The sequence below is a fragment of the Malaya genurostris genome, chromosome 2, assembly GCF_030247185.1.
Source record: "Malaya genurostris strain Urasoe2022 chromosome 2, Malgen_1.1, whole genome shotgun sequence".
Taxonomy (NCBI): domain Eukaryota; kingdom Metazoa; phylum Arthropoda; class Insecta; order Diptera; family Culicidae; genus Malaya; species Malaya genurostris.
This window is the reverse complement of record NC_080571.1, coordinates 207,902,750-207,974,838: the sequence shown is the minus strand read 5'-3', so window position 1 is coordinate 207,974,838 and position 72,089 is coordinate 207,902,750. Positions and strand designations below refer to the sequence as shown.

At 36.8% G+C, this 72,089-nt stretch overlaps 2 protein-coding genes across 2 annotated transcripts; one reads left to right on the top strand and one right to left on the bottom strand.

Annotated features, from left to right (window-relative positions):
• Nucleotides 1-12,608: 12,608 nt before the first annotated feature.
• On the bottom strand, nt 12,609-14,653 carry LOC131429106 (glycerate kinase). Its single transcript, XM_058593155.1, has 3 exons — nt 14,557-14,653; nt 14,279-14,363; nt 12,609-14,217 (listed from the first exon to the last, which is right to left on the bottom strand). The coding sequence occupies exons 2-3, from the start codon at nt 14,290-14,292 to the stop codon at nt 12,609-12,611; spliced, it is 1,623 nt and encodes a 540-aa protein (XP_058449138.1). The 5' UTR covers nt 14,293-14,363; nt 14,557-14,653.
• A 14,586-nt stretch (nt 14,654-29,239) lies between these two features.
• LOC131427294 (pancreatic lipase-related protein 2-like) lies at nt 29,240-60,479 on the top strand. Its single transcript, XM_058590350.1, has 3 exons — nt 29,240-29,684; nt 44,996-45,760; nt 60,343-60,479. The coding sequence occupies exons 1-3, from the start codon at nt 29,551-29,553 to the stop codon at nt 60,437-60,439; spliced, it is 996 nt and encodes a 331-aa protein (XP_058446333.1). The 5' UTR covers nt 29,240-29,550; the 3' UTR covers nt 60,440-60,479.
• The last annotated feature ends 11,610 nt before the right edge of the window (nt 60,480-72,089 follow it).

Below are 72,089 nucleotides of genomic sequence, written 5' to 3'. Positions count from 1 at the left end.
AAATGTGCAAGAGTTTTCAACCGTATTGAAAAAGACAGAATCTCGGTGCTGGTACGAAAGTCTGCTATCAGTGTTTTGTTTTGATGGTAAAAAATCATAGCCACTTTACTACAAGTATGGCTGATAGAATTAAATTCAATTATTTTTTTCGTCGGTCGCATTGGAATTCCACGCTTCGTGATGTGTTTGAAATTTATTTTTTTCATTTAAAAGGTTTTATTCGGTCCTATTTGCGTACAAGCTTTACGTGGCCGATTTAGCTGAATTTTCAGAAAAAAAAATTTTGTATTGGATCTCGTTGTCACCCTTTTTCTAGGGGGAGAGGAGCTTCCATTTTCCTCCTGCGAGGATTGAGGGGCAGTTTGTTCGTGGTTCGTCTCGTCATCCATTGCCGTGGTATTGTTGTTGATTTCGTTGCTAGTTGCTGTAGATGCGCCTTGTTGTACATTGTTTGCAGTTGCTGGTTGGTTGGATGGTAAGCTGTTAATTGAAGCAGGTGTACTTTGTTCTATAGGGGATACGTTGGATAGTTTCGTTGAAGTGGACTTCACTGTTGTTGGTGACTGTCACAGGTGTACTGGAATTGCTTGGGGTTGGTATGAAGAAAGCACCGTTGTCCTCTGGTATAGTTGTCTCCTTGCCCGGTTTATTACATGGCTTACCGTAGTGAACAGCTTTTTGGCAATATTGACATGTGGCCATCTGATTGTCATAGGTAACAAGTGATTTGAACGGGATTCTTGTATACTGACCGAATGTCACGTAAGAAGGTATAGGCCTCCTCAAGCGCATGCGTAACAAACGTACGCCATTTAGAATACTGGGGAAAAATTCTTCCACTTTTCTTTTTCGATAGAGAGAATCTCTCCGTATTGGGACATGGTTTTGCGAATATAAGGATCGATGACGCTTGAGGGAAGATCATGCACACGCACTTCTATAGCACTATCTTCCATCTATACTGGAATTTGTACTTGATATTTTCATACTCCACATAATGCACATTATTATTGTCTTTTGCGAATTGAATTGCATCCAACTCTTTATAAAACTGGATGTAAAAAACATTATTAAATTTATTGCATTGAAGTAAATGCACACGTTTAATGTCAAGATGCATTTGCTCCTTAAGCAAACCTTCAAGTTCTCGTATCGAAGGTCGAATTTTGCACTGTCTGAAGTAAACAATAATTGTATTCTTTCGTACCGGCGGTAGCTTTTGTTCGTTTGGTTCACTCATTTCGAGGTCGTTCTATTGTTCACTACACAATACTGTATTTGGTTTCTTCTGTCCCGAACGTAAGCGGTTTGGGTTTATCGACTGACTTGGATGAGATGTGAAACCGAACTATGTTTGAAATTTATTCAGGTGGAGTAATATCCTCAATAAAAATAGTAAATAGTTTCAACATATATACTGTTACTAATAATTATTATAATGATAAGAATAACATGTTCAATCACAAAGCATGTTATGTAGATGATCATTTTGCTCTATTTTGCTTTAACATCATACACAGAAGTAACAGGAGTGCAGGATTTTGCTACGCCAGTTCAAATGCGGCATTCAAACACTGTGCCTGCAGTGTGTTTGAAGCATGTCAAACCCTGCGCTTCTGTTACTTCTATAAATTGTTCTATTGTTAGTTTTAATTGTTAGTTTTAAACGTAAATGTATCTGTTGGAACATTGTAACCTGCTGATACAAAAGATGAAGAGGTTTTATGCCTGCTGAGGAGAGAGATTGCTATATTTCATCTCCATCGGGCTTTTCCCTGCTCCCCAAAATAAATGAATAAATATCACCATGAAATAAAATTCATGTCGAATAGGGATGTCGGAAATTTCGAATTACTCGATTATTCAATAATCGAGTATAATTTTGAACATAATCGATTGAAATTTATTCGATTATTCGGGTTATTAATCGAATATTCGATTATCATTATGGGATTTTTTTGATTATTCGATTAGCTCAATAATCGAATATTAGTTTTAAGTTAATCGATTAAATATTACTCGATTATCTGGGTTATTAATCGATTACTCGATTAATCGATCGATATTGCGACATCCCTAGTTTCAGTCTTATGCGTAGCTTGCTAGAGGTAGGTTGTTGCTACACAGCAAGACAAAAAGTGCCATAAACGATTTGAAGCTTTTATTGGTATGCTCTGATCTTGTGTCATGCAAGATTGGATGAAATTCCATGTTATGCCGTTTCGCCTGAGAAATTGACAACTACCCCAGGGTAAATTTTGAGTGCATAAGACAAATTTCTAATTTATATAAGATGAACTCGGTTGATAATGAGAAATATTTAATCGCTTCAACAGGGTGTCCCACAAAAATTTTGAATTCAATAATGCAATAATAAAAACCTGTTTCAATCCACCTAGTGGTGTAATGATGCCTTTCTCATATCAATCATACTATCATATATAATACTGTGGTATTCTTCAAAATTATTTTTCTTCGATTCTTAAAAGAATAACCGAAATCGGTTTGTTTGACCGTCTACTGATAAAAACCATCAAATTGGAAAAGATTTGAGATCGATTTAGAAATTTTTTTAAGGTTTTTCCCCATTTTCAGTGATGGTATACAATTTTTAACACACTTTACCCTATATTTCCGGATCCGGAAGTAGGATCCTGATGAAATTCAGGAATTACGTATGGGACCACAGGACCTTTTATTTGAACCTAAGTTTGTGAAAACCGGTCGCGCCATCCCCGAGAAAAGTTAGAACACATATTTTCTTTGTTTTGCGCATTTTACCCCATAACTCTCGAACCGGAAGTCGGATCCAAATAACAGATCGGCTGAAAAGTTCGTATCGTTTCTATGAGAGGGCGCCCTTAGAATTAAATCCATACCATTTTCAGTTAGTACCAACCTTCAAAAGATACGTGTATAAATTTGACAGCTGTCTGATTATTAGTTTGTGAGATATTGCATTTTGAGTGAAGCTACTTTTGTTATTGTGAAAAAAATGGAAAAAAAGGAATTTTGTGTGTTGATGAAACACTACTTTTTGATGAAAAAAAGTGCCGCCGATACCAAAAAATGGTTTGATGAGTATTATCCAAACTCTGCACCGGGCGAAGCCACAATTCGTAAGTGGTTTGCAAAATTTCGTACTGGTCATATGAGCACCGAAGACGATGAACGTAGTGGACGTCCAAAAGAGGCTGTTACCGATGAAAACGTGAAAAAAATCCACAAAATGATTTTCAATGACCGTAAAGTGAAGTTGATCGAGATAGCTGACACCCTAAAGATATCAAAGGAACGTGTTGGACATATTATTCACGAATATTTGGATATGAGAAAGCTTTGTGCAAAATGGGTGCCGCGTGAGCTCACAATCGATCAAAAACAACAACGAATTGATGATTCTGAGCAGTGTTTAGAGCTGTTATATCGAAATAAAACCGATTTTTTTCGTCGATATATAACAATGGACGAAACATGGCTCCATCACTTCACTCCGGAGTCCAATCGACAGTCAGCTGAGTGGACTGCACGCGATGAACCGAACCCAAAGCGTGGAAAGACTCAACAATCGGCCGGCAAGGTTATGGCGTCTGTATTTTAGGATTCGCATGGTATAATTTTCATCGACTACCTTGAAAATTGAAAAACCATCAACAGTGACTATTATATAGCGTTATTAGAGCGTTTGAAAGACGAAATTTAAAAAAAAAATGGCCTCATTTGAAGAAGAAAAAAGTTTTGTTTCATCAAGACAATGCACCGTGTCACAAGTCGATAAAAACCATGCTGAAATTGAACGAATTGGGCTTCGAATTGCTCCCTCATCCACCGTATTCTCCAGATTTGGCGCCTAGTGACTTTTTCCTGTTCTCAGACCTCAAGAGAATGCTCGCTGGTAAAAAATTTAGAAGCAATGAAGAGGTAATCGCTGAAACTGAGGCCTATTTTGAGGCAAAGGACAAATCGTACTACAAAAATGGTATCGAAAAGTATGAAGATCGCTATAATCGCTGTATCGCCTCTGATGGCAATTATGTTGAATAAGAAAAACGAATTTTGGCAAAAAAATGTGTGTTTCTATTAAACGATACGAACTTTTCAGCCGAACTGTTAATGACGCTTGCTATGCTTCCTCCTCTATAAAAATATCTTTATGACTATTTCTGAAGAGTAAGAAGTACCTGTGCCAAGTTGCATAGCAACTCGTGCAGTTATGCCGTTATGCTCGGAGTTATGCCGTTACAAATATTACACTCCCTTTTTAGAAGCACGTACTGCATCCACCTCACACGAATACTCTTATAATCATATCTAAATTGCTCAAAAGATATCTTTAGTCTTCAAAATGTATCGATTCTCGTGAAATTGAATAAATTTTTTTGTGACCCCTGTTAAGGACACTTGCTACGCTCCATCTCCCACAGAAACACCCTTACAAAGAGCAAAAATCATCTGTGCCAAGCAGCGATGTCAGATCTAGGGAAATCTCCGTAGATTTACGGATTGGAACATTCCGTAGATCCGTAGACAAAATCTACGGAAATTGGAGTTTTTCTACAGAAATGTACGAAAATTACAATTTATCAACGGAGAACTACGGAAACTAGTTTTGTCTGGTGAGCAAAAAAAAAGCTTTTCACCGTGAGAGCTCCCGAGAAAAATGCCAATCTACGGGAATGACACTACTACTTTCTGGCATCGCTGGTGCCAAGTGTGATAGCAATCCGTTCAGTAGTTCCGAAGTTATGCCGTTACATCCCTCTTTTCCAAGGCACTTGGTACATGCACACCCCATAGAATCGTATCTAAGGTATGGAAAATGTTTGCATGGTCTTCAAAAATTAACGATTCTTGTCAAATGTTATGAATTTTGTTCTTGACCTCCTCTTTTAATGATACTTGCTACGCTTCCTCCCCTATAAAAATATCTAAATAACTATTTCTGAAGAGCAAGAAATATCTGTTCCAAGTGTGATAGCAATCCGTTCAGTAGTTCCGGAGTTATGCCGTTACAAACATTACACTCCCTCTTTTAGAGGCACTAACTACACCCTCCCCCAACCGAATATCCTTATAATCATATCTAAGTTGTGCAAAAAGTATCTACGGTCTATAAAAAGTACCGAATATCGTCAAATTAGATAATCTTTTTAATGACCCCCTTTGTTAAGGACACTACGCTACGCTCCCTCCCTCCATAAAAATATTCTTATTACCATCTCTGAAGAGCAAGAAGTACATGTGTCAAGTTTGATAGCAATCCATTGAATAGATTCGGAGTTATGTCGTTACAAACATTACACCCCCTATTTACATCCACCCCCCGTATAGTCATATCTAAGGTATACAAAATGTTTCTATGGTCTTCAAAACGTATCGATTCTTGTCAAGTTATATGAATTTTTCTATGACCGCCCTCTGTTAATGACGCTTGCTACACTCCCTCCCCTATAAAAAATATCTAAAGAACTATCTCTGAAATGCAAAAAGTACCGATGTCAAGTTTGGTGGCAATTCGTTCAGTAGCTCCGAAGCTATGGCGTTACAAACATACAAACTTACATCGATTTTTATATATTGTATAAGATATAGGATAGGTGTATCGCTGCAGCAAAATGCAACGCTTCGCGTATTGTCCACCGCGCATAAAACTTTTCCAATAGCCGGCGCAGTAGGCGTCGTTTTTTTCATTGCTTGTTTGAATTTGAAGAAATCGAGATGCGTCAGTCGGTGTTGAACAGTCGTTCGCACCGCACGCGTATAGCTCTTGGCTCCTGGAATTTTTTTCTGGCTACCTAGAGTTTCATTGATTCAAGGCTTCAGTCTTTTTCAAGGCTACCTGAATCACTAACTAAGTGACTAAGTGATACAAAGAGTGATATTAGAGTGACTAAGTGATACAATGAGTGATATTAGAGTGACTAAGAAATTAATCAGCCTTTTTTAAGGCTAGCTAGGAGTCTAATCGAAGACTAATTTAGCCTAGTTAATTTAATTTAAAATTTCATTAATTTCAAAAATGCCTGCGTCCAACCGGAAAGGCAACAAGCCTAAGGCTAAAAATAATTCAATACGGAATAAATCACAATCCGTTATTCAACATTTTTCTAATAACATTCACGATCTTATGGAATCTGAATGTAAAAATAAAAGACAACGGACGGATTTCCCTTCCGCTGATCCTATGCCGTCTAACAATATTTACGAGATTCTTCCTGAATCCGATTGTAGCGACATAGAAGAAAATTCTTCAAAAATTCCCAAAATGGACGCTTGTCGTTCTGGGAAGAAACATCAATCTATGCCACCAGTGACGGTGATGATTTCCGACTTCAAAGCATTCCGTACTGAGCTTTCTACTTTTCTCCCGGAAGTAAAAGTCTCATTTCAAATCGGACGAAGAGGAGAATATCGAGTCTTGGTGAATGGATTGGAAGATTACGAACGTCTTATTCGATATTTGTCCGAGAAACTTCATAAATTTTATTCATATGATATAAAATCAGACAGACCCTTCAAGGCTGTCTTGAAAGGATTATCAAATGATCAAAGTATCGATGAAATTAAAAATGAACTAAAAGAATTGCTTGGTTTTGCCCCTTCCCAAGTAATACTTATGAAAAAAAAGAGCGAATGGTACTTCTAAACCACGCTCTGGAATTTCCCATGAACTTTAACTAATACACTTCAATCGAAGTGATGTAAACAATTTGAAAACTTTAGAAAAAGTACGTTTCATTTCCCACATTAAAATTCATTGGGAACATTATAAACGGCATAATCGTATTGCAAACTTAACGCAATGTCGTCGTTGCCAAGGCCTCGGTCATGGAACCAAAAATTGTCATATGGATATACGGTGTTTGAATTGTGGTAAATCGCATTCGAAAGACGATCGTCCAATGAATGAAACCACTGATAAATTTTCATGTTCAAATTGCAATGGAAATCATAAATCCAATTATTTGAAATGTCCTGTCAGGGAAAAAATTTTAAACGCTCGTTCGCTACGACAACAAGTCAAATCAACGACCTTAAATTTACAGAACATACCTGAAAATCAAAAAACCGTTACAAATGCCACGCCTAATTCTTCTAAGGCACTGATTTCTTCGAAACAAAAAACAGGTACGCCTGCCAATTCGTCTTCTAACGAAAACAATTTATTGACAGGTAGATCGACCTCGTCATCATCTTCTTCTAGTGTCAGTTATGCTGGTATATTAGGTAGAAATCTATCACCTATTTCTTCTAATGTAAATAATCAAAACACAGGACCGCCTTGCAGTTCTTCTTCTAACGAAAACAATTTATTAATAGGTATACCGGCCAAATCATCTTCTTCTAATGGCAGTCTACCTACAAATATTCCTTCAATGCCATTCGCTTCTTTAAATGAAGTCAATTTAGGCGATATAACTGAAAATAAAATGATCTACCTACAAGATCTACTTTTTCAAATGATCATCCAAATGAATTCGACTTCATCACTTTTTGAAGCATTTCAAATCGGATGGAAATTTGCAAATAATATTATAATGAATTTAAAATTTAACAGTGATGTTAAATAATTATTTGAATATTTTAAATTGGAATGCTCGATCTTTGAAATCGAGTGAAGATGAATTTTATAATTTTCTCAAAGTTCACAAAATTCATATTGCCATTGTGACAGAAACTTTTCTTAAACCAAATGTAAAATTGAAAAGTAATCCACATTATGTGGTTCATCGATTTGACAGGTTTACTGGAATGGGTGGTGGAGTTGCCATTTTTGTCCAACGGCAAATTAAACATCGAATTTTACCTTCTTTCAATTCTAAAGTTATTGAAAGCTTGGCAATCGAAGTTGAAACCATTCATGGAATTTATTTCATCGCTGGAGCATATTTGCCATTCCAATGCACCGGCGAACAATTTAATTTCTTTAAAGGCGATTTGCAAAAACTCACAAGATATCGACCGAAATTTTTCGTAATAGGGGACTTAAATGCTAAGCATGTCCAGTGGAATTGTACGCAAAATAACAGTAATGGTAAAATACTTCATAATCAACTCTCAGCTGGTTACTTCACAGTTCTTCATCCCAGTAATCCGACTTGTTTCTCTTCAGTGAAAAACCCGTCTACAATTGATCTGGTTCTAACAGATCAAAGTCACATTTGTAGTGAACCGATTACTCATGCTGACTTTGACTCAGATCATCTTCAAGTAACATTCAGACTTTCCAACGAAGCTATAATTAATCCAATTAGTTCTATTTTCAACTATCATAGAGCTAATTGGTTGGATTACAGATCTCACATTGAAAATCATGTGGATCATGAAACTATTTTAGAAAATTCTGCGGACATCGACACAGCAATTGATAATTTGAATCATTACATTATCGAAGCTAGAAATCTTTCAGTTCCCAAAGCTCAAACTAAATTAAATTCTCCTATCATCGATGACAATCTTCAACTGCTCATTCGGTTGAAGAATGTTCGTCGACGACAATATCAACGTTCTCGTGATACTGCTATGAAAAACATAGTTAAGGATTTACAAAAAGAAATTAAACATAGATTTACTCTTTTGCGAAATGAAAATTTCGCTAATGAAGTTGAACAAATTAAACCATATTCTAAACCTTTCTGGAAACTTTCTAAGGTTCTTAAGAAACCTCAGAAACCAATTCCTGCTCTCAAGGAAGGAAATCAAATACTTCTTACAAATGGTGAAAAAGCTCAAAAACTTGCTCAGCAGTTCGAGAGTGTCCACAATTTTAATTTAAACGTTGTGAGTCCTATTGAAAATGAAGTCCCACTGAAATATGATCATATTTCAACCCAAGTGTTATCACACGATGACATTATTGAGACGAATTGTGATGAAATTAAATCAATTATTAGGAAACTCAAAAACATGAAGGCTCCTGGTAATGATGGAATTTTTAATATTCTTATTAAAAATCTTCCCGATGTTGTCTTGAGACTCCTGGTTAAAATTTTCATGTGTTTTTCATTAGCTTACTTCCCAAAAAGATGGAAAAACGCTAAAGTAATTCCTATCCTAAAACCTGATAAAAACCCAGCAGAAACATCAAGTTATCGCCCAATTAGTTTACTTTCTTCTATCAGTAAACTTTTTGAAAAAATTATCTTGTTGAGAATGATGACTCATATAAATGAAAATTCAATTTTTTTACCAGAGCAGTTTGGATTTCGTCATGAACATTCAACTACTCATCAACTTGTCAGAGTAACGAACATGATAAAAGCAAATAAATCTTCTGGGTTATCCACTGGAGTTGCTCTTCTAGACATAGAAAAAGCATTCGAAGGTGTTTGGCACAAAGGTTTAATAGCAAAAATGTCTGATTTCCAGTTTCCTATTTATTTGATCAAAATGATTCAAAATTATTTAACTGATCGTACTCTTCAGGTCAGCTATCAGAATTGTAAATCTGAATTGCTACCCGTACGAGCCGGTGTTCCGCAGGGTTCGAGTGTAGCTCCAATCTTGTATAATATTTTCACTTCTGATCTTCCAAATCTACCCGTTGGTTGTCAGAAATCGCTATTCTGTGACGACACAAGTCTGTTAGCCACAGGTAGAAATCTAAGAGTGATCTGCAGTCGCCTACAAAGAAGTTTAAATATTTTCAGTGATTATCTGTCAAAATGGAAAATTAAACCAAATGCAGCAAAAACGTAATTAATTATCTTTCCTCACAAGCCAAGAGCTTCTTTTCTTAAACCAAACAATAATCACATTCTAAAATTGAATGGCTTGGAATTGACATGGTCTGATTAAGCTAAATACTTAGGTTTAACGTATGACAAAAAACTCACTTTCAAGGATCACATTGAAGGAATTCAGGCAAAGTGTAATAAATATATTAAATGTTTATATCCTCTTATAAACAGAAATTCTAAGCTCTGTCTAAAAAACAAATTGTTAATTTATAAACAAATTTTCAGACCAGCCATGCTTTATGCAGTACCAATTTGGTCAAGTTGTTGTTCCACCAGGAAGAAAACGCTTCAAAGGATTCAGAATGAAATTCTGAAAATGATTTTGAAGCGTCCTCCCTGGTTTAGTACAAATGAGTTACACAGACTCACAAATATAGAACCATTAGATGTAATGTCACATAATATTATAAGCAAATTCCGACAAAAATCGATGCAATCTTCAATTGAATCGATTCGCTCTCTGTATCAGTTAGTAAGTTAGCATATAAGTTCCTTTTCCCCATTACACAATACAAGTAGGTTTAGAATTTTCCCTACACAAAAATCTCAGAATTGCGGAAGCAAACAATGTCCTCATGGTAATAACCAAATCATATATATATATATATATATATATATATATATATATATATATATATATATATATATATATATATATATATATATATATATATATATATATATATATATATATATATATATATATATATATATATATATATATATATATATATATATATATATATATATATATATATATATATAATAGGGCTGAAAAGACACCACTTGTGGCTGAACACCCAATTTAAATCTTAATAATTTAATTTTAACTCATATTCCAATAAATAGTTATTTAAAAAAAAATCGAGATGCGTTATCGCGTGCTGTCAGTGTTAGTGCCACTAGTGATAGTGGTCACTGTTTTCGTGACGTTTACTGCTTCCGTAGGACCGGAAGCTATTCCCAGCGATTCAACGTGGTCTGCAGTGTTTTTCGTTTAAAACTTCATTTCATAGATTTTTATTGATATTCACATGTGTATGTGTGTGTATGTATGTGTGGATGTGACAAATAATATCACTCTATTTTCTCAGAGATGGCTGAGCCGATTTTTCCCAAACTCAGATTGAAATGAAAGGTCTTATAGGTGAATAGACTGCTATTAAATTTTATCCCGATCCGACTTCCGGTTCCGGAATTACAGGCACCAAAAAAAGGAAAACAATAGTCAGACACGTTTCTCAGAGACGACAGAACCGATTTTCACAAACTTAGATTCAAATGAGAGGCCTTTTGGCCTCATAGCTCTTGAATTTCATTTAGATCCGATTTTCGGTTCCGGAATTACAAGGAAATATTTGCAAATTTATGAGAAAATTCGCACTCTACTTTCTCGGAAATTTGTAACCGATTTTAACAAACTAAGATGCAAATAAACGGCAGCAAAATTCTTTAAAAAGTCCCCGAAAAAATGATCCAGATCCGACCTCCGTTTCCGGTATTAAAGTGCAAATAGTGAAAATTTTCAATTTCATGAGAATTTTTTCACAAGCGATGGCGAAACGACATGCACATTTTCTTAAAACTTACTGGTAAATTCATCTAGTTGGCAGATCTTATTAGTTAGTGGTGCTCCTGCATGATTATCCGGTGCACCGATAATAGTGAAGCAAATTTCCAAAAACGGAATTCACTTCGGATTCTTAGTAACGGTTTTCATGTATCATGATTCAAATTAAAGCTCTTGTTTTAAAAGATACGGTGAAATTTCATCCAGATCCGATTCCGAAATTATAGGGCGATGAGTGTCAAAACATTCAAATCGTCATTCAAAATGACGATGCAAAACTGGTACACGTCGGTACGGAAGAAGAAAACACCATCGGCTTTGATCCGTCTTCCGCAGCGTGCTTTGTTAAATTTCGTATAACGAGCATGGTTGCAACATTTAAATTTATATTTAGCAGGTGAAAAATATGTAAATCTGTAAATCATTTATTCAATTTTTACCTACTTGCTAATATTATCACAAAATCATGATAACGATGCTTTTCCATAAAAGTACACTTATTGCCTTTCTCATTTATTAAGTTTATGCAATTAGTGGAAATTGGCCCGGATGGCTAACAGATCGGCTGAAAAGTTCGTATCGTTTCTATGAGAGGGCGCCACTAGAATTAAATCCATACCATTTTCAGTTAGTACCAACCTTCAAAAGATACGTGTATAAATTTGACAGCTGTCTGATTATTAGTTTGTGAGATATTGCATTTTGAGTGATGTTTGTTATTGTGAAAAAAATGGAAAAAAGGAATTTCGTGTGTTGATGAAACACTATTTTTTGATGAAAAAAAGTGCCGCCGATACCAAAAAATGGCTTGATGAGTATTATCCAGACTCTGTACCGGGCGAAGCAACAATTCGTAAGTGGTTTGCAAAATTTCAGTTTCAGTGCAAGGTTTACCGTAGCGAGTAGATTGTTCACGTAACTGACTTGTAATCAGCTGATTCTCGTAAGTTACCAGCGATTTACAAGGATGTCTCCCGTCGTGTCCAAAAATCACGCAAGACAATTGTGACAATCTGACATCACTGACTGGTTCTTGACACATGAGCACGGGGCGACGTGACTAGAACGGCAAGTTATCCAAGTATCTCGAGAAAAAATTTTCATCAGTGCAGAGACGCTTCGGTGTTGGAACACTGCGAGTAATTCGGTGAAAGTAAAGTCTTTTGGCCTATAAACGAAAAATACCTAGCAATATAGCCTAAACCCCATCTATCGCAGCATCTTAAAAAAAAAACGAAGGAACCCGAACCAGAAATCGAATTTCGGATTTCCGTTGAATCTTAAACCAAGTAAAATGTCTACTTTGTTTTATTAATTTTCAGTCTAGATAGCGGAATATACAGCATATGTATATCCATTACATTAGTTCCAGTATGACCAGTCACAATATGGTAGTTTCCGTCCTGCACCATTCGATAGAAGTTATAAGAATCATTATCACTAATAAAATCTTCAACGGTTTTATCTATACCCTGCTGAAAGTATTGCTCAATGACGCTTGCTTTGCCAATGGCACCGGCTGCATCGGTAGGACCATCAATACCGTCTGTTCCGGCTGAAAGTAGTATCACATCCTGTAGCAACTCTTTTTGCTGGAAACATTTCTGACTAAATCGTAGAGCCAGTTCCTGATTTCTTCCACCAATCCCGTTTCCCTGCACGACGACAGTAGGTTCCCCTCCTGCGACTAGTAAAATATCTTCTCCGTTGCCGTTGGTTAGCAAATCCTCCAGTTCACTGACTTTCGATTGATCGAAACAAAGTAAGTTTTTAATGTGATAGATTTGCTTTGAAAAACCCAATTTATCGAGTTCCTGGGAATGAAACCGAATGAAAGCCGTTGCTAATTTGATGTACGCCTCGCTAAGATCTTTGACGTTGCCTTGAACTCTGTTTGATATTGCCATCGCATTCAATCCAAATTCCTTAGCTTTTCCAAGAATGCAATCAATAGCAGTTATGTTTGATCCTATCAAATGAATCTTTCCAGTCAAATGTTGCTCACTCAAATTAGTCTCAGTGGCATTGAGCACTTGCATCACGGAATCAGGTAGAATATCAACCAAATTATACTTTTCCAAGATTTTCAATGCATCAATATTTGTGGCACAGCTTTTCACTGTTGGTCCACTGGCAATTAATGGCAAAGGGTCACCGATTATATCGGATATCACAAAACTAATCAAATTGAAAGAATTTTCCGCTGCTAGCGCCAGTTTTCCACCTTTCACATTGGAAAGTTTTATCCTCACTACATTGAGTTCGTCGATAGAAGCCCCTGCCGCCGCGAGTTTTTTTATTACCAATAATTTTTCTGACAGTGTAATAGGGGCAGTTGGAAGCGATAGTAGCGCAGAACCTCCGCCCGAAACAAGTACGCATAGCACATCTTCCCGAGTCATACTTTCAGCAAGTTTCTTAATTTTCCTAGCAGCATCAATTGAATCGACGTCTGGAAGATTGTTTCTAGCACACTCAAGCACCTTTAACCTAGTGGAACTGTTCAGTTTGAAGTCTTCGTCGTGCTCAAACCTTTCTAGAGTTCCTACAGGAATGCTGATAATACCACTGTGCAGTCGATCGCCCAGAACTTTTTCCAACTGAACGGCCATTCCGAGGACGGCCTTACCGAAACCAACTAAATGGTATCGTTTGCCAGGAATTTGAAGCTGATCCGAAACATCACCATTTGCAAGGAAACTCTTGAACAAAGTTTTTGGTTTTACGGAATCAACTGCACACTGAAAGAGTGCGTTCAATGTACACTGCATGGCTGGTGTCACGTGGTGTTGCAAGCGATATCCAACTGATTTCAGTTTCGAACAATTTCGAAGCCACGATATCATGAGTATGTTCGGGTTTTGAAAACTGAGTTTGAGTATCAGCACTTTATACAGATTTAAGCATCTAAAACGTGAAATAAAATTGATAAGTATATTATATTATTCATTATTAATGTCGCAGTTACCTATGAACATACATTTACTATTACCACTATTACACGTGAGAACAAAAATTTCTTGGACTGACTCATCTAAAATTCTGTCGATTGCCTAAAATCGAAATGGTTTTAGTCGGATGAATATACTCTATAAAACTACAAATTAAAATTGATGTAATCTTACGAAAATTCAAAATAATCAACAGATAACAAAACAATCACTAATGTATCAATGCAACTAAAATTCGTTGATCTAACTAAATCGGTTTCCCCAAACACACAGATTAAATCACTATCTAACATACCAAAATAGACAATCACAGAAGCAATCCGATTTAATCGCTAGATTGATAGGAATTACTCGAAGAAACCCGGTATTCCGACATCGTCAGATGAGCGAATAATATTCAAACTGTCAAATTTTATTACAGGGTTGGGATGTGGAACATTTCCACAAACTTCACAGTGGTGTGAGGCGTCGTAAGAACGAACATCGTTCATTTTCGAAGAACGAGAAAGCTTTATTAACTTCATGCTCACAGCACCACCTGACTGTGAACTTACCGACTAAAAAGCTCACCGAGCAAAATTCTCATCTTTCAAAAACTCTCTCGCAGCGAAAAGCTCATCTCAAATGAATCCCTATAAAAAATATACCCAATGCAGCGCCTCGCACCCTAGTGGTGGGAATCATAAAAACTGGAAATCAACGACCAAAACGGAAATTCTACTAAAACCAATATTTCTGAAAATAAAGTAATCTATTGCATTATACCAAGAATTTTCATTAAAACTAGAAAGAAATTTATATATGCTATTATATCTGATTTTTTCTTATTTCAAATAAATTAATTATATTTTTTATTTCAAATCAAATAATCAAATAAAATACCCAAGCTGGCATACTGCTGAAAAGGTTGCTGTTATATTCAGCTATCTTCAGGTATAGTGGTTGCTATGGGAAAAGTGTCGCAAACGGTAGAAAAGAAAAAGGAGTCGCAAATGGTAAATACTATAAAACTACAAGGATCAGGCCCATGGGGTTGTTCGAGCCATTGATGTGGAACAAGGCAACCAAAATTTCTAATGATCTACAATCAAACAGTTCAATCTATCGTCACACTTTTGAATTCGCAAATGCATGAGAGTCTGCTTAGATTGAACTTTATTAGGAACCAAAACCGAACACGCGAACCCAGAATATAGACTTTATTTGTCGTGATTTGTATTTGTTTTGTAGCCGACAAAATTAAACCAATAGCCCAAATATATGCAATTATATGTTTGTACACGTTACGGATATCGATATTCAAGCTTGCGATACGGATATCGATATTTATGCTTCTCTTCGCCAAACTTGTGTTCAAGTTTTGTATGCAAGCAGTTATTTTTAAAGCGTTTCTCTACCACTACAACCATTCTGCGATTTCGGTTGAAGCGAGTTTCTTATTATCAATCGAGTTCATCTTATATAAATTGGAAATTAATCTTATGCATTCCAAATTTACCCTGGGGTAGTTGTCAATTTCTCAGGCGAAACGACATAACATGGAATTTCATCCGAACTTGCATGACACAAGAGCATACTAATTAAAGCTTCAAATCGTTTTATGGCACTTTTTGTCTTGCTGTCTAGCAACAACCTACCTCTGGCATGCTACACGTAGGACTGAAACGTTAGCAATAATTTTGTTTCTATTTATAGATTAGCGTGCATCCAATAGCTTCGCTTTTGCATCGTTTTACCAAGCAGAGCGATGCTTTCCCTTTGATATATCGCTTACTCCTATGATATATCCTTACTCCTCGACTATGGCAGGGAAATCCAGTATGCCGGAGTTTTTTGCAGACAGAATAGGACACTGCTAGCTATTAATCAACTTTTCAATGATACACAATTAAAAATACATGCCTATGAACATTCAAATCAATACGTAGAAATAATTCCAATCAAATGGTGACATAATAATTTATATAAAATTGACTGAGCTGTAATTGTTCAAAACCTGACCACATTTCTACGTTTATTTTTCTTGAGTTTCTAGTCTGCACGCCTATATAGAAAACAAAAATGTGTTCCACATTAAAATGTTATTCTTATATGTGAATGTGAGATTTGAAACAACATAAAAATGTCACATTTCATCGAAATATTTATATAATAGATATATAATATAAAATATTTATATTTATATAATATATGAAACATTTATATAATCACCGCGATTCTTAATTACGTTCGAATCGGACTATTTCGATTGAATATTAAAATTTGCATTCGATCGAGCGATGCTTTTGTATGGAAAAGTGGATCTCGATCGAAATACAGAATGAAAAATTTCGAAATAATCCGATTCGAACGTAATTCAGAATCGGGGTTATTATATAAATATTTCGATGGAATGTGACATTTTTATGTTGTGTTCCAAATCTCACATTCAATTGAATTTATTAACAGCTAGATTGTTTTGTTTCTTATTCTTTTTTATAGTTTTGTCCACAGTGTGGATACCGTTTTCAGCCTTATATCAGCTACAGGCAGAACAATGGAAGAGGAAGAGCCAGGGGACGAGGCCAGCGTGGGCGCGGCCTTGTCCGTGGCAGTCATGAAAAAGACCAGCCAGTCCAACCCCACGATAAGTCTGCTGAACGTACCGATTCGCAAGGTGAAGGTGGGCCGCAAGGTGCTAGTTAAGAGTAAAGATTACTTGTTCTTAATCTAATGAATTTTGTATTGTTTCACTTACAATGATAAATTTTGTTTTGTTTCGCTTACAATGAATAAATTAATTTTAAACTATTCCTTATACTTACCTAGTTTTAAAAAGTACGGGTGTGTAATGTCAGAGACGTAACTGGATGTCGTGAATACGAATAAAACTGGCACGATTTCTTTACACTTTCGAATTCGAATTGATAGTTGATCGATTGTGTGAATTGCAAAACTTTCCTCCTTTTCGCTACTAAAATTTTCAACGATTTTTGACGTCGATTATCTCATTTCGGATTTGCATATTTCATTGAAAGAAATTATCAAGGTGCAGTACACGAATCATTTCTGTCTTTTAGAAGAATCAAATTGTGGTATTCTCTACGATATTTAGCACAGTTCGGAACATTTATCTCGAACGATTTTTTTTGGATTTTCACTTAACTGACTGATTTCTACCTTCGATTTGCAAAGAAGTAATCTTAATAGTTCTTTAGAGAGAGCCATTAGAACGGCTGATTTTATATGATGTCTACTTTTTGTTTCCTGTTTTCTTTCTCTCCAATGCAAAGCACCAGCAGCTGATGCAATCGTTCTTGCTTGAATTGAAACTAGCTTTGCGTACAAACCGACACATTCGCTCGCAGTGCCAATGATGCAAAACTGGTTTAATGCGTCTTCTCGCCTTGACGACCGTAAGGTAAATGAGAACTACGACCTGAGCGTTTGAGGTTTTTAACCAGGTTGAATGCGTCTTCTCACCCCGACCTCTGCTTTCCTCCAACGCACAAGAAGAAATGATCGATTTATAACGTTCAGTTGAAGATATGTGCCTGACTACCTCAAAATCGTCGTCCTTGCGCGAAAAACCAAGCAAAAGTAAAAAGTTTTCCGCGTTCTTTTAAAATTTTCAGAAAACTTAATTTTTGAAATGTTTGTGGTTATCTCACACTGTTCAAAATATTATCCTAAATTCCTTCTCATATTTTTGATAAAATAGTGAAAGAATTATGTTGTTGCCATTAACACAAGTCGAGATATTCACGATTAAGTTCTGCCCAGATAATTCAGATATAATAACATAACTAAATTTCTTTCTAGTTTTAATGAAAATACTTGGTATCATGCAATGGATTACTTTATTTTCAGAAATATTGGTTTTAGTAGAATTTCCTTTTTGGTCGTTTATTTCCAGTTTTTATGATTCCCACCACTCGGGTGCGAGGCGCTGCATTGGGTATATTTTTTATAGGGATTCATTTGAGATGAGCTTTTCGCTGCGAGAGAGTTTTTGAAAGATGAGAATTTTGGTCGGTGAGCTTTTCAGTCGGTATGTTCACAGAAGTCACCACCTGGCGTAAAAAATAAATTAAGCCCACGTGGGTTTGTAGGCGCTAAGGTTTAGTTGACCTATTTTTCAATTCGTTGTCTGAAGAAAGCTTCAAATTGAATTTGAACTATTCGTCGCTAAGTGTATACTTTAAACTATATATTATTCGTAGAGTAATTATAGCTATATACTACTTGTCGCTAATTGTATATTTTTTGAGCAGCGGAACAGGGGATATCGTAAACGAGTCGCCCATCAAGACGTTCCAATGAACTTATTTGAGTACTTCGAGATAGTATTGTGCAGATCCCAAAAGTGTCGTATCGTAACCGCGCTCACTATTTGGAAGTTAGTGAAACCACTTTAAGGAGAATTTTGGATGATTTGCATTTGTATTCGATGGCACGAAACCTGACTGGCCACTCATGGTCCAGTTTTGACTCGTTTGGACTTTTTTGTGTGGTTATTTGAAAAGCACGCCAGTAAGTAGGGTTACCATCTCGGATGCTTCCATCGCCCGGCAGCAATTTTTTTTGCTGTTAGCCGAGCGCAAGAAAAATATGCTTTATGCGGCTTCCGCGAGTCTTGCTGCCACTCGGTTTTTATTAATTATTATTAGGATTACTAAGGGATTGATTTAATAAGTTTAAATTTAGGCATTCGAGATAGCTTCTCAAAGTAACATTCCGGTATTCCGATCGAATTGCTAATATCTTCCTCTTGCCGGTGTTACTACTTATTCTTTTGCCAATTATATTGCACAAAGAATACCTCTATTGTTCCTACGTAATAATATTTGAATAGTTTTGCTGAATTTTATCTCTAAAAATGTAATAGTCCTTATGAGTTTCATTCGCAAAAATGGTGAAAAGGAAATTATTTGCTTTATATTTTTTAAGTGTCAAAAAGTTTCGTCTTGAAATTGACGGGAATTTCAAATTAAGATAATAGGTGAAATCTCTTTGCAATTTTGTTTTGTTTGGAGAAATTTTGTGACCGGAATTCGACTATGCTGTTCTAATAAGCCAGATGTCGTATGTAAGAGTCATGACTTGGAAGCATTCTTATTTCCGTACACTACGGCTAAATTTGTTGAAACCAGGCCCGTTCTGAGCATTTTGTTTCGGGAGGGGCCCTCAGATAAAAAAAAACCTGTTTTAATCCACCTAGTGGTGTAATGATGCCTTTCTCATATCAATTATACTATCATATATAATTCTGTGGTATTCTTCAAAATAATTTTCTTCGATTCTTAAAAGAATAACCAGAATCGGTCTGATAAAAACTATCAATTGGAGAAGATTTGAGGTCGATTTAGAAAACTTTTCACCCTTTTCAGTGATGGTATAAAATTTTTAACACACTTTACCCTATATTTCCGGATCCGGATGAAATTCAGTAATTACGTTCAGGACTTTTCATTAGAACCTAAGGACTTTTCATTAGAACCTAAGTTTGTTAAAATCGGTAGCGCCATCTATGAGAAAAGTTAGAGCACATATTTTAATTTTTTTGCACACCATAACTCCGGAAGCGAAACTCGAATTAGAATAATATTCAGGAATTTTGTATGGGATCAAAAGACCTTTCATATGAATCTAAGTTTGTGAAAATCGGTTCAGCTATCTCCGAGAAAAGTTAGTGCAAAAAACGTAACATACACACACACACACACACACACACACACACACACACACACACACACACACACACACACACACACACACACACACACGCTAGCGAAACACCGAAAGCCCAATGAGCGACTACGAAAAACAAACAAAAGACCTCCCGAACAAAAGTTGGTTTAATTCCAGCCCGGTGGCAAGGATAAGGCGCTCAAGCAAGTGCTATCGTAGTCGACATCTGGGGCATTTGATGTGCCATCAGAGCACTCAGAGTACGGTAAACTGGCTGGCCACAGTTATATGACGTCATAGCAGGGGCTGTTTATTTCATCATAGATCTTGATTCGTCGATTTTGTTCTTGGTATTTAATTGTCAAGTAGATTTACTTTGACTGTACAACTTCTGGCTCCGGAAATATATGTTGAAAATCTTCTCAACTTGGGTTAAAACTGGTTTTATTTTAAGGTCATATTTTCTGGTTTTTGACACACTATGCAAAAAGTAATACAAGCAATAATCAACTTCAATTTAATGGAATATTATCTGAGAAGACTTTTCTCTAGAATTTTTAAAACTTATAAAATGTTTCAATTTATATTATTCTACATAACACAAGTATCACAAATATAGAAGTAAAAAATTACGGCAATGAAATTTAAGAAAAATAATCGTGAAACACGTCGTTAACACATCGAAATTTAACAGTGTCATCAATTAGTATTCAAACAAAATCGATGACAGTGCTCCAATTTCCATTTGGCTATGTCCGTTTGAAGAGCTCATCAACCCATAAGACTTTAGATAATAAGATATATTTTGTAATCATTACTTTAAGTGAAGAGAATCCACTGAAAATCTTATTCGGAAACAGCGAGAACAGCAAGATGGCCTCCTTATTCCGATTCATGAAAAACGGAAACTATTATTACAAATATAATATAGCTTCTTCAACATATGTTTCCACTTAGTCTTTGCAATAAAAAAATGAGGTAATGAATGATTCAACTTTTCAATTATCATCGCTATTGTCTATTGTATTTATGAATTCTTATTGTCTTCTATTAGAGTTAGCCTATCGCGTAGATATTGTCCATGTTACTACACATTTATGCTTAACTATATTTTCAATTCAAACGAAGATGTTGACTATTGAAACGGTGATAACGAATATCCATGGGAACGATATGGCCGCTAGAGTGGGACAAAAATTGATATCAGCTCCACCAAACTTTTCGTGTTCCTTTTGGGTCCCTAAGCATCATGCAAAATTTTAGCTAGATCGGAGAAACTATATTTTCGCGCCCATGGTTTAAAGTTTGTATGGGATTTAGTATGGAGAAGTACACTTTTAACAAAAAAAATCGGCTGGAGATCAACCTATGAACTCTAAAAATCAGTCCATGTGTTATTTTCGTAGAAAATTTATCGAGGAAGAAAACTTTAGAAGACAGCAAAACAATACGACATTTGTAGAAAAAGTTATTAAAGGAAAACCGACTCAAGGTCCGAACAATGGCTCACTCCTTAATATATCTTGCACCACTGCTGCTAGTGGTGGTAATATGATTGTGCTTTCTTTTATTATGCTATAACGGTTGATTTTATTGTTTGATGTCTTTACAAAAGTTTCTCAGCTGAGTATGAGGATTATTTTTAAGTGACAAGTCATGTTCCAAAACTCACTGTAAAGACACAAAAAAGTCTAACTTTGTAATTTGAAGAAATAGGTTTTTGAAATCTTCTACAATATTTTAGATAAACTCAAATCCAAAAACTTTGCGGAATATATAAACTCTCTATCTCTTATAGTTTAGAAGATATAGATTGTACTATTTTATGCAAACAAAAAGACAATTTACATGACTTTTTGTGTCTTTACTGTAAGGTTTGGAGCATGATTTGTCACTTAAAAATAATCTTTATACTCTGCTGAGTAACTATCGTGAAGACATCAAACAAAATGGATCAACCGTTATAGCACATTAAAGGGAAATTACATCATGTTACTTTCACTAACAACAGTGGTGCTAGATATATTAAGGAATGAGCCATTGTTCAGACCTTGTGTCGGTTTTTCTTTAATAACTTTTTCTACAAATGTCGGATTGATTTGCGGTCTTCTAAAGTTTTCTTCCTCGTTAAATTTCCTACGAAAATATCATATGCGCTGATTTTTAGAGTTCATAGGTTGATCTCCAGCCGATTCTTTTGTTAAAAGTGAATTAACAAAAATCATACTAAATCCCATACAAACTTTAAACCGTGGGCGCGAAAATATAGTTTCTCCGATCGGGCTAAAATTTTGCATGATGCTATAGGGACCCAAAAGAAAAACGAAAAGTTTGGTGGAGCGAGAAAATAAACATTTTCATCTTTTTCCCATACAACCTTGTCCCACCCTAATGGCCGCATTGTAAGCGATGAATTGAAGTCCGCTCTACATAATGAACGTTAATTTTTTTTTCAATAGCATAGGTCAATCGATGTTATCAGTCAGTAAATCGAAAACAAAGAGCGACTAAAGAAAAGCTCATATATTTCAGGAAACGAATTGGTCGATGAGAGCAAGTGTAACTCCTCAACAGTGCTGTAAAACTTCGTTCAATTCAATTGAAACCGAATGTGAAACACCCTACCGATCTCTCTACTGCAGTAAACTTCACACTCCGGCAGCATTCAGTTCTTCAATCGATTCTCTTCAAATCAAAGCTCAGTTTAACCATCGTCAGTTGATCTCTTGAAGTAATATCTCTTTCAATAGTGTGAGAGCGGCTTTCAAATGAGGTTTATGTAAACATTCGAATTGGTTCAAGATAATGCATGAAAGACAAACCAGATAGCTGAAATATCAATTACAGAATACACATAAATTAATAGCTTCCTCCTCCAGTTTTCATTTTTAATACTTTACTCCATTTATAATTCTATTCACTCGAACTTGCTCGCTACCAAGAGCGAAGACTGAGCAGGAGATTGACTACTTGGCACTTGAAACTGAGCAAGCAAAACTTCAAATGGCTAGGTACGATTATTCAACTGACGATGAATTCTGGGAACTTCACTTGAAAATGGGAGCAAAAGTCATGTGAATTTGTATCGATATGCTGACGGTTAGTGGCCATTAATTTCATTTTCATCTAATATCATTCGGTTGAAAATGGAATTTTACCGCACTGCTCCTCAATGTATACGGTGATGGTCTTACAAGTAAGTTGTCGTCTGTACTTAATACCCCGTCGTCTGTACTTAATACTTAGAGCCCCGACCTGGAAGGGTTCATAGTGTCAGTAGGACCGTAAGGAGTGTATCGAAAATAAGCTATCCACAAATTTTTCTTTCATATTATGATAAAAAACGATATTCTATTCAAACTAAAAATTTATCCTTTATTATACGAGGTTAAACTTGAGCATAATGAAAACCGGAAGAAATTTATGTTATTCCTTCACGAATTTTCGAACTTTTGATCGAACGCTCTTCATCAAGTTCCGAACAAGTGTTGCATCGCATTTTTTGGCCGCTTAAGCACAAATTTTTTTGAACTCCTGCATGTTCCCAGCTGCCTTACCAGTCTTCTTGCAGACCCTCTTCACGATTGCCCAGTAACGTTCGATGGGTCGAAGCTGAGGGTAATTTGGTGGATTGATATTTTTCTCACCGAAATTTATACCCTTTTCCGGAAGCCAATTGAGAGTGGTTTTGACATAGTGAGCCGACTCTAAATCCTTCCAAAACAGTGGAGGTGTATTATGCTTCTTATAAAAAGGCAGCAATCTCTTCTGGAGATACTCAGATCGATAGATTTCTGCATTTATAGTTCCGGTAGTGTAAAAAAGGGTTGACTTCAAACCACAGGAACATATTGCTTGCCATACCAGTATCTTTCGACCGAGTTTCTCTACTTGAATCGACCTGTCCGCATCGCTCACATCCTTCCCAACGACGACAGTAAAATATTGTGGACCTGGAAGGGTTTTTGGATCCTCCTTTACATAAGCTTCATCGTCCATCAAAACGCATGCATCCTGACACTGCAAAAGATGCGAATACAATTTCCGGGCCCTTGTTGCTGCTCACTTCTTCTGTTCTACACTTTGTTTCGAAATTTTCTGCTTCTTGTAGGTCTTCAGGTGATTTCGCCTCTTGATACACTGGATCATTCCGATACTCGTTCCTGCTTTTTTGACCAAATCACTAATTGACATTGATTTGTTCTTCATGATTAGAGATACCACTTTCTGGTTCAGTTTCGGGTTGGAAGAACCGTGTTTTCTGCCTCTTCCTGGTAGCTCATCCAAAGAATAATGTTCCTCGAACTTATTAATGATGGTTTCAACACTGGTATGATGAATTTCAAACCGCTTCGCCAATTTTCGCATAGTAGTACCCGTCGCACTTAGCCATGTGTCCAAATCCTTAATTTTCACTTCCTTTTCAAAAGCGACATTTTGAAAAAGCACAAACAAGTAAACAAACGAAAGCTGACAGCCAAACGTACAGAATGCTATGATCTGAGCATAAAAAATCATCACAAATACATGCGTACAATACAAATGTATGTGGATAGCTTATTTTCGATACACTCCTTAGTACTAGCCATGCAACGATTCTTTATTGTATATTGGAGCAGGAAAAAACCCTCTTGAGTTGACCAACTATTAATACTTACTCAAAAGGCGCAAAACCTCCTCATCTTTTAGTACCAACAGATAATACAAAATCCAAATGATACACTTTATTTAAAACTAATACAAGCTATACTTTAGATACAAGTATTAAGTACATTACACTTAAGCAAAATTAAATTACATACGAAGGTTCTAAAATACATTCAATAATAGGTCAAGTTAAAAAAAACAACAAATAAACGTTTGTGAGTGACACGATATAGATTAAAATCGAATATTGTATATTACCGATTAAATTCAAAAAAATTGATTTTGTACGTTGGCTGTGAAGTCTGTTGAAACCGAAAGACCAAATTTTGCAAAAGGAAGGAGTGGTCCGAGGTGGCTCCCTTGTTTTGCCTCCTGAATCTTTTTGAGGGGCGGGTAGGGTCTAACACTTTTGAAAAATCATTTATTAGTTGTATTTTCTTATGGTAAAACATTTCAAGAATATTCTGTGATATTTTCATGCCTATTGGAACTAAAACTCTGGAAGTTATGGACTTTTATCTGTGGCTATCTCATTCTAAGAAGAAGCAAAAGCTCGGCACACAGGCCCAAGATTTCTACTTCGATTGACTTCAAAGCTTGACAAAACATTCTTGAAATGTTTCTTTATGATAAATTGTAAAAGAAAAACCTGTTTTAATCCACCTAGTGGTGTAATGATGCCTTTCTCATGTACATATAATATTGTGGTATTCTATTTGTACTTCCGGAACCGGATACCGGGAACCAGCATAGCCGGAATCGGTTTGTTTAGTTGCCTACTAATAATGACTATCGATTTGTGTAGTTTTGAGACCAGTTTAGGAAATATTTTACGATTTTTGTTTCACCGGTTTAAGTGACGGTGTACAATATTGAACACACTTTACCTTGTAATTCCGGAACCGGAAGTCGGATCTGGGTGAAATTCAGGACTTCCGTATGGGACCACGAGACCTTTCATTTGAATCTAAGTTTGTGGAAATCGGTCAAACCATCGCTGAGAAAAGTAAGTGAGATCCATTTTGGTATATATGACCACTATTTCCGGTACTTCCGGAACCGGATACCGGGAACCAGGATAGCCGGAATCGCTTTGTTTAGTTGCCTACTGATGATGACATTCGATTTGTGTAGTTTTGAGACCAGTTTAGAAATTTTTTTACGTGTTTTGTTTCGCCGGTTTAAGTGACGGTGTACAATATTGAACACACTTTACCCTATAACTCCGGAACCGGAAGTCGAATCCGGATGAAATTCAGGAATTCCGTATGGGACCACGAGACCTTTCATTTGAATCTAAGTTTGTCAAAATCGGTTCAGCCATCTCCGAGAAAACCTAGTGAGATTATTTGACACATACACACACACACACACACATACATACACACACACACACAGACATTGGTCAGCTCGATGAACTGAGTCGAATGGTATATGACACTTGGCCCTCTGGGCCAATTTTCACTAGTCGGTTTTTCAAGTGATTGCATAACCTTTCTATATGAGAAAGGCAAAACTACAAGGATCAGCCCCATGTGGTTGTTCGAGCCATTGATGTGGAACAAGGCAACCAAAATTTCTAATGATCATCAAACAGTTCAATCACTCGTCACACTTTTGAATCCGCTATTGCACGAAAATCTGCCTAGATTTTTCTTGATTAGGAACCAACACCGAACATTGTTTGTTTTATAGCCGACGAAATTACACCAGTATCCCAAATGTATGCAATTATATCTTTGTACATACTTGCGATACGGATTTTAATATTCAAGATTCTCTTCGTCCAGCTTGTGTTCAAGTTTTGTATGCAAGCAGTTATTTTTATAGCGTTAAGTTTCTCTACCATTCTGCGAATTCGGTTGAGCTTGAGCGACCACCCCTGGTTGCTACTCCGTTACTGATCGGAATTAGCTGAAATTGTACAGGGAGTTTTTAGATGATCCGACCTGGGACTGGTAAATCATCCTTCAATGTACATCTTCTGGAAATCCCAGAAATCATTGATCAGTACCGGCGCCGGCCAGGCCCGAACGTAGATCGTCTAAGGAATGGGAAGGGATGTTAGTCCAACACTTGTTGTTACTAGAGGCCGTATATACTACTGCGCACTCCACAAGTGTCACGGGAGAAGGATATTTGTTAGTAAAAATTTCAGTATTGGTTTCGCGCGCGACTCAGTATGTTCCGGTTTCAAGATGCTCGGATGCACCACTAAACTCACTGACTTCCCGAGTGAACGTTTCAACAATATCCGATATTGAAGTCCCGGGAAGTCTTGATTCACAGCTCTTATTCGAGGAAACTGAAGAAAAATTTGCAATACTATCGCGTAAAGAATAAAAACTTCCCTATTTTTTTTTATTAAATGAAACTACTGTATCACAAAATAAACGAGCGAATAGGATTTAGACAAAAAAGTTGATTCATTGCATTGAATAATTCTAAACAGTTATTATAAAATCATTCTAAATCACCAAACAAAGGTCAACAGATTTCACACGCGTCTTGATTCTTTATTATTACCGCTTTATTATTTTAATTATTTATTAAAATTATTAATTGGTTATATTGGTTGATCTGGGCAGCCGGCTACCGAGAAAAATATTAATTTACTGTTTGAAATATTAATATCAAGTGATTTTTTACTATGTATTTAATATACCGATATATGTTATCCCTGTTATTAACTTTGTAATATAAATATTTTTATCATTCATTTTATAATTCTGAAAGGCAATCAATAACATGGGAGAAGAAATCATTCTTAATAAAACTTTTCTCCGAAGCTAGACGGAAATTGATAGGTTGAATGAAGAGATAATTTAGTAAAATAGAGTAATCAGAAGTGAAACATTGAAAATATCTGATAACTGAAAGGAAAAAGAAACTCCTGCAATTGTCGCCTTTTACGACATGGAAGCAGGAACCCAGTGGATCTATTCTTGGTTCATTTTTTTCCGCCGGATTCCACACGGCATCTAGGCTGGTACTGTCCGGAGAGAGCTAATAGGTACTATCAATCTCCAAGTGGACCCCAGTCCCTTCTACCATTCTGCGATTTCGGTTGAAGCGATAAACTATTTCTTATTATCAATCGAGTTCATCTTATATAAATTAGAAATTTATCTTATGCACTTAACATTTACCCTGGGGTTTTTGTCAAGTAGTCAGGCGAAACGACATAACATGGAATTTCATCCGAGCTTGCATGACACAAAATCAAAGCATACCAATTAAAGCTTCAAATCGTTTTAAAGCAATTTTTGTCTTGCTGTCTAGCAACAACCTACCTCTGGCATGCTACACGTAGGACTGAAACGTTAGCAATAATTTTGCTTCTATTTATAGATTAGCGTGCTTACAATAGCTTCGCTTTTGCATCGATTTACCAATCAGAGCGATGCTTTCCCTTTGATACATCGCTTACTCCTTCAAAACCGTCATCTATGGCAGGGAAATACGATATGGCGGAGATTTTTAGCAGACAAAATAGGACACTGCTCGCTACTAATCAAAATTCAATCATTTATAATTATAGGATTGATACATTCAAATCGAATCTTAGAAATATTTCCAATCAAATAATGAAATAATATTAATAATTGATACAAAATATACTGAGCTGTAAGTATTTAAAACCTGACCACATTTCTACGTGTATTTTTCTTTGAGTTTCTGATTTCCACCCGTATACAGAAAATAAAGATGCATTTCACATCAAAAGTACCAAATGGATCACATGCAGTACAGTACACATAGGTAATTAAATTGTACGTACGATAGCACAAATTAAATGCAACTTTGCATGTTAGCATGGTTTTCTAATAAATATTAATTAGAAAATTATTTAATCATAGTCACTCGGAAGTATACACTTACACCTGTCGCCGATGCATTTCATTAGCGGTGACTTCCAACACTCAGCAAATTGACAGCAATTAGTACAGCGATGCATCAAACAGTCGAAAAGCAACTGAAAATCGCAACAATGTTTCTGGGTCAGATTGTTATAAAGTGATATTGCTGAGGACCCGTGCCTTAAGAACGAAACCCGCGGATCGTGATTATCCGTCTTCACGTGAATACAAATTGAAACCGTTATCAACAGAGCACACCTACTCGGGTTGTAACGAAACCGCTCGGGACAGATAATTCCGTTATAATGGTAATTAACAATGCGCTTGTCACAGTCAGAGTAACAGATTTGCAATTTGTAAAATTCTTGAAAGGTGTGTCAGTTTTCGGGAAGTAATATCATGCAAACTTATTGCCGATTAGTGGAAGATTCAGCCGCATTTGTATGAAAGCGCCAGTCATGGTCTGCTCATAATGATCAATTCACCTAATGGAGTGGTTGAAAATTGAGTTTCGCTAAAGACCTAATAAATGCAAGTCACTAGAACTCAATCGAGTTCCACTTCCAATAACAATTACCATATCAGCTTAGATTACAGTGTCCTTTCGAGGGAACCTTATCATCAACTCGATATTTCACGGATGACAGCAAGTGAGCTTCGGCCTGAACAACTTCCATGACTCTGGTGGCAACAATTAATTTTAATTATGGGAAACCAGTAAACCTCACCGTTGGCAGCAAGTCAAGTGACAAGAGCTTTCGGCAGTAGATCATCGTTAACATGAATATGAGGTGCAGTGCGTTCAATCGCTACTTGCTTGCCGGCTGTCCCAGACGGAATTGGTGATAAGAAAATGAGTTATTGTTGCTTGGAGGTGCGACGTGACGTCAGGACGAAGAAAGCTGCCAGTAGCTTCTTTGCCTTTGCCATATAAGACCGACGGAAGGTGCAAAACGCCTTCCAGAACCTACTAGTAATTACTTGAAAGTGCATTGGAACAGGTCGCAGTTCAGGCCGCAGGAAAAACAATTTTACTTCCAAGAGAAGATGAAGTGCAATGTGAAAATGAAAATTAACCTAATGTGAATGTTGACGTGAGATTGTGTGAGACAATGGTGAAGGATTTGATTTATGGATTGTTGATTGGATTATGTTCTTGCGCTGCTGCCAACTGGAATTTTTGGAAATGTTTTGAGACTGAAAGGCAATGTCCGAACGAGAATGTCACTTTTTGGCTTTACACAAGGTACAGCAGTGAAACGTTGCATTAATTTTGTTGCACATTTGTCCTAGAATATGTCAAAATGGTGGGTTGATGAACACGGAAAAAAGGGTACGGTGTTGCGACACAAATTACCATTGAAGAATTTAATCCAAACACTAGAAATTCATTGTGTATGTAGAAGATGGTGCGTGATTGCCGTTACTCAAAGATTTTGGTGCACATTAGTGAAGGTTAAAATATGCATTCAATAAATGGTTACTTGAAAAAAGTGCTTAAAAACTGGCTTACTCCGAATTGACAGGGATATTTGTTACGAACATTTTTAACGCATAATACCATTTTTATCAATTGCTTCATTCGTAATTTAAGAATGACCATTTAGAGCAGTGTTTTTTAAACTAGTGGGTTTTAGCTCATTTTCAGTGGGTAGTCAACTCAAAATTGTTAGCAGGTGGGCTTCGATACTTATCATTATATATCATAGCGAAAAATAATTCCATTAAAATCTATGAGTTGCAAAAATGATGTGATTAGTGCATCATTCGATTCTTGTGAGATTTGTGAGAAAGAAAACGAATGTAAGAAGATGAAAATTTAAGTGCTGTTACGTCCAAGAACTGGTTAAATAAAAATGAGTGTAAATAGTTTCAATGTTTCGAATTGGATTCACAAAAAATACAGAAAAAAGCAGGTCCTCGTTAAGAATTCAGATGATCAGAATGATTTTCGAGTCCAAAATCTTGTTCAGAATCCTGAGATTAGTTCTAGAATGCAGATTCATGTTCGGAATTCAGACCCAGGATCCTGCTTCCCGGTTCAGAATTTAGGCTAAGATCTACAATTTCTGTCGTTCAGACCCAGAGTCTAGGACTGGGATCAGAACTTATGTCCAAAACACACGAAAACCTATGTATTCCTGTCAGGAGTTCAGGTCTATAACCCAGGTCCAAAATGCAGGCCTAAAATTCGGATTCCGATTTCCGCACAAGAAGCCAGGTCCATGTTCTGAAACTAGGTTCAGAATCCAGGTGAAGTGTCAAGGTTTAGGTTCAAAAACTCTGTCAGGAGCTGATCCGGGGTCAGAATTCTGGCCCAGAACCAAACTTCCAGTTTCTGAGTTCCAATTATAGTACGGAATCAGATCTAGGCTTAGAATCCATACACGCAATCCAGGTCCAGACTCAGAATCGAAATAAAGAATTCTATATCAGATTCAAAATCCAGATCCAAGGTCAAGAACTCAGATCCAGAAATCAGGTCCTTAATAATTCAAAATTTTGGCCCAGAATCCAATCCCAGAGTTATGTTTCTGAATCCAGCTTCAGATTTAAAATCCAAAATCTGGATCAAGTTCCAGGTTCTCGATTCGATTTTTTGAGTAAAATCTTGTTTGGAATCCCTAATGTAGCTCCAGAATCCTGCTCCAGATTTAGAAACGAAACCTTCATCGAGAGCTCAAGCCAAGCAATTAGGTTAAGAATTCTAGTTCAAAAATCATGTCCAGATTCAGTATTCAGATCCAGAAAACTTGTCGGATATCCAGCTTCAGGGTCCTGGCTCAGAATCCTGGTCTAGGTTTAGAATCTCTATCAGTAGTGTAGTTTCTGGTTTAGGATTAAGGAATCCTAGAGAGCTCAGGTCCAGAACCCAATTCAGGTTCACAATTCAAGTGCACAATAGGTTCAAAGTTTAGTTTCGAAAACTCTGTCAGAAGTTCAGAAAACAGAATTCTGGCTCAGAATCCAGGTCCAGAATCTACACGGAACCACTCGCAATCCCATTTCAACCAAAATATTAGTTGATTATCTGAATTCGATTGGTTAAAATTTGGTACAACTAATCGATTGTTGTTTTAACTAAACTGTCATTTTTGTATTTCGATTAGCAGAAACGATGGTTGAAACAACTAATTTAACTGTTTGAAAAAAATGCTGTCAATTAGTGAGGACACATACCTTTCAATTTCAACAAATATTTTAGTTGAAATAACTGATGTTGTTATTGAAACAAAATTCTGTTAGTTGAAAAATAAATCGGTTTTATTTGTTTTAGACATTGCAAATAGTTGAATCAACTTGAACAATGTTATTGATTTGCGAAAATATTCAAAATATACTTACTGATACACGTCATGATCAATTTTAAATAAGATGAGATTCATGAAATAAATATCGTTGTTAAAATATAAACAGTATTTTATATTGACATGGAATATCATTAGGGCTGGGAAAACCACCGATCACTGCTGATTTCAAGTGATCTCAACCAAGGAATAAATTAACATTACGAAATCAGAACTGATCTGATCTCTAAGTGATTTTGATTTTTGTATGACCATGATCATGTCAAGTCGAGATCAGTAAAGTAAATGAGCGAAATTATTAAATATACCTAAAATAAGTATTGCAAGATGATGCCTTCAAACGGTTGAACTAAAGTTATGCACTGATAATTTTAGTCAATTTATATGAGCTTGGGTGCATCAACCGCTGGGAATTGGAATTTTGCGACGGCAATTCAAACGCGCCATTCAATCGCAGCGCGTTCTGTGTGTTTGAAACCCTTCGCTCCTATTACTTTTATAAATTAAATTCATGTCAAAAAGCGTTTTATTGCTAATGCATGAACATCATCATCGGTATCAAACAGCTGGAAGTAAAACAGTCTGCTGGAAGTAAATCAAGGATCGAATTTGAAGCATAACATTTTTGCCTATACCTGAAAGATTACGAGATGATCATTCATTAACATTTTCTAATTGGTCACCAAATCTTTTTCAACTTAAACAAGGTTAACTTTATCACAACACCGCTGTTAGGTAAACACTTGTTATCATAAATTTCTTAAATCGAATGAACACAATTTCAGCAAAGTTTTTAACCATCGATGTTGTTTTTGTTGACATTTTGAAGCGACGCGAACAGATTTAAACTAAAAAAGTTGTTGATTTTGCATTGCGATTATTGTTTTGCTTTCAACTGTCTCCGGCATTTGACAGCATTCAAAACAACATATTTTTCAACTACTTGAATATATGCAAATCAAAAACAATATTGGTTGGATCAAAAAGAAATTAGTTGAATCAACTATCGCAAAAATCAAAAACTGCGATATCGCAATTTTATGATCGAAGGGTTCTCCGTGTAGGTTAAGGTATCTGTCAGGATTCCCAATCTTACTCCACACGGAACCACCCGCGATCCCATTTCAACCAGAATATTAGTTGATTTTCTGAAATCTCGGTTAAAATTTGGTACAACTAATCGATTGTTGTTTTAACTAATCTGTCATTTTTGTATTCCGAGCCAGAGCCGAGGTAGGTTGACCGAGTTTGAAAAAATATGTGAAACAGTTCAAATGTATCATTAACCTAAAAAACTTCCCCTCCTTGTTTTTTGAGCCTTTTCAACTGTTTTGGACTTAATTTCGACAGCATTAGTGATCTTTTTCAGCATGCTTGGTTTCATTTTTCTACTCCTCCAATGTTTCTTTTATTGGGGAATTGATAAAATTTTTAATTCATTCGCGATTTAATTCTCATGCTCGTCTTGAAGAGAAGTGTGACATTTTCAGGATGGCCTACATCTGCAGCAGGTGCTATACTGATGGACGAGTTTTGTTCGGGGTAGGGTCAATTTGCGACAAATCCTGTCAGGAATTCTAAATGCTAAAAGTTTTGATGGTATTTGATTCAAAGAACATAGGGATCATCTTTAATAATGTTAATTTATTTCCATTACTTATTTCAATGTATATACGAGGTCTGTTCAAAAAGTTCCCGGAATTTTTTAATTGCGCGCGTCTGGAGAGTCCGGTGGTCAAAATTTTTTTTTTATTGTGTTGGTACATATGTCCCTAATGTATGGTGAAATTTTCAGCTGTATTCATTGTTTACATTCTGTCTTGTAGCGGCTGGTGTAGACGTGTTTTTTTGAGCTCGGCGATTTTTGTTAGTTTAAACAATGGAAGAATTGAAGAGTCAAAGAATTTGTATTAAATTTTGCGTGAAAAATGAAATAAAGTGTAACCAAGTGTGCGAAATGTTACAGAGAGCCTACGGTGAGTCTGCTATGAAAAAAACAAGTGTTTACGAGTGGTATAAGCGTTTCCAAGATGGCCGCGAAGACGTTGAAGACGACGAACGCTCCGGTCGACCCAGCACGTCAATAATCGATGAAAATGTGGGAAAAGTGGAAAAAATGATTATGGATGATCGCCGAATCACTATTAGAGAAGTTGCTGATGAAGTTGGCATATCAGTTGGCTCATGCCATCATATTTTTTCAAATGTTTTGGGCATGAGGCAAAATTCGTTCCAAAACTGCTGAATTTTGATCGTGATTTTTTGGCTAAAAACAAGACTTTAATCATACCGCAACCTCCTTATTCACCAGATATCGCTCCGTGTGATTTTTTCCTGTTCCCAAAGTTGAAGAGACCCATGAAAGGACAGCGTTTTTCATCGATTGAAGAGATAAAGGCAGAATCGCTGAGAGTGCTACAGAGTATTAGAAAAAGTGACTATCAGGGGTGTTTCGAAGACTGGAAAAAACGCTGGCATAAGTGTATTATATCTAGGGGGGATTACTTTGAAGGGGACCATATAGATGTAGACGAATAAATAAATATTTTTTTAGAAAAATGAGAATTCCGGGTACTTTTTGAACAGACCTCGTATTTCCTTATAATCATCAATATAAACATAATATCCAACGACGTCCAAAAAACATTTCACGAATATCCAAAAGGCACTTTGCTCTCAGCCCAAAATTACAACTCGGCCAACCAACCCCGCACAAAACTCGGCCAACCTGCCCCAATGAATGTTTTCGAGAACAATCACGATTAACAAAAATAAAAATAAGGTTATACTGGAAACCGAGATGCCATTTTGTATAGGTACCACGTTTTTGGTAATCAAATAAAAATTGATCCGCGTTATACGCATTACTGTACAAAAACAGAAATTTACTCACCAGTGCCGAAAAAAGAAAAAAACGTGTTCCTGCACAAATGACAACACAAAAACACCTGAACTTACGTCTGTACGTGGGTGACTTAATGCTCCACCAAAATCATTATAGATGTCACCACTGTGCATAATAGCCTTTCCAGAAAAGCCACTCGGCCAACTAGCCCCAGTCTCCCCTACTTACTGATATACGTCATGATCTGTTTGAAAAAAGTTCGGTATGTTGGTATACATGAAATAAATATCATTGTTCCAATATAAAAAGTACCTCATTTGACATGCAATATCATTAGTTATTAACAGGGCTAAGAAAACGTTTTTAACTAGTGAAAGTGCACGGAGGGGTGAGTAAATTAGCGAAATTAATAAATTGGCCTAATATGAGTATAGAAAGATGATGCCTTCAAACGGTGGAACTTAAGTTATGTACTGATAATTTTAGTCAATTTATATGAGCTTGAGTGCATCAACCGCTGGGAATTGAAATTTTCTTTCTATTTCAATATCTCAGTACAGGAGTACAAATGTGTTTGAATTGTTCGAGTTTTATAACACCAAATTAGGAACGTTCTACAATTTGTCACCAAATCTTTTTCATCTTGAACGAGGTTAACTTTATCACAACACCGCTGTTCGATAAATACTTGTTATGGAATCATTCATTTCTTCAAATCGAATGAACACAACTTTCCCAAACGCTTTAACCATCGATGTTGTTTTCATTAACATTTTGGTGCGACGCAAACAGATTTCAACTAAAAAAATTGTTGATTTTCCATTGCGATTATTGTTTTGCTTTCAGATGTCTCCGGCATTTGACATCATTCAAAACTTTTTTAAACTACTTGAATATATGCTAATCAAATACAATATTGGTTGAATCAAAAAGAAAATAATTGATTCAAAAACTGCAATATCTTAATTTTATGATCGGAGGGTTCTCCGTGCAGGTCTAGAACGCAGATCCATGTTCCGAATATAAGTACTGAATTCTGCGTCAAGTTCAGAATCCATATTCGGATAAAAAATCTCTTTCAAGAATCCAAGTTCAGATTCAATATTCTGATCCAGAAACCTTGTTCGATAGCTTAATATTCTAATCCAGTGTTCAGGACCAGAATCCAGATCTAGATATCGATTAGTTTTTACTGGGTGAGAGGACTAGGGAGTTTTTCTAAGAATCATAATATCAAATACTAACAAGTGTAATACACACTTTCATGCGCATCTTTATCGCCAAAATTTAATTTTTGTCGTACTTTCCCCTGTGGAAAGTCGTCGCTGGAAAATCGCAAATAAACTGTTTGACCTCAACTCAACTGTTTGATTTAAAATGTTTTCATTTTTGTCTCTCACTCAAGAAGTAAAACCAGAACTAGAAATGACTCGAAAAGCGAACTTTTGAGCGAGCTCTTAAAAAATCATAGTGTTGTCCACATACGCCACAAGAAAACACGTCTAATGCAGAACTTTTTTCCATTTCCCAACGAAAAAACGGTCTGAAATTATGATATATATAATAAAAATAATGAAATCCAAGCTTTCAGAGATAGTTATGAATCCGTCCGTAACCTTCTTCAATCCGGGGAAAGAATACTTCCGGCTAAAGACTGTCTCAGAAAGTAAGGACGCAACCAAAAACCGCTGCCATCTCGCAATGGTTCAGAATATGTCAATTTTTATGGCTGCGTCCTGTTATTTACACTCTTCTCTAACCACTTGTGCAGTTGTTTATTCGTTTTCATTTGGTGCACAGAACGCGGACTGTCACTGAGAAAGATAGCAAAAATGGAAGGAATAAGTGAAAAAGCCGTGCAAAATGCAATCAGGAAGTTCGGTGAGGATAACACCTTTGAGGATAAACCGAAAACGGGTCGAAAAAAGGTCCTGCTAACCCTAGCTGGATAAACGTATACTGAAGGCGTTCGAGCAAAAGAAGGAGGTTTCAGTTCGGGATGTGGCCAAAAAAGTGGGCACTTCGAAGTCAAATGTTCTTCGTGCTAAAGAACGTTTGAATCTTCGAACCTATAAGAAGCAGAAACAACCAAAACTAGTCCGAAACAAGAAGCATCGATCAGGGACGACGAAACCAACGTGAAACTCGATTACAAATCCTTGCCGGGACCACAATATTATACGGTGCGAGAAGGGCAAGCGTTAAACCAGTCCGAGACATCGATGGAAGTCGAAAAATTTGGTAAGAAAGCTATGATCTGGCAAGCAATTTGTAGCAGATTTCGAAAAGCTTCATCACCACTGCTTCAATGAACAGCGAAATATACATCAAGGAATGTTTACAAAAACGACTTCTACTCATAATTCGAAGCCACAAGGATCCTGTTGTCTTCTGGCAAGATCTTGCTTCTTGCCACTACTCGAAATCAACGGTAGAATGGTATACTATCAAAAATGTTACTTTCGTCCCAAAAGACATGAATCCACCAAATTGCCCACAACTTCAACCAATTGAGGAATTTTGAGCATTAACGGCACATCTTAGGAAACATGTCTTGCCAGCCAAAACCATTCAACAGTTCGAAAAAGATTGGAAAAAGTGTCAAAACTTGTTGCCAAAAAGTCTGTACGGAATTTAATGAGGACCGCTCGCAAGAAGGTGCGCCAGCTAGTCTACAATGGCGAAGTAGCAAATGTAGAGAATAATATTCTGTTGTTGTAGTCTAATATTATTAGTTTATCGAATAAAATTTGAATATCTAACACTTGTGAATTATTTACAGCGAAACAAGGGGAGAGTCGCTTAACACAAACTATATTGTGCCTCTAAAAACACACGTGATATACTGTGAGTCTAAGTGTACCATGCTGTGCCCCATGAAACAGCTACTTGTCAAAACTGAGCCCTTTGTGTGCCGCAACTGTGCAACTGTATGAACACAAAAGTGCCAATATTGATAAATGCACCAACGCATTGTGTTAATGTATGATTGGCACATTGTTCTAAGCGTCCTCCCCTTGCAGCGAAATCAAAGTGCGTCCATACTTTCTGGGACAATCTTTAGCAAAGAAATTGGCATTTGATTTTAGTTGATCCCCTGTGATCCAATTTCGCACTCAAAAACGTCATTCATCTACCAGTCGATCTCACTTCATTTCTCCCGTTGAGCAATGGTATGTGAGGTTTAAAATTTAAAAGATATTTTTATTCAGGCCTATTTGCGTACAAGCTTTACGTGGCCGATTGAGCCGATTTTTTAAATAATTTTTTTTGAGTTGGATCTCGTTGTCACCCTTTTTCTAGGGGGAGAGGAGGTTCCATTTCCCTCCTGCGAGGATTGAGGGGCACTTCGTTCGTGGTTCGTCTCGTCATCCATTGCCTCAACTATGGTATTGTTGTCGATTTCCGTCTTCTTTTCGTTGCTAGTTGCTGTAGATGCACCTTGTTGTACATTGGTTGCAGTTGCTGGTTGGTTGGAGGGTAAGTTGTTAACTGCAGCTGGTGTACTTTGTTCTATAGGGGATGATGATGGATTCGTTGAACGGGATGCTTCATTGTTGTTGGTGGCTGTCACAGGTGTACAGGGGTTGCTTGGGGTTGGTGTGAAGGAAGCACCGTTGTCCTTTGGTGTAGTTGTCTCCTTGTCCAGTTTATCACATGGCTTACCGTAGTGAACAGCTTTTTGGTAATATTGACATGTGACCATCTGATTGTCATAGGTAACAAGTAATTTGCACGGAATTCTTGTATCTTGACCGAAAATCACATAAGAATGTATAGCCTTCTTCAAGTGTATGCGTAATAAACTTACGCCATTTAGAATACCGGGAAAAAGTTCTTCCACTTTTCTTTTTCGATAGAGAGAATCTCTCCGTATTGGTACATAGTTTTGCGAATATAAGGATCGATGACGCTTGAGGGAAGACACACACACGCACTTCTATAGCACTATAATCTATATATACTGGAATGTTGTACTTAATGTTCTCGTGCTCCACACAGCGCACATTGTTATTGTCCAGGGTTGCTGAAATTCGCCTCACGCAACTCATTAACGTTCATCGCCTGCGAACGATTCAAGAACGGAGACAGCAAAGCATGTAATGCCGGACGAGGTAAAAGCTATGCTCAATATGTGACTGCCTGAGCGACTCGCAAGAGAGAAGAGATCTTGCTTTTCATGCTTGTTGCTATTCCGCCGTGAGCCATTCTCTACCATTTCAAGAGCAGGTATCATCAGGCACGAGTAGCGCTTACATTGAGTCAATTTTTGACTCACTGCGAGTCAAAATGCCAGCAATCATGAATGCAAGTGTACGAAAAAAATTGAAGACAAAAATTAGCGATGCGATGAAAGCAATTTTTTATTTTGCTTAGTTTAATTGTCTCGTAGATATTGCCCTGATAAAAAGTGTGCGTTGAACATCACAAATTAGCTTGGAAAACTTTAAACGTAATATCATTACTTATTATTGGAAGATGGCGAAACGATTGGGTTGGATAAAAATTAAACTGATAAATAAAACTGATAGTCTACTTCAAAACGTCGTTTAAAATCGTATACTAATGTACATATAATGTACTTCCTACTGCAATAAAACTAATGAAACAGTTTATTCAGATTTCACCGAATACTATTCTCACGTTCGTACTCCGTGCTGTTGAAATTTTGCGGCAAGTAATGGCAGATAGATTTTAAAAAAGCTGGAGTTGAATCACCTGAAGGCAATCACTTTTGTAAAGTGAAAATTTTGCAGTTTATATGGCTTATATAAGAAATAAAATAAAAGGAATTATTTTCCACATATAACTGTAGCAACACTTTTGATTCTCTTTCGGGTTGGTTTGATATTTATTTTATTTATGATTTGAAAATGGACTGAAATATCTACAGTGATATTTTTTAAATCACATATGATTATGAATGATCAAGTCCAATACGCAATATCAATATGCAATGCAAATAGAGTGACAAAAATATATTCTGAATATTGATTATAGAGGCAAGTCTAATCTTTTAATTCCAGGGATGATTTATTTTCTCATGTTTTTATTATATTAAACACAATTTAACGCTTCTTCGCATAGATTTCATTTATAGAAGTAATAGGAGTGCAGGGTTTTCCACAACGTTTGAACCTACTGAGACGCCATGTAACTGCTTGCTCTGCAAAAATCAAAGCAATTAAGAAGAATGGCTAACAAAGAAATAGTCATTACTAACTAAATACTCATTCAGCATCTTTTACCATACATCTACGCAAATTATCGATTAGAATAACTGTACTACGATCAGGAAATTAAGACTTTTAAATTGAGAATCACGGTTGTGGTTCCGGCCAACTGCCACAGGATGTCGAAGCATTTTGTAAAACGCAACATAAAATTGGAGGAATAGATGTTCCATTGAAATTTACTTTTGCATTTTTGTATCGCCTTATTAACTTAGTCCTATTTTAATGCATTCATTAAATTTTTGCATTTAATATTATCATTTTTGGAGTTTCACAAAACTATTGCCTCGTAAGTTTTGCTTCCAAAAGCAAACAGCAAAATAATAACGTAATGTGATATCAGTTGAGAAATTGATGAGCTGAAATCAAATTAAGATTACAATCTGATATTGCTGTCAAGAATGTATTGAAAATAAAATGTTCTACAATTGACTCCCGAAGTGATCGGTTTAGCTTTTTTTTAAAAAAGAACATCCGCTAGAAGAAATTGTAAATTCAATTTCATAACATTTTACAATATTCATATTACAGAGGAAACGATTTCAATTTGAAAAATAACACAATCCGCGTGGTTTATCGATTTGTCAGATAGTGCGATTTAGAATTTTTGTTACTCATATCACACATTCAGTTTTGAAACTACTCATTGTATTATTTACCTTAAAACTGTGCTGAGCAAAAAAATTTTTACGTGAATACTTCAAGGATCACATACAAAGAGTCCAAATGAAATATAATTCTGTTATCACATAATCAGGAGATAGTAGGAGAATATAGGATCAAGAAAAAAAATATGCATTTAATTCCACTTTATTTAACGTCACTAATGTCACGAGACAGATAATTTTGTTGTGTTTGATTGTATGATACTTGATTTTTAGATATTTATTTCGTTATTGGAAACTGCGGAAGGTCTTCATTGCACGATTATCAATGGCACAGTTTCCAACAAGTAACTGTAGAGAGTTTGTTTGTTTTTGATAATAATAGAAATATCATTCTTCAGTAAAATCTTATGTTGGCCTCCAAATTAGTGCCTTATACAAAATTATAGAAGTTCTATTTCGGTTTTAGTTTCTATTATATTGTAGCTCTAACGCCCTGTATATTGAATGTGACGGAATTATTTGGTGTTTATGGTTCTTCTAGTATTTGTACGAACTGATAGTGTTTATCATCAAAGTTGGTCTCAACTTTTTTGGTAGTTGACTTGGTTCGACACAACTTGTCTCGAAGTCAATACAAATACTATTAGTTTATTATGAATGATTAACATGAAATTAAAAGCAATCATCACATATGTTTATAATTATTAAGGAAACGATCGTCGAATGGCTTTGTAATCGGTATATAAATAGTTTCACGATCATGAGAAACAATAATAATTGACAAAAACTTGGGACTATTACTTCTCAGGCATAATAAACAACCCTACATTCGACCGAATGAAAAATACCAATTTGGCATTTCGAATGAGGTATAATTTGTTTGGAAAAGTCGAACTCGATCGAAACACAAAATGAATTTATTATAGAACTACGGAATAGGAGTGAAAGTTACATATTTACGACACACAAAAACGCTCCATTAATAACCCTTTACAGTTTGATGTTTAATCAATAACATATTCTGGTAGGTATCAAAGTTGTCCCTAACGCTACAAATCACGATTAAAGTATAGCAAACACCGAAGAAATGTGCAGTGAAGACAATTCAAAAAGATTCGACATCTTTCTTATAAGCTTTATACAGGAATAAAATTTTATCCTGGGCGGTCATTCAGTTGTACCGCCATACATCGCAGAGAACGAATCACCGTGAGTAGAAAATTCGACTCAACGCGAGTCATCATCACCACCGAATAGCTTTCTACCTAAATGCTTCGAAACGAACTCACTGTGAGTCAACAGAGTGCATATAAGATGCTTGCTTGCTTTGCCAAGCGGTTCAATTCTCTGAGTGGAAGAAAAGAATGAATAAAGCAGACACGGAATATATACAAACTGCTCGCCGCACGGGTAGAGCATCGCCGGTGAAGAGAATAGTTCACGAGTAATGTTTCATTGATAGGATCAGCAATTATTGTCTTTTGTGGATTGAATTGCATCCAACTCTGTATAAAACTGGATGTAAACAACATTATTTGTCTTATTGCATTGAAGTAAATGCACACGTTTAATGTCAAGATGCATTTGCTCCTTGAGCAAAACTTCAAGTTCTCGAATTTTGCACTGCCTGAAGTCAACAATAATTGTATTCTTTCGTATCGGCAGTAGCTTTTGTTTGTTTGGTTCACTCATTTCGAGGTCGTTCTATTGTTCACTACACAATAGTGTACTTGGTTTCTTCTGTCCCGAACGTACAAGACGGTTGTCGTATGTTCATGTCCCGACCTGGAAGAATTTTAAGCCTCAGTAGGATAGTAGCACCAACCATGCAATGATTCTGTACGCTATGCATCGGGTGTGAAGTCTGTTGAAACCGTAGGTCAAATTCCACAAAAAGAAATGTAATAAAAATAAATCAATCAGTTAATTCTGCTTAAAATTACAATTCAAGGAATTTGAAAATCTTAGTCTAAAACTGTTCTGTTTTCTCTTAAACTGCTCGAGAAAAATTATTTCAGTTTCAGCTTACTTCCACTGACACATTTGATTAGCAACAAACACATTCCTATATGGATTTCCTCTTGCAGAAATTTTTGCGATATAAAGATTTACGTACCTTCTATAAGTAAATCCGCAAAATAGGAACCTTTAATTTAACACCCGAAGGCAAGAGATATGGAATGTTGTCGTAAAACTATTTATTTTTCCGGAAAACTGCTTTTGTAACAGAAAATATTTAGTTTTTTTTTATTTTGTGTAGCGTAATCTAATACAAATTCATTGAAGCAATGTTGCTAACTTTTTTATTAGGGAATTAAAATCTACAATCATAAAATGTAAACAATTTTCCATAAAACGTTGGGAAGAACTGATCTTTCATCCAAAAAGTCAGGCTTAACATTCATTTGAGAATAAAATTGAAACTCAATCGTGCAAGCCACTTGGATAAACTGGTTGCACCGCATATATGAATACATACCCAAGTAGCACACACGTTATTACACTTCAATGACAGTAACTTATATGACACAAATTCATGGAACAAGTTGAAGACTTTGCAACGTGCATTATAACTGCTATGTAACCTGCAAAGCGTAAGACGCGGAGCTTGTACGACTTACCAAGGGTTGCCAAACAACTTCTCAGTAAAGAATATTCGATTCGATTCAGCGCGCACATCAGTCACAACCCAAGTAACAATTTTTGTTACGCTAGCTTGTTTGTGACTAGTTTGCAACCAGATATTTGAGTGATTGTTACTAACATCTAACCACTTGCATGACTCAAAAAGCGCAGTTTCAACTAGTTGTTAAGCAGGCTGAAAATGAGTTGTCGTTACGTTGTAATGCCTTACTGAAATAACTTATTTTTTCATAACTTGAAAATAACTTGTTTGCAAGTAAACTAGTTGAAACTTAGTCACCATCGACATTATAAACATTGAATGAATCCAGAATACTTTTCTATCATCAATAAAAAGGCAGTAGAGTACTTTAAATCACAAACTTGATACAAGGTACAAATTTCACAACGATTTCAAAACTGTCGAGCGGAATTCAATTTTACTTAACTGTTTTTCATGCGCCTTCAATCAAAATCTCTTTATAAAGATATAAAAAATAAACAACAAAATAACCCTATGTTCAGAATGCTCAAAATTATTCCAAGTAGCGTGATTCCTCATCATTTTCAATTCATATATCATGAGAATTGTAATATTATCACATTCGATGTTCAATCCCTATATTATTTTCTTCGTGTTTATGACAGTGCATAGAACAAAAATGACTATTTTGCCTTTCACTATTTTCGGCAAAAAGTAGTTTTGAAAAAAGTAATATCCTGGTTTTTTTTACGTTTCATACACTTTTTGAGACTCCATATTGTGTTCGCCATATTCAAGCCAATAAAGGTTGTTTTGTTTGCATTTTCGTTATCATAACGTTGGTAAAACTTACCGATAACTATCTGAATCAATGAAAAAATTATATGTTATAATCTTATAATATCTAAGTTATTGCTATATCAATTCACAGTAACGATTCACATATAAGCTAAGGTATTTATAATGGTTTCACAACGGAAAATAAACCTTTTTTCAACAAGTAGCTAAAAGCATAGCTGTGATTAAAGATATGTTAGAATCAAGTAACGATAACTTACAAATGATAGTTAGTTTAATGTTTACGTTATAAAGAAACACTGCTGTCACCTTGTTTTAACCAGTATAACATAAAAACATGTTCGTGCTCTTGTTGCAACACAGTTGGGTTAAGTGGTATCAAAACTAGTTATGGGTTGCTACTATTGAAGTCAAATAAACTTACTTTCAACTAGTGGCTAGAAACATTTTTGTGACTAAAGATATGTTTGGATTAAGTAACGATAGCTTATAAATTATATTTAATTCAATATGACACAAAGATGTTATGATTGGAAACCAAAATATCTATTTCGTAACTAGTTATGTTATGATGAAACATTGCTGTCACCATGTTTTAACCAGTATAACATAAAAAACATATTCGTGCTCTTGTTGCAACATAGTTTGGACTTTGTCGTATCAGAACTAGTTGCGGATTGCTACTTGGGAATGAAACAGAAAATATAAGTTTGTGTCAAGTTACAATTTGTTGATGTTTTTCCCATTCAACATTTACGGCCAAAATTTGGCATCCGATAATGGGAGCTGAAATATAGAATTCAATATTCTTTAAACTCACTATATCTACTCAAAATCTAAGTGCTATTCGATAGTCATAACGTCATAAAAGTTAGATTACCGAAAAGTTACGTTGGAGCTTATTGTAACTTAGTATGATGAGATGTCAATTCGTAACATTATTTTGACTCCATTGTCACTTGTTTCGTCGTGTTTGTCATGCGACCATTATGCAGCATCTGTTTTGTTTTTTATTTTTTATGAACAAGTTACATGTGCTTCTTGGGTAGATCCTACCGTCCTACCGAAACTAACAAAAACGTTACATTTATACATTCCGTTTCGTAAATTGGTTTCAAAATAACTACAGTTAATTTTTCAACTTTTCATTTGATTTCAGAAAAACCCAGAGCAATCCGACACAGCTGGATATGTTCAAGCCGGAAACAATAGATCGAGCCCCGTTCGTTCCGGAGCGGCCGTTGATCGTTCTGATCCACGGTTACACGGGTCACCGCGACTACGCTCCCAATACCTCGATTAGACCAGCCTACCTAAACTACGGGGAATTTAACATCATTTCGCTGGACTACAAACCCTTGGCGCTAGAACCCTGCTATTACCAGGCAGTACGCAATCTGCCCACGGTTGCCAATTGTACCGCTCTGCTGTTGGACTACATGCTCGACCGAAGAATGTTTACGCTGAATGACATTCACATCGTGGGGTTCAGCCTCGGGGGTCAGACTTCCGGCATGATAGCCAATTACATCCGAACGGGAAAATTGCGACGCATAACCGGCTTGGACCCTGCTAAACCGATGTTCATCACGGCTCAAAATGAATTCAAACTGGATCAGTCGGATGCGGAATTCGTTCAGGTGATTCACACGGATGTGTTTGCCAGAGGCATTTTGCAACCCAGCGGTCACGCAGATTTCTACGTCAACGGTGGTGTCTTGCAGCCGGGGTGCAGCAGCCAATCAATGATGACCACCGGCGAGTGTAATCACAACCGGGCGCCCGAGTACTATGCGGAATCACTTGCCACGGAAGTGGGATTTTACGGATACAGGTGCGCTCACTGGTACTTTTATATGCTGGGACTGTGCAAAGTCAGCAACGACAGCATAATTGCGGTCATGGGAGCGCACACTCCAAACACGTAAGTAAACTGACTTTCTTCATCTGGCTCTGCTGGTTACCAACCGGTCATTAGGCTGAAACCTACACCGTCTGCCGTGGATATTAGTTCAGCTCTGCAGCATCTGCACAATAACTGGCAGGGTCGTAAGATTACGTCACATGTGTCTGCGTGCCTAGTACTTCCTAATGTTCATGTGATTATCGTCATGCCATTCGGTTTAAGTTAATACCAACTCAATTAGACTGGATCATCTTTTCATATGGGCTTTTTTGTGATATATGTCTTCAACTTGTGTCAATCAATCGCGATTTTTATTATGTGATCAGCAAAATACATCTGGTGCATAATTTTCGTGCAGAAAAGTGAAAATATACAGGGTTATAATAACATTTCCATTCCCTGTAGAAAAGACCCGTTCATAGATTAAAATTTCTTACCACCGAAGTCTAGGATTCTCTTATATAATATTTTTTACAATTCTTATGTTATTCTTATGGTATATCCAATACTCAATCTCTTATAAATATATGAGTGTTACTATGCTTTGTCATACCGTATGTTTACTCACTTATCCGTTCATGTGTTTATTTATGTCCATAATTTATCAAGTTTTTAGATAAAGTTTTTGTCGACGTTAAAATTAATTTCTAATATTAAAATGAAAGTCTTGTTACAACGTTCTCATCATTCGGAACTTGACTTTCTGTTTCAGTAGATTCGAAAAAATAAAGGACGATGCTAACTGGTACTAAGAATCCTTCGAACATGCGATTTCTGACCTGCAAAATCAACGGTTTTGAACTTGCAATATTTTTTTGTTATTTAATTTTTAACTGGCAAATATTGGAAGGTTGAACAAAATATAATTACCACTACATATTATTTATCGACTGGAGCGGTCTTCCGTGGGCGGTGATGGTGATGTTATGGAAGAGAATAAAAAAAACCTGTTTTAATCCACCTAGTGGTGTAATGATGCCTTTCTCATATCAATCATACTATCATATATAATACTGTGGTATTCTTCAAAATAATTCTCTGCGATTCTTGAAAGAATAACCGAAATCGGTTTGTTTGACCGTCTACTGATAAAAACAATCAATTGGAAAAGATTTGAGGTCGATTTAGATTTTTTTTAAAGATTTTTCCCCATTTTCAGTGATAGTATACAATTTTTAACACACTTCACCCTATATTTCCGGATCCGGAAGTCGGATCCGCATGAAATTCAGGAATTACGCATGGGACCACAGGACCTTTCATTTGAATCTAAGTTTGTGAAAATCGGTCGCGCCATCTATGAGAAAAATTAGAACACATATTTTCTTTTTTTTGCAAATTTTACCCCATAACTCCCGAACCGGAAGTCGGATCCAAATAACATTCAGGAATTTTTTATGGCACCTCAAGACATTTCATTTGAACCTAAGTTTGTGAAAATCGGTTCAGCCATCTCTGAGGAAAAAATAGTGCACTTATTTTCACAATTTTTTGCACATTTTACCCCATCATTCCGGATCCGGAAGTCGGATTCGCATGAAATTAAGGAATTATGCATGGGACCACAGGACCTTTCATTTGAATCTAAGTTTGTGAAAATCGGTTGCGCCATCTATGAGAAAAATTAGAACACATATTTTCTTTTTTTTGCACATTTATCCCCATAAATCCCGAACCGGAAGTCGGATCCAAATAATATTCAGGAATTTTGTATGGGACCACAAGACCTTTCATTTGAACCTAAGTTTGTGAAAATCGGTTCAGCCATCTCTGAGAAAAGTTAGTGCACTTATTTTCACAATTTTTTGCACATTTTACCCCATAATTCCGGAACCGAAAGTCGGATCCAAATAATATTCAGGAATTTTTTATGGGATCACAAGACCTTTCATTTGAATCTAAGTTTGTGAAAATCGGTTCAGCCATCTCTGAGAAAAGTTAGTGCAAAAAAACGTTACATACACACATACACACACACATACACACACACACACACACACACACACACACACACACATACACACACAGACATTTTGCGTACTCGACGAACTGAGTCGAATGGTATATGACACTCGGCCCTCCGGGCCTCGGTTCAAAAGTCGGTTTTCACAGTGATTGCATAACCTTTCTATATGAGAAAGGCAACAAGGATCACTTTTGCGATTCGTGAGGGACATCACAGTAAAATTAGCTGTAAATACAGTTTAGAATCGCAATCTGATACTAACTCGGATGAGAACATTTTGTTATAATAAAAATCTCTATTTATATAAATATGTGTGAAATGTGCACGCATAACTGAACAAATTAATCTTAATATTAGTTCCAGAATTTTACCAACATTTCCGAATAATGTACTACAATTTCTTGATTTGAAAAACTACGGTTACGGTAATAGAAATATACAATATCAGGTTGTTTAATAAATAATTAAATGCTTCAAAACAAAACAATTTATTATATGAATAAACCTAATTTCGCCTCAACGAGAGGTATCAATTGAAGTAAAAGTAATAAGTATAGCTTGTTCTTTTGCTTACTGTATTGCACTTATCATACTATTTATGACCATTTTTTCAGTGCTCAACAAACTTCCTATTTGTCCAATTCTTTAATGGTTCGTCTGTTGAATGAACTTCAGTTACTTTTTAGAAAATAAATATAGAAATTTCAAATTTGCAAAAGTTTTGACAGTTCACAGCAAGGGGCAGATCGCTTAGTATATGCACTTTTAATTCATAGACAATTTATAAAAAATAATAATTTTCTTTTACATTCCAACTTTTCCTGAGGGAAAAGATAAGGTTAATTTAAATCCAATGTTACGAACGCAATGAAAAAAATATCGCAATCAAAGTAACTTCATTTTAATTTTGTTCTACTATTCATAACATTCATGAGCGAAGTTAAATACTACTTCATAACTGTTGAAAGTGAAGACGGTAGGTCTAAAAGAGCGTAATTCTCCATTATTTATAGGCGATATTTATTTTGTTAAAAAAATGCACAATTAAATATGAAAATGTTCACACCTGTATGTGGGCATCATGCTCAATTAGTTTTGACATTTCACTTCTGGGTGCACGCTAATCGCAAACTATTAAACATGACTGAACTAATAGCCTTCTCCGTCACGAGATGGTGTTACTCAACGAACCCGTTCCAAAAATACTCATATTGTAAGGGTTTTCAAGGAATATCAACAAATCCATGGAATATATATGAGCCGGAAATGATTTTCATTGTATGCAAAAACCTCTTTTTACGAAGTAGGTTCGTAAAAAAAGTTTACGTTGTTTGGGATTTTGTTCGTAAAAAAAGATTACGTTATTTGGGATTTTGTTCGTAAAAAAAGATTACATTATTTGGGATTTTGTTCGTAAAAATAATTCGTAAAAAGAGGTAACGTAAAAAAAGTTTACATAAACAGAGGTTTGGGTGTAATAAGAATTGAAATGTTATTTATATCCAAGCATTTACTCTTACTCATAAGACGTATTTTGTTTTATACGTCGAATTCTTCAATGATGAGATGAAAAATGTTAATCTATTAATATTACAAGGAACCAGTGCTGTAAAATTTCATTCAATTCAATTGAAATTGAATGTGTGCACACACTGACGAGTGACGAGTACTCTACTGTTGTACACGTCACTCGTCAGTGTGTGCACACATTTTGACACACACTCTTTTTTTTCAAAGATCTTTTTATTCAGGCCTATTTCCGTCAAGCTTTACGTGGCTGATTGAGTTTTTAGATAATTTTTTTTGCATTGGATCTCTGTTTGTGCGAGATAGAAATGCATTATTAGGGAAACTTGAACATCCCCAATACGATCCACAAATTGTTATCAGATCGCTCTCGTTTGCACATATCGTATTTATCTGTTTCACTCCTCGAGCACAGGTAGTACCCGATCTTGTACGAATAGTTCCTCTGATGTCGTATAAAAGCCGGCCAGCAATTTTATATATTAGATTGGTCAGAATAATTCAATCCGTCGCGTGAAATACACGTATTCCGTTCCGCGTTAATACATTTTTTCTGCTCATGGAATAAAGAGTTTTTCTTGGTGCAATTTTACTGAATTTTATAAGTGTCCGAAGAACCCGGTTATACGCGGAAACATTGGTCCTTCGAGCCGGATCCGTAATCAGTGCGGTTATCGGACACTTAAGAACGGACATACTCTGTAATTAACGTTGTGCATGAAAAGACTCGCGGTCAGTGAACTTTAAATCGGACAGTGAACACGCAATTTCGACCGCTAAGTTACATTGTAATAGCACTTGAATAGAGGAAGAAGAATAGTTCTCCATTTTGGACGCCGATCGACGCCATCGAGAATTCAGTCGACGCCATTGCTGAGGCAAGCGTGCATCCCTGCAGAGGCTTGGACAACGGTTATTGTAGAACATCGAGTTTTGGGGCCAATCAACGACATCTGGAAATTGCAGGGAGTAGAGTGCATGATATGTGGTGGCGCAATTGCATGTGGCGCATGTGTTGATGTGGTTTGGCTAAAAATAAATCATTGAAGCGTATGCATATCTTTTTTTCTTGGCAAGTGTGTCCTTGATAATTAGTTGGTCTCGAGACATGTTGCAATTTCGCTGGTTGTTCACCTCAGTCGAATCTCCTCTGTTGTAGGTTGCAATTTCTGTCAATCTCGGTTTAACGCGATAACTGTGTGGAACGTCGAGTCGGTCAGTCAATCTATTACGGTAAACGTGCACTAGTGATTCTCAGTGTTTAAAACATTCCGTGTTCGGTGTCTTTTACAGTGATTTGGAATGGTAACCGAGTTACGATGCCTGCGAAAGCGGGAACAGCAGCTCCGAAAGTTGTTAGATGGCATACAATTCTTTGTTGATGAGTTTGAAGAAGAGCGAGACAACGGACAGGTAGATCTGCGGTTGCAAGGACTGGATGAAGTTTATAAAGAATTTTTCGTGATTCGGAGCAAGCTAGAATTATTACTTGAGGATGCAGAGGTTCAGAAACATGCTGAATCTGATCCTGATGTGAAAGTTGAGGCTTTGGAACAACTAGATGACGAAAACGACCGTATTCTTCAAGAGTTCCAAAAGCAGTTCTATGTCCTGAAGGCATCGCTGCTAGCGTTGTTACCTTCTCATCATGAGTCCGGATCGCAGAATAATCGAGATGATAGTTGTGACATACAACCGCCAGTGACATTTTCGAAAGTGAAGTTACCAGAAATCCGTCTACCGTCATTCAGTGGTAAGATTTTTGAATGGGTAACCTTCCGTGATGCGTTTTTGAGTCTTATACACAGTAATCCGCAGTTGAATGATATGGATAAATTCACATACCTGAGGTCGTCGCTGACTGGAGCTGCATTGCAAGAAATAAGCTCGGTGGGATTGTGCGCTGCTAACTATACAATCGTTTGGGAAATGTTAGAAAGACGGTATGAGAATAAAAAGCTTATTGTAAAGGCTCACTTGGACGCACTGTTTGCCATTGAAGAAATCAAACGAGAGAGCTTCGAAAAACTCAACTATGTCATCAGCGAGTTCGAGAAAAATCTCCAAATGTTAGAAAAGCTCGGTGAGAACACTTCCGGGTGGACCACCATTCTTGCATACATGGTGTGCTCAAAACTCGACTCCGCTACGCTTCGTCAGTGGGAAAATCATCATAGCTCGAAAGAAGTTCCTACATATACCGCTCTAATCAGTTTTCTTCGAAATCATTGCGACGTTCTGCAATCAATTGTTACTGTTAAAACCCAAACTCCAGATCAACGTTCATCTAAGCAATCCATTTGTCACGCCACAGTAAAGACACCAAATAGATGCCCGTTTTGCAACGAATCGTGGCATGTCGCTTTCCAGTGTGTTACATTTCAACGTATGAAAGTTTCGGAGCGTGTTGAAGCCGTCAGTACACATAAGTTGTGTCGTAACTGTCTACGTCCAGGCCATTACGCGAGTTCCTGCGAAAGAGGAGTATGTCGTCATTGCCAGAAGAAGCATCACTCTATGCTGCATGGACCGTCAAGGTTCTCCGTTCCACACTCGCAACCGAAAATTACGCCACAAGAACCACAGCCGCGTCAGTCTCCAAATAAGCAACACAATCCGAACCAACAGACACACACAAACACTGCCAATTTGCAACGCACAAACAATACACAGCCTACCACAGACACGCCCACCACAAGTCAAACTTGCGTAGCACTTCCCAACACGACAACACAGAACATACTTTTGTCAACCGCTCTTGTAACAATTAAAGATCGATTTGGAAGAACCATGTTGGCACGAGCTCTACTCGACTCGTGTTCGCAGCACTGTCTAATGACGGCAAGTTTTGCCAACAAGCTACAGCTTCGGGAAACACCAAAATACTTATCAGTCCAAGGAATCGGTTCAGCAAGATCCGTTTCAACAAAGTTGGTCAGTGCCGAAGTCGGTCCCAGATCCAGGATTATTTCACCGTTTACTGAAGAGATGCAGTTTCACGTACTGCCGAAGTTAACTGTCCTCCTACCAACAGCGAAGGTTAATCCTGTTGAGTGGGATCTTCCAGATTCAACGTTAATTGCGGATCCCAGTTTGCATGAACCGGGTCCAGTTGATTTAATCATTGGAGCCGAATACTACATGGACTTGCTGAAGGATGAGCGATGGAAAGCAACGCCTTCAGGTCCGACCTTACAGAACACGGTATTTGGTTGGATAGTCTCTGGACGAGTTCCTGCAGATTCAAGCAGCGAGACACATTCACTGGTTCATGTATGTTCGACAGCGGAGGTCGAAGAACAGCTTACAAGATTCTGGGAACTCGAGACATGCCATACTACAAGCATCAATTCCGTCGAAGAATCCACTTGCGAGAAACTCTTCGAGAAGACCACTGAGAGAGATGAGAAGGGTAGATTTATAGTAACTCTACCGAAAAGAGATAATGTTATCAATAATTTGGGGGAATCGAAGGCAATAGCTCTCAAGCGATTCATGGGACTAGAGCGTCGATTCGCTGCCAATCCAGAATTAAAAGCATTATACTCAAATTTCATTCACGAGTATCGGACTCTTGGTCATATGAGGGAGATAAACGATAATACTGTCAAATGCAAGACTTATTATTTACCACATCATGCTGTTCTAAAACCAGACAGTACCACCACGAAGTTACGAGTGGTGTTCGACGCATCTTGCCGGACTTCAACCGGAGTTTCCTTGAACGACGGCCTAATGGTTGGTCCTGTCGTCCAAGAAGACCTACTCAGTATAGTTTTACGCTTTCGTGTTCACCGATTTGCAATAGTGGCCGATATTGCAAAAATGTATAGAATGGTTCGTATTCAAGATACGGATCAAGCATTACAGCGAATCTTGTGGAGAGATTCTGTTGAACAACCAGTTCAGACGTTCGAGTTAACAACCGTTACGTACGGCACCGCATCTGCCCCGTATTTGGCTACAAAATGCCTGCAAACTTTAGCACAGCAAGGAGAGCAAGCGTACCCAGATGCCTCCCAGGTATTGAAGCACGATTTCTACGTGGACGATATGCTTTCTGGAGTAGACAACATCGAAGACGGAAAGAAACTGATTCCACAGCTGGTCCAACTTCTACAGTCCGCCGGATTTTCACTTCGCAAGTGGAATTCTAACAGTAGAGAACTTATTTTGAATGTACCAGAACAGCTAAGAGACGATCGTTCAATCTTGGAGTTAGACTCATCAAGTACACCCATCAAGACGTTAGGACTTGTATGGGAGCCTAGTACCGACAGTTTTCGATTCAGTATCCCAAAATGGAACTCAGCAGCTGTAGTTACCAAGCGTACAGTACTATCAGACGTCTCTCGATTATTTGACCCTTTAGGTCTGGTCGGTCCTGTCATCATTCAGGCAAAAATTTTTATCCAGCAATTGTGGAAGAATGATTGTTCGTGGGATGAACCACTCAAAGTAAACCTACAAGAATATTGGCATGAGTATCGGAGAAATCTAGCTGGATTAGATAGTCTTTCTGTTCCAAGATGGATTGGAATATCAAACAACGTTGTATCTGTGGAACTACACGGTTTCTGCGACGCATCTGAAGTCGCATATGGAGCCTGCGTCTATATTAGAACTGCAACAGAGACTGGATGCGTATCTGTGCGATTGTTAACATCCAAGTCGCGAGTAGCACCATTGGAAAACTTGAAGAAAAGAAAGAAAGGACAGTCCATACCTCGCCTGGAGTTGTCGTCAGCTCTTTTGCTTGCTCATCTGTACGAAAAGGTCGATCAAAGTCTCCGTATCTCCGTTGAATCATTTTTCTGGACAGATTCAATGATCGTAAAGTGTTGGCTGGCATCATCGCCGTCCAGATGGAAGCAATTCGTGGCAAACCGAGTCTCCGAAATTCAGCACATCACGAAGGATGGTATTTGGAACCACGTTGCCGGTGTTGAGAATCCAGCAGACATTATCTCTCGTGGGATGACCCCTGCCCAACTTCAATATCAAAATGTATGGTTTCATGGCCCACAGTGGTTATTACTAGACGCAGCACATCGACCGCAACCTCAACGAATACACGAAGAAAATATCGAGACTGCAAATTTGGAGGAGAAAACAACAAGTTTAGTCGTTCAAACAACTTCATCTAGTGATATCTTCAATCTACGATCATCTTTGTCGGAACTCGTTCGCATTACTGCTTATATTCGCCGCTTTCGGTTCAATGCTCAAGTTGTCAATCGTAATTGTAGAAAGAGTGGGTTTCTTTCGTCATCAGAGCTCCACGACGCATTAAAAGCATTGGTTAGGGTTGCTCAACAGGAAAGTTTTCCACAAGAACTTTCCGATCTATCCAAGCAGACTCACGTTCGGGATTCATCACGTATACGTTCTTTAAAGCCGTGTCTCATTGAAAGCATACTGTGCGTCGGCGGCCGGCTGCGACATGCAGTAATATCACCGAGCCGCAAGCATCCGTACATTCTCGATCCACATCACCCGTTCACAAAAACCATAGTCATTCACTATCATCGAACATTGTTTCATGCTGGGCAACAACTGTTGATTTCAACTATGCGAGAACGTTTTTGGCCTGTGTTTGCAAGAAACTTAGTAAGACAGGTAATTCATGAGTGCGTTGCTTGTTTTCGAGCACGACCCAAGGCTCATGAACAAATCATGGCTGATCTTCCCCCCGAAGGAGTAGTTCCCTGTTCTACTTTTCAAAGAGTGGGAATCGATTTCTGCGGCCCCTTTTTTATAGTATATCCTCATCGCCGTTGCCGGCCAACAAAATGTTTTATCGCCGTGTACGTCTGTCTTGTAACTAAAGCTATCCATATGGAAGTAGTCGCTGATCTCACAACACAAGCGTTTGTGGCATCGTTAAGACGTTTCTCAGCTCGACGTGGGAAACCAGAGTTGATTATGTGTGACAACGCAAAGAATTTCGTCGGAGCTAAGAGAGAGCTTGATGAACTTCGAAATCTGTTTCTCAGCCAACAGTTCCAGAATACTGTTCTAAAAGAGACGGCCAAGGATAGTATTGAATTTAGATTCATACCAGCCCGATCGCCAAACTTCAATGGATTGTGGGAATCTGCGGTTAAATCGTTTAAAACGCTGTTCAAACGTACTATCGGTCTGCACACTTTGGTATACGATGAAATGCAAACGATTCTAGTTCAGATTGAAGCTATTCTGAACTCTCGGCCACTTACCCCGGTTAGCAATGACCCTGATGATTATGAAGCGCTAACCCCAGGGCATTTTTTAATACAACGTCCACTGACGGCAATACCAGAACCAGATGTCGGAGAGATACCAGAAAACAGATTATCTGCTTGGCAAAGGGTGCAGCGTTTTACTCAGCTACTGTGGAAGAAATGGTCGATGTTGTATTTATCGAATTTGCACAACAGAACGAAGTGGACACGACAAAGAGACAACATCCACGTCGGAACTATGGTTGTTCTTAAAGAAGAAAACCTTCCTCCATTGAAGTGGCAGCTAGGTCGAGTAAGGGAGATTACAACCGGCTCAGATGGCAATGTTCGAGTCGTCAAAGTACAGACAAAGGATGGTAGTTACCAACGAGCAATCTCGAAAATTTGTGTACTACCCATCCGTGATAATATTTCACCTGCTGAGGAGTATTAAGACTCCTCCAACGGCGGAGGTCAAGAGGCCTCCGCACGCCATAACCTCGTCCATGAGTTCTCGGGGAACCTGTGTCTCTGGACGCCCCCTAAGCTATACTTCTAAAAGAAGGTAACTGTGTTGTTTTCGGTGGTGGTCAATGTGTACGTCCCGTTCACCTATTCGAGACTGTTTCCGTTTGGTTGAGCTTCGACCAGAATTGCGCTCAGTGCCAGCGCGTGCAAACGGCCAAGCTTTTTTCGACATACGCTAATTTAAGAATCACGCTTGGTTATTTCGAGGTACGACGTTAGCAGATCCGTTTCCGAAGGAAGAATTGTGCACTTCGTCCTTCCCGCCCTATGCAGAGGTCGTCGACGAGCATGGCCAGCTCGGTTAGGCGGTTTCAGCAGCATAGTGGTTCCGTCGATTCCATCGTAGTATAACCGAAAGAGACAAGAAATGTCATCCGCATCAACCCAGGAGTCAACAGTTGGAGTCGCCAACAGGCGACTGCGGAGGCCATTGGGCCTCCGCGGCAGGGAAGTCCCTTTACTGTATCATTTTTCATTGTAAAAAACACCCTCTCATATGTTCCAGCGTACACTTCCATCAGTGGAGCCGCCCAGCCAGCCAGCAGGGTAGTTTAATTGATACACTCGAATCCATGGACCATCCACCACGTAGAAGCAATTTGTACTCCAACCGTATTGTCAGAGCAGGAAGGAAGTTCGTTCATCTCAGCGCAGTGTCATCAAAGTTAGCCGTGTTACCACCAGATCCAGCAAGGCAAGCCTTATGAACCAACGATGATCAACATCTGAAATCGCTTTAATCAACCACAAGATCAGTAACCTTATACCCGATTTAATCATGGTCATCTGATTCAGCAATAGCAATACATATATAGATCACTGGCTACATAGCCATTCTATGTGTAGTATCAGGAGAACTACGACAGGATACAGATGTTTGAAAATTGAATTCGTATATTAGATAGAGATAGAGGTAGGATAAAGTTTGAAATCTATGAGATTCCAAGGCGGCCGGCATATGTTTGTGCGAGATAGAAATGCATTATTAGGGAAACTTGAACATCCCCAATACGATCCACAAATTGTTATCAGATCGCTCTCGTTTGCACATATCGTATTTATCTGTTTCACTCCTCGAGCACAGGTAGTACCCGATCTTGTACGAATAGTTCCTCTGATGTCGTATAAAAGCCGGCCAGCAATTTTATATATTAGATTGGTCAGAATAATTCAATCCGTCGCGTGAAATACACGTATTCCGTTCCGCGTTAATACATTTTTTCTGCTCATGGAATAAAGAGTTTTTCTTGGTGCAATTTTATTGAATTTTATAAGTGTCCGAAGAACCCGGTTATACGCGGAAACAGCGGTCACCAGTTTGTTCAGCCAGCCAGTTTGTTCGTGATTCGTCTCGTCATCCATTGCCATATCGGTGGTATTGTGGTTAATTTCGTTGCTAGTTGCTGTAGATGCGCCTTGTTGTACATTGTTTGCAGTTGCTAGTTGGTTGGATTGTAAGTTGTTAACTGCAGCTGGTGTACTTTGTTCTATAGGGGATACGTTTAATGGTTTCGTTGAAGGGCTTCACTGTGACTGTCACAGGTGCTGGAATTGCTTGGGGTTGGTGTGAAGGAGGCACCGTTGTCCTTTTGTGTAGTTGTCTCCTTGACCAGTTTATCACATGGCTTACCGTAGTGAACAGCTTTTTGGCAATATTGACATGTGGCCATCTGATTGTCGTAGGTAACAAGTGATTTGCACGTGATTCTTGTATCCTGACCGAAAGTTACATAAGAAGGTATAGGCCTCTTCAAGCGCATACGTAACAAACGTACGCCATTTAGAATACCGGGGAAAAAGTTCTTCCACTTTTCTTTTTCGATAGAGAGAATCTCTCCGTATTGGGACATAGTTTTGCGAATATAAGGATCGATGACACTTGAGGGAAGATCATGCACACGCACTTCTATAGCACCATCTTCCATATATACAGTAATGTTGTACTTAATGTTTTCGTGCTCCACATAGTGCACATTGTTATTGTCTTTTGGGAATTGAATTGCATCCAACTCTTTATAAAACTGGATGTAAACAACATTATTTGTTTTATTGCATTGAAGTAAATGCACACGCTTAATGCACAGCCTGAAATCAACAACAATTGTATTCTTTTGTGTCGGCGGAAGCTTTTGTTCGTTTGGTTCACTCATGTTCGAGGTCGTTCTATTGTTCACTACACAATACTGTCCTTGGTTTCTTTCGTCCCGAACGTAGGCGGTTTTGCTATATCGATTTTGATTGGTTTTTTTCGGCAATCATTAACTGAGAGAGACGAAAGATATGAAATGAAAAGACGGATAGGTATTCTAGATTGAATCAGTTATAAATTTAGAACGGAAAAGTCAGCCTAGGCAGGCTCATATAGGCATGATCAGAAGAAAGAAATGAATTCTATTTTACCTTCTACTTGAGGGGGTCGAACAGTAAATTCGAGTCCCCAAGTATGGTCGTGTAACAAGTGTAGTTCTTCACCACATCGGCTTGTGTCAGTAGCATATCATTTCTTTCTTCTGATCATGCCTATATGAGCCTGCCTAGGCTGACTTTTCCGTTCTAAATTTATAACTGATTCAATCTAGAATACCTATCCGTCTTTTCATTTCATATCTTTCGTCTCTCTCAGTTAATGCTTGCCGAAAAGAACCAATCAAAGTCGATATAGTAGACATTATGCGGCAATTAAAACCAAATAACGTAAGCGGTTTTGTTTTATCGACAGACGTGGATGAGGTGTGAAAGCGAACTGGACACACACTCTTCGCAGTCGCACCGAATGTAGATCATCCCGTCCTTCATTCGTTCCCCTTTCTACCGAAGCTCAGTTTAACCACCATCAGTAACAAAATATCTCTTACAATTGAATGAGAGAGCGGCCTTCAAGTGAGGTTCATGTAAACATTCGAATTGGTTCAGGATAATGGATGAAAAGTAAACCAGTCATGATAACTGAAATATCAATTTTAAAATAAACATGAATTAATTGTTTCCTCATTCAGTTTTCATTTTTAACACTTCGAAACACATCTCAATACATTTCAAACAGTCGAAATTATCTATTTTAATGGTGATAATTGAAAACTCAAACGAGAACCGCCACCCACTATTTATCATTATGGTTTGTGTTATCGAGTTGATGTTAATGCCTATTGATTCGCACTTACTCACTTCCCACAGTGAAGACAAGGAAGACAATGAAACAGGTAGACTACTTGGCACTACCAACTGAACAAGCTAAACTTTATGTGACCAGGTACGGTTATTCAATTGATGATGAATTCTGGGAGCTTCAGCAACAAAAGTAAAATGAATGAGAAGGGATAGGCTGACAGTCAACGGTCATAAATTTCATTTTCATCAAAAAATATTCGATTGAAATGAAGTTTTACCGCACTGCTAATGATGCACCGTTCCTCTCTGCCCCCATCAAACTACCTTCTGATCGAGTCGATCAGATTTTGCAGTCGATATTGATGGTTTTTCGAATGAACCTACGTTTTTTCCGTCTAGGATTCTTAAAATAAATTCATGTTTTCATCGCCAGTAGCAATTCAATTCCAAACTGATTTTTTTGTATCATTGAAGCAACATATTTTTTTCGGTTTCCATCTGTCTTCCATTCGAATCATGTGGCATCCATTTTACACACTTTTGAATTTTTTTCATAGCTTTTAAACGATAAGAAATTGTTTGTTTCGCAACATTCAACATAGCTGCAATTCGATTTGACTAGAAGTATCATCTTTATCCAATATTGTTTGCATTTTGACACATTTGTATCTTAACGTTTACTTCACATCGGCATACCTGGTAGCCACATCTGGTAGATTATTCATATTTCTCTTTAATCTAACTTGATTATGACAAATGGAATACGCATACTCTGTACGTAGTACACTAATTAGTGCCTTTCGACTTTTGGTTAAAAAAAATATCTTGTGTATCTCTTCGCAAATTTTTAACGTATTTCCAAATGGTGAATGTGCATGAATTTCAAGTCGCTTTTCGGTTACGATAAAATTATTATGAAAGTAGAATGTCTATAAAAATGGCCTGATCAACAATGTACCTCTCCTACACCTCGAGTTGCCAACTATAAAAGCTCGGTGCTGTCATTGATGCACATGGTGCTGCAACAAAGCGGCAGTTAATTTTACTTCTTCGAGTTCTGCTAATGGATTGGATGACATGACATACGACGAAATATTTTCATAACTTTCGAAGCGTTTATGCGTATGATTAGAGCAATTATTTCGGTTACTTCTACTGTTATGTTTTTTATGGGATATACTCGGACGATAATTATTTCATGGATTTATATCATTTTAGTTCACCTATTTTCCTAATCTCTCTAACTGATTTTATTATGTCTTTTGCAGAACACGTGGTCTGTATTTCCTGGACGCCAATGCGCAGCCACCATTTGCCCAAGGTTACAATTTTTCGTCAAGAGATGAATTCATAGCTCCAGTATGATGGTCGTTTTATTGGTATTAATAAAGTACGACAATCACCTAGTGGGATTTCCATATCCGTCGTGTTAATTTGTTTTCATTTCACAGAGTGAAACAAACCGAAAAATAATAACAAAACAGAAACGATGACCAACCTTACTGCAGTCATGTCCACTTGATTTAGCAAGAATTTCGGAATTGAAATTTCAATCTTTTTTCATGCATAGCACCAACCAGCAGCACAAGCAAATTTTTCGGCAACAAGACGTGTGCAAGAACTACCTCACAGGGGAAATAATTGACTGACCTCCAAGATGCTACAGAAATGACGCCCGATGCATCTGCGGATGGCTTGAGCAAACTGAAGAGAAATGCAGACCAAGGTGAGTGACGGTTGTTGCCTAGGTCGGTATATCGCGATGGAATTACAAATGGTTGTGGAAAACCAGCATACCGTTGACAGTATAGTGCATTGTTAGGTACGTCATAGTAATCAACCGATTACGATAAGACACCTTTCTTTGAAGGTAAGGAACTGCGTGAACACAATGCTCGATTATATTCCCATGCGAACAATAGATTGCTGATTAAAACCATAACGATTCAATATATCGCAGCATACCTGTATTGAAATAAATCCCACTATGAGTATTCACCCTAATTAGTAGATTAAGATTTGAAATCTTTGCGTACTGAATGAACCGTATTGAATTGATAGATTGCATCGCATACTTTTCTCAACTCGGAATTAGCTTGAATACAGCGAAACTACGGTTCTGATAAAATTGATGGATATTATATGGAAACGCTTATTAAGACTTCGTAAAAAATATTAGATGCGAGTTTTATCATCTATTTTGCATAATTATATAAGAAACTTAATCCATCGGAGTCATGCAAAATTTGCATTGTTAAATATATATTTCATGGAACTATTTCTAAATAGTAGGGTAAGGGCTCCCTATTTCATCTCATTTGTAAGGACGTCGCCTTCAAACTTCGATTTAGCCACTAAAATCACTATAACTATTTCATATTACTGCTTCATTCGCCTTGCTCCACATTGAGATTTGATTCACATTCCTTGGAAATTAAAATAATGTTCATAAAACAGCAAAAAGCACTTATGAAATGTTCACTACTCTGCTCCTAATTTCATCTCAATGGATTTTTATCCATCCTATCGTTGATCCTTTATTCATCCTATAAATTAGCAATGGCGACAGCAATCAAAACGAAATATTCCACTATTACACTCTCAGGTTTAAATGTCAGAATTCTTCTTAAAAACGGCCTAATGCCAACTATGAGACAATATACGATATTTTTAGAACCAGTTTAAAATAATTTCAACGTTTAAAAATTTTTCAGTCGTTTCCGTTACCTTTCGCTTTAAATTTAAAATTTTACTGAAAAGTTAAATTGGTTAATTTTAAATAAAAACAAAACTGTGATTGTTACTATTTATTCATTAGCCCTTCTTAAAACAAAGTGTAGAGCCAGAGATGCCATTTATACAGATTTATATGTATTGTATAGATTTTTGCGTTCGCATACTGGTTTAAATCAAAGTACCGATTTTGTAAAGATTTCCTAAATTTAATACAGATTTGTACAGGTTCATAGAAAGAAAGAAGTAAAAAATCAGACTTTTCTCTCTGAGTATCTATTAGTATTTGAATGCGGCGATTCTTTAAAAGTTTATTAATCAAAGTGGAAATCTTTTATGTGGATAATTGATTATGAACACTGACAAACATTTATATTAAAATTTGAAACCAATTTGAACTATTTGAAGCCAGATATTTTCATAGAATATGTATTACGTTGCCTAGAAAGTCTATATCTGGTCCATCTGTTTTCACTAATAAAATGATGTTAACAGATTTTATTAGTGAAAACAGATTTAACATCATTTTATTAGTGAAAACAGATAGACCAAATATAGAGTTTCTATGGAACGTAATACATATTTTCTATGAAAATATCTGGCATCTCTGTGCACAGCCGATGAAACACACACACTTCACAGCGTTATGTTGACGTATAGCGGAATGAAACCAGTGCTACTAGATTTGCCACAATGGTTATTTCATTAGTATTTAACATGCTCTTCCTGGTAATATTCGAAGCCAAAACAGTTTTATTGAAATATTAATATCAATAATATAATTAAACTAATGTCACGGATACCAAAAAACATACTTTTAGATGAGATTTTGAACAAGAAAAACAATTTTTCTTTTGTAACATTATGAGATAACTTGGCAACTTTTCGAAACCAAAAGTGAAAAACTTTCGTCTCATATTTTTAAAGAGTATTATTGTTTGTCGGGTAGTTTTTGAAGTTTTAAATCGTTAATTAAACAAGTAGCAAGTGAACATTACTAATTATGAAGTAATCCAGCATTCAATGGTAGTGTAATTGTGCGAAAAAGTGATCATGTTTTGAGACGAATCGATTAGTAGATATTCAGAAACATGACGAACTGTAAATCTTGAGACGAAAATGTGTCCTAAATTGAAAAGTGAGTTTATTTGAAATGAAAAAAAAAACGATAACCGAAGAACTTAAAACCATTTCTTTCAATAGGAAAGTGTGACAATAGCTTTTTATAATCATTTTAGAACATTTCACAGTTTGGTTCAGGTAGGTTTTAAAATATTATTCATATTCAAAATAATGAGGTGAAGGGATGAGATGGAAATAGGAGCTCAGATGAAATAGGGAGCCGTTACCCTATATCAATTTCCTTAGCAATTATTTTTTAACCAATTCCAATCAAAAGAAAATACAATTTGTTGGCTTCCGCTTTACGAGGACAGTAATCTTTTGTAAATCACATGAGAAAATATTTTTAAACGATGTTCGAACTCAAATTAGTCCCGGGTTGGCGGTTCAATGCATAGGACGCTGGTCTTACAAGCCAGCTGTCGTATGTTCGAGCCCCAACCTGGAAGGATTCTTAGTGTCAGTAGGATCCATAGTACTAGCCATGCAATGATTCTGTACGCTAAGAATCGGCTGCGAAGTCTGTTGAAACAGAAAGGCCAAATTCCACGAAAGGAATGTAATGCTAAGACTTTTTTTCGAACTCAAATTGCATCAATTTCAGATGGCTGTAACTTTTCAACCATTAAGCATTTTGAACTTGGATTTTGGGTGAATTTTCTCACTGTGTATTGTATACATTGTGAAAATGACAGTAGTAATTTGTTATCGTTGTGATGATAGAGTCAGTAACGGAAATGCGAAACCCGACCGATACAACGATTATAAATACACTCTCCTACTCAGTGCTTAGGCGGAAGAATAGATACAAAGCGAGAAGACTAATGTTTGATGGGCAGAGAAGATGTTTGGATGTATGGTATCGTTCGGGTGACGGCCAGGATGTAGACCATGTTTGATGTACGTTCTACTATGTCTGACTGCGTGTTAGAGTGTCTAATAACAAGGTTCAGAGTGGAAAAATGGTAACGCGTATGCACGGAATGCATAAGAACACAGGTTCGAGTCCTGTCTCTGAACGTATGTTTTTCCAATAAATCATCTTTTCTGTTAGTTTTTCATTCATTTGGCTTCTTTAATATATGTATCCACTCAGTAATTGCAAAAAACTGATTTCAGACTTGATAGTCCGAGAAACGTCGTTCACATGAAATGTACCCTTTTCAGATGTACCGTTATTCTGAAAACAAGCGAAAAACGGTCTCAAAGCACTAAACGAAAAAAAGTGATGTGACCCAACCCTGACTACATGAGTTGCCCAACCTAGACAACAAGGTTAAAGAAATAATATTTTCTTTTGAAAAACTTGTTAAGGGGCGGGACCATCTAACACTTTTGAAAAATCATTTATTGTTTTCTTTCTATTTTCTGATAATGAAACATTTCAAGAATATTCTGTGAAATTTTGATGCCTAGCGGAACAAAACTCAGCAAGTTATGGGTCTTTATCTTTGCCGATCTCATACTACGAAGAAATAAGAGCTGCGCACACAGGCCCAAGATTTCTGCTTCGATTGACTTAAAACTTGACAAAACATTCTCGAAATTTATCATTATAACAAAATACAAAAGAAAACATATGGCTTTTTTGAGAATGTTAGAACCTACGTGCTCCCTTGAGTAATAAATTGTTTCCTTCGATTTTATAGACAATAAATATTAAACGGGTTTTTCTCGAAAGCAAATTTTGAAAGTCCGTGTCCATCGTCATTCAAAAACTACTGCACCAATATTTTCAAATTTTGCACACACTTTCTACATATAAAAAACCAGACCCCAACGTTTTCCTTTTCGTTGTTTGTTACTATGGGGAGGTTTTACAGTTACAAAATGGCCGATTTTTTCGTGAAAAATCGTACTTTTGATTTTAAACTACCACCCAAAATTCAAAAAATAAACAGAAATGTTGGGGTCCAGAAAAACTTCTATACTAACTATGCTGCTTTGATTCGTTCACTTCTGATTAGTCTGCGCTGAGATACAGTGGATACCGCAAATCATGATTTTTAAGAAGCGTCCTCAAAAATGCCTCTTCACCGGCTTATTTCTCAATATTTTTCCACGAAAAAATTACAAAATGTAGTAAAATTACAAATGCTTAGCGGTTTAAGTTTGACTGCTAGGCGGAGATGGTAGTTCTACTTGAATCGCTTCAAGCACTGATGAGCCGAAGGCGAAACGCAAAGAAAGTTGAAACAAAATATGTGCTTTTTTGCACAAAACAAAAAAACCCCTAAATGTTCAAACTCTGCGGCGACCAGTAGCCAGTCGTCATTCGTTTACGCCCGAGACGTCAGAAAGAATATTAAACCCTGTGTAATATCCAATAAGTGTTACATAAGTTGTGTACGCTTTGCGTCTGCTTAGCGGTTTAAGTTGGACTGCTAGGCGGATATGGCAGATCTACTTGAACTGCTTTAAGCACTGATGAGCCGAAGGCGAAACGCAAGGAAAGTTGATACAAAATGTTGTTCGAATGATGCTGTTTATTATACAAAACATTTGAATTTATATTGTTGAACGATAGTTCTGAAAAAAAAATTCGCAAAAATAATGATTTTTTCATCATTCAGACCTTACCTCCCCTTTATAGTTAACCACATAATGGAAATATATACTTACTTGTGAGGTGTCATCATTTTTGTCCAAGCTTTGAACTGTTTTCACGGTTATTCCGAAACTTTTAGGACTGCCAAGAACAAGACAATTGCACATAAATTTCACAAAACATTCTTCGTGACAAACAATGTACTGAAAAGTTTGCTATCATTGAGAATAAAACTTCCATGATATAACACATGTCATACAAAAGAAAAAGCAATAGCCCAACCTAGACATTGGCCCAATCCTGACGACATTCCCCTACTGCACAGTGGTTTGAATCGACAAAAACGTGAACTTAATTCTCTAGCTGCTAAACCGTTGATCCGATATACATAGTTCCTTTGGAAAACTCATTCAAAAAAAAATATACCTCGTGATTTGATCACAATAAAAAATGTGCAAAGCCTACTACTATAAAAGTTTATTTCAATAATTTTTTTCCCTTAAGAGATAGAAAAACGATGTCTTCTACAAAGTTTTAGAGCTTCTAACGAGAAAAAAATTTTGCCGAAGAAGCTACAGGTCTAACGCACAAATTTTTTGATATATGAAGCGATTTCGTTTGAAACCACTTAAAAGCAATTATTTGTACATAACTTTTTTCACAATTATTTTCAGTGTCTACTATGTTCGAGACAACTACTAAAAATGTAAAATTACACATTTTTGTAAAAGATTGTGCACGGTTTGGCCTTCTCCTTAAAACTAACTTTAACTACTAATAGGAAGCAGACCGTGGCCCTTTTAAATTGTGTGAATGAGACAGAACACTTTTTGTTTTGCAACGGAGTGCAATGTCTGTAAATGTAAATAGCAGAAACTTCACGTCTGCTTAGTGGTTCAAATTAAACTGCCGAGTTTAGCACTAAGCAGTTTAATTTGGACTGCTCTGCACTGATGAGTCAAAGACGAAACGTAAAAATAATATGTTTGTTATGATTCTGTAAACGTCATTCCATTTCTTGTTCTCATTACGTAGTAGTTTTCACGAGTTTCACAATTGTTTTTTCGCATAATCGTGAATAAATATTTGTAACTAGCTGAATTACCCAGCGTAGCTCGGAAATGTTGTCCTGCTTAGTGAAATACTCTTGTAGTGAAACATAACTTAGACGGAAACCCGATCGAACAATACTCCGTTCATGTTCAGATTGCGAATGATCAGTGTCCCAACTCAGATCAGTACCAATTTTTCGTAAAACCCGATCAATTTTCCCTTACACTTTCCATGTTCGGGTCACTTGCTACCCTCTCTCACCCTCAAACTTATAATCTATTTTGATTTAACTTCCTTTTTGTCAGTGAACTTACTACAGATCTTCTCCATGATTACCCTGAGTAGTGTATCTGTGATTTTCAAAAAATATCGATTCCCACCTTTGGTACATGTGCCAAACTTGGTGGCGATTCTTTAAGTTGTTTCGTAGTTATGCTGAAACTTAAATACACTCACGTTCATAGACAGATAAAGATTATTTTCCCTTAGCTCTTTGAATTCCCCGGCAAAATGGGAAATAAAAATTTATTTTCAAAAACCCCTCCTTCTAGTATAAATGTCGATTCTATTCAAATTTCGTCATTGACCCTCTCCCCCCATATTAAGGACACTTCCTACACACTTTCCTCGCTGAAAATGTCCTAGTTGCTACGCTCTCTCCCCCATAAAAATACCCTTACAACTATCTCTGAAAAGCAAAAAGCAGCTGTGATAGCAATCCGTTCAGTAGTGTCGGAGTTATGCCGCTACATGCCCCTTTTTTAATGCACTTGCTACATTCACTCCCCATATCTATCATATCTAAGGTATGGAAAATGTTTGCATGATCTTCAAAAATTATCGATTCTTGTCAAATTTTATGAACTTTTTTCTTGGCCCCTCCTATTAATGATACTTGCTACGCTTCCTCCTCTATAAAAATACCTTTATGACTATTTCTGAACAGCAAGAAATAACTGTACTAAATTTGATAGCAATTCGTGCAATAGTTCCGGAGTTATGCCGTTACAAACATTGCACTCCTTTTTTAGAGGCACTTACTACACCCTTTCTTAACAGAATATCCTTATAATATTATCTAAGTTGTGCAAAAAGTATCTTCAAAAAGTACTGATTCTCGTCAAATTAGATAATATTTTTAATGACCGCCTTTGTCAATGAGACTTGCTACGCTCCCTCCCCCCCATGGAAATATTCTTATAACCATATCTGAAGAGCAAGAAGTACATGTACCAGGTTTAATAGCAATCCGTTAAGTAGTTTTGAAGTTATGCCATTACAAACATTACACCCCCCTTTTTAAAGGTACTTGCTGCATCCATCCCCCATTAAATTATATCTACGGTATGCAAGATGTTTCTAAGATCATAAAAAAAATATCATTTTCATCAAGTTATATGAATTTTTCATGACCCCTCCTTGGTTTATGGTTATCCCCCCATAAAGATACGCTAATGACCTTCTCTGAAGAGCAAGAATTCCGCCTGATATGCGAGGAATAAGCAATCGTGCCACATTTGCGGCTAGACTAAAGTACCATTTTAAGCACAGACTGAACGAGATATTTAGATAATGTAGTTTTTTTTTTCATAATGTAATGTATTTATCGTCAACAGTATTTCATATTAATAACTAATTACCTAAAATATTTGTACTTTCTTTCCAACATAGCGTAGTAATTAAATTGTGGATCCCTTAAAAGGAAATCTTTTCCACTGGGACTCCACTTTAATAAATTGCACATCAAACCATGAATAAATAGAATCTCAGCGGACTTTGTATCAAAATTAAATTTGTATTTCTAGTATTATTGTTGCCAGTGTCTATTTGTTTCTTGTTTTTCCGCTGAGACTAGTTGCGTCCATTACCAGGGGGCTTCAAGTTGAAGATTTTTGGTGTGGGGGAGTGTGGTGGGCAAAAAAAAACAGTGCATGTGCCAAGTTTGATAGCAATCCGTTCAGTAATTCCGGAGTTATGCCATTACAAACATTGCACCCCCCTTTTTAAAGGCACTTGCTACATCCACCCCCCATATAATCATATCTAATATATGCAAAATGTTTCTATGGTCTTAAAAAGTATCGATTCTCGTCAAATTAAACAAATTTTTTCATGAGCTCCCCCTGTTAGGAACACTTACTACGCTCCCTCCCCCAATAGAAATACGCTTATGACCATCTCAGAAGAGCAAGAAGTATCTGTGCCAAGTTTGGTGGCAATCCGTTCAGTAGTTCCTAAGTTATCGCGTTACAAACATACAAACTTAAATCCATTTTTATATATATAGATAACGGAAGAACTTAAAGATATGTTGCACAAAACAGAAAAAAATGCGCTTTTCCATAACACAAAAGTTACCAGAATAGTAAAATAAACTAACTTGATAAACTGCACAATCAGTAGAAAAATACTGAATAGCTACTTAACATGCTGCTTGGGTAATGTCGTTTTCGCTTGAGAAAACCGAAACTGACCTAGAGTATTTTCATCAAACAAATTCAATTCATAAAACTGTGTTGGTTTCGCACAACCAGGTTCGAAACTGACTCGAATTTCAGTTCAAAAACGTTAAAACTAGGTTCAAAATTACACAGAAAGAAATTATGCATTTTACAGGTGACATAATATTCTACACGGAACGACCGAAATTAGCTCTGAGCCTAATTCGTATTACTGTTTTTGAATCAGTTAATTTTAACTACAAAATTTTCAAACGAACTATGAAATTAGTTAATTTTGAGAATTTACTTGCTGAAAAATACCCTTATTTTTAGAGAATGTGTTTAGTTGGAAAATATCCTGGACACAAAGCAGCAATATTTCAATCCAACACGAAATTCTCATTGACAACTAATTTCGTTATTAAAATCAGAAAATTTGTTTCTATTTATCTATCACCACCATTGCTGAAGGATAGCAAAAAGAAAACAACAATAAAATTGAAATTATTAACAAATTTATTAGCCATGAGAAGTTTCAAAGAAAAACAATCCATTAAAAAGCTAAAAAGGACAGTCTTGTTGAAACCGATTCCACATTGTTTTGATTTTTTTGCATGTGTTACGATATATCCATATATAAATTTCTAAACCGATATGTAAAAATGACGTAAACTCTTAGTGGAAAGTGTATTTATTCAGAATTTGTGCTCATTTGAAGCGATTGTGCATAATAATGTTTTTACGCGGAACAGTGAAGTGAGTTTCGAATGTTACACTCTAATTATATATGTCAAATGATGTTTTTTGTATCTTCCAATCTTCCGGGCTACGCCGTCCGGTGTATTGCTTGTATTCGGTTTTTGGTTTTCCGAGTGCTCAAAGTTTTCAGTGAGAAAATCGATTTCGCGAAGTCGAATGAAGAAAACAGCGAAATTTTCAAAAAGAAGTTTATGTTTCGTTTATGCCTTTTTATCCAATACAACATCGTATTTATACCTGCCAATATAGGAAAGACAACCGCGACTGAAATTTTTTTTTTCGGTGCCATCTAGTGGCTAGTAGTCATTACGGTGATAGCGTTGACAGTGCGCCATATAGTTGCAAATAGCAGAAGCCAATTCAACCATTTATGTTGGTTGAAAACAGCGTTTTATTTCTCTAATTCAACTAAAAAATTAGTTGAATGGATATGAAGTGTGCCTTAGCTATGAATGACAGCACGTTTAATTGGTGAATTCAACTAAAAAACGTGCTTAATCCACCTAGCAGTGAGATGATACCTTTTTTATCAATCCGCATGTGTTTATTGCAAGAATATTCTTCGGTGTTTCAGTTCTCATGACATTATTTAATGACCGTCGAATTAAGCGACAATTTGAGATTTTATTCACTCATTACTCTGTAATATCGAAACTGCAAATCGGATCGAATTTGAATCTAAAAGTGTGAAAATCGATTGAACATTCCATGATATGTCGAAGTAAGTTCCACTTAAGGTTTACGGTAATTTAAAGTACTTCCAGGGCCGGTATTCAGGAACCAGCACCCAAATCGATTCGTATGGCAATATGACGAATAAATTGCAGTAGTTTTGAGTCCAACTTTTAAGCTTTTCGGGATTGTCATTTTCTATACCGGTTTGAATTTAAAAAATTCATTATCCTGTAATTCCAGAACCGGATGTCAGAATTGGATAATATCAATTAATTTTGTCTTTGTAGATCTGGCTTTTCTTTTAGAAAACGATTGGGCTTTGAGAAACGATTCGATACTGGAACCGGAATTCGAAAATCGGTGTAGCCGAAGTCAGATTAATTCACCTGAGAAGCTGTATAGTTTGAATTTGTCTCAAAATGTTTGAAAATCAGTGTAGACATCTTTGAGAAATCGTAGTGCGAATTAAATTTTTGGGTGCCTTCCGAATCGAAAACTGAATACCACTAAAACTGAAATAAGTTTATTCGGTTATTGACTATCCAAATCTGCAAACCCGATAAACCTAATTAATTTATGTGAAATAGACATTTTTATATTAATCATCCTGTATCCCCTAAACCGGAAGTTGGATCAGACTGGAAAGCAAGATGTTTTACAGGATCTTAAAACTTTTCATTTGAATTTTAGATCGGTTCAGCCATCTACAAGAAAAATGAGTTACACTATTTTAATTTCGTTTCTCATATTCTGTAGTTCCGGAATCAGATCCAAACATAATTCAGGAACCTTGTTTGGGTGCATACGACTTTTCATATGAATCTGAGTTTGTAGAAAACGGTTGAGTCATCTCCGAAAAAAATTGAGTGAATTTGCGCATTCGCCGATCTCGACGAACTGATTCGAATGGTATATGGTTGCTATGTTCTTCCAGCATTTATTACTGTAAGTAGTTTAAATCAATATAATTATGGAATTGCTTTCAACTGGAAAATGCTGCCATCATTTGGTTTACATATGTCATATTCGAACGATTATGTTGCCAAAAACGAACCGTGCTAGAATCGGTCCGAGGCAAATTGTCATGAAAAAGGATACTGTACACAGTCTTTCTGGTACTTAGAAACAATTGTATGTAACAGTATTTAAAAATCGTGTTTTACGTTGCTCCCAAGCATTGCTTTGTCATATAGCTCTCAAAACTCCTACTGCTGGAATAGAGAGAAAAGTCGCTTACACAAAAACATCGATATCTCCGTTAAAAATGGACGGATTTTAACAATCTATGGCTTGTTGAATAGCTATTACCGTGCGGAATCTAAGCCTGGAAACATATTCTGTTTTCAAGGTCAAATGTGACAGATACTGTCTAAAACTGAAAATTTTGACATAAAACTTCATACAACTCATAAAGTAAACATCCGATTTCAAAACCATTCAATTGCGTTCTGGGTGACGTGGAGACCTTTCATTTGCGACTAGTTGGATCAAAATCGGTCCAGCCATCTCTGAGATCTCGACCTCTTAGTTGACAACACACATACAGACACACACACACGCGGACATTTGTTCAGTTCGTCGAGCTGAATCGATTGGTACATGACACTCGGCCTCGGAAATTTTTTTTTAAAGTTTGAGCGAATTCTATACCTATGTTTTATATTTATAAAAAAAAGTAAAAATA

Bases quoted from the DNA above. Each gene is read 5' to 3' on its own strand.
- LOC131427294 (XM_058590350.1), top strand. From the start codon at position 29,551: ATGGTGAAGGATTTGATTTATGGATTGTTGATTGGATTATGTTCTTGC. The intron at 29,685-44,995 runs GTACAGCAGTGA...ATTTGATTTCAG, and splicing joins ACTTTTTGGCTTTACACAAG to AAAAACCCAGAGCAATCCGA. The intron at 45,761-60,342 runs GTAAGTAAACTG...TGTCTTTTGCAG, and splicing joins GGAGCGCACACTCCAAACAC to AACACGTGGTCTGTATTTCC.